The sequence below is a fragment of the Ictidomys tridecemlineatus genome, unplaced genomic scaffold (genome assembly GCF_052094955.1).
Source record: "Ictidomys tridecemlineatus isolate mIctTri1 unplaced genomic scaffold, mIctTri1.hap1 Scaffold_50, whole genome shotgun sequence".
NCBI classification, from domain to species: domain Eukaryota; kingdom Metazoa; phylum Chordata; class Mammalia; order Rodentia; family Sciuridae; genus Ictidomys; species Ictidomys tridecemlineatus.
The window spans coordinates 1801342-1873430 of NW_027523264.1; the positions used below are offsets into that span (position 1 = coordinate 1801342).

The window sequence follows — 72089 nt, forward strand, 5'->3', positions numbered from 1 at the left end:
AATGAATTTTATGATTGCTTTATCTAGAATGTCATTGGGAATTGCATTAAATCTGTATGACAGTTTTGGTAGTATGGCTATCTTGACAATATTAATGCTGCCTATCCAAAAGCATGGCAGATCTTTCCATCTTCTAAGGTCTTCTTCAATTTCTTTCTTTATACACTAATATTCTTTGTATGTTTGTATAAGCCCTCCTCCTTTATTCTTCAAGATTTTCTTGCCTATTCTTGGCTTGTTGAATTTCCATATAAATTTTAGAATCAACTTGTTGTGTTCTAGTGTGAGGGGGGGATTTACTGGGAATTTATTGGAATTGTATTGAATCTTTAGAACAATTTGGAAATAAGTGATATTTTTAGTTTAATATATACCACCAAGTAAATCTTCTTTACCCTGGGATGTTTGAAGTTCTTAATAGAGAAGTCTTATACTTTTTTCTGTTGGCTTTATCTCTAAAAGTATGGTATATTTACAATTATATGATCAAACATTTTTCTTCTTGGTTATTTGCGGCAAACCCAAGGCCAACATCTTACTGAACACAGAAAAACTGAAAGCATTTCCCTCTAAAATTAGGAGCCAGACAACAATGCCCACTCTTATCACCCTATTCAACATAGTCCTTGAAACACAGACAGAACAATTAGGCAAGAGAAGGAAAATAAAGGGATACATATGGTAAAAGAAGAGGGAAAATTATCAGTTTGCTGATAACATGATCTTATATTTAGAAGACCCAAAAAACTCCATCAGAAGACTTCTAGAGTTAAAAAAGATACAGTAAAGTAGCAAGATATAAGATTAACTTTCCCATATACTCCATTAGTGATAATGAATCTGCTGAAAAAGAAATTAGAGAAATTATCTCATTCACAATACGCTCAAAAATACAATAAATTGCTTGTGAATTAATCTAATGAAGGAGGTGAAGGACCTCTACAATGAAAACTATAGAATACTGAAGGCATTGAAGAAGACCATAGAAGATAGAAAGACCACCTGTATTATTGGATAAGCAGAATAAATATTGTCAAAATTGCTACACTACCAAAAGTGCTATACAGATTCAATGCACTTCTTGTTAAAATCCCAATGACTTTCTTCATGGAAATAGAAAAAAAAAACAGTCCTAAAATTCATTTGGAAAAATAAGAGACCTAGAATAACCAAAGCAATCCTGAAAAAAGAAGAGCAATGCTGGAGGCATCTTAATAGCAGATCTCAAATTATATTACAGAGTTATAGGAAAAAAACAGCATGGCATTGACACTAAAATAGACTCAAAGACCAATGGACTAGAAGACACAGACACAAACCACATACAAACGGTCATTTTTTATTTTTCATTTTTTTATCAGGGATTGAACCCAAGGGTCTTTAACTACTAAGCAAATTCCCAGCCTTTTTTATTTTTTATTTTGAGACAGGGTCTTGCTAGGTTGTTTACAGCTTCACTAAATTACTGAGACTGGCTTTGAACTTGTGATCCTCCTGCCTCAACCTCCCAAGATGCTGGGATTATAGGCATGCACCACCATGCCTGGTTATACAGTTATCTCATACTACATTAAGGTGCCAAAAACATATTGGTTAAAAGATAGCCTTTTAAAACCAATGATGCTGGTATAACTGGATATTCCGTGTGCAGAGAAATGAAAATTGACCCCTATTTCTCACACCACACAAAAGACAAATCAAGCTGATCACAAACTTAGGAATTAGACCAGAATATGTGCAATTGCTAGGAAAAAAATGTAGGCCCAACACTCCAACATATTGGCACAGGTATTGATATCCTTAACAAGTCTCCTAAAGTGTAATAAATAAAATCACAAATTAAAAAGTGGGATGGCATCAAATTAACAAGCTTCTCCACAGCAAAGGAAACAGTGAAGAATGTGAAGAGAGAGTCTACAAAATAAGAGAAGATCTTTCCAGCCATTCCCTGGACAGAGGATTAATATCCAGTAAGAAAAAAGAAATTTAAAATCTTGACACACATACATATACACACACACACAAAAAAAATAGCCCAATCAATAAATTGGCAAAAGAACTAAAAAACAGACTCTTCTCAAAAGAAGAAATATAAAAATACAAATGGCCCACAAATATATGAAAAATGTTTAACATCTCTATCAATCAGAGAAGTGCAAATTAAAACTACATTGAAATTTCATCTCACTCCAGTCAGAATTGCAATTATAAAAAATACAAATAAGAACTGTTGGTGAGGATGTAGGAGGAAAGGTATACGCCAATATTGTTGGTGAGACTACAAATTAGTACAACCACTCTGGAAAGCAGTATGGAGATCCCTCAAAATACTAGGAATGGAACCAATATATAACCCAGCTATCTCACTCCTCAGTATATCCAAAAGATCTAAAATCTGCATGCTATAGAGATGTAGCCACATCTGTGTTTATAGCAGCACAATTCACAGTAGCCAAGCTATGGAATCAACCTAGATGCCCATCAACAGATGAATGGATAAAGAAAATGTGGTTTATATACATATGAGAGTATTACTCAGCCATAAAGAAGAATGGAATTGTGGCCTTTGCCAATAAATAGATGGAACTTGAGACTAATGTACTAAGTGAAATAAGCCAGACCCAGAAAGTCAAAGGCTGAATATTTTCTCTGACATGCAAAAGCTAGTCAAAAATAAGGAAAAAAATAGAAAAGAAAAGGGGAAGGATTTCATCAAAATAGGATAAAGATCAGGAAGGGGATTGAGGAAGAAGCAGGAGGGATGGGATAAGTGAAGAACAGTGGAATGAACAACTTTCCTAGGTACATATATGAATATACCTCAGTGACTCTCACCATTACATATATTCATAAGGCACTAATTGAAAAGAAAAAATACAAGTAAACAGCAGAAAGATCAGTAGAGAAGAGGGAAGGGAATGGGAGAAGGGAGGATGGAAGGGAAAAGGGGAAATACTAGAGACTGACTTCAAGCAAATTATATTTCAGACTTTTATAGTTACATCAAAATAGATCCTAATGTAATGCATAACTAAAAAGAATTAATAAAACTGAATAAAAATTTCTCCATGTGTTTAGAGCTGCTATAGCTGATTTTTAAAAATTCAACCTGCATTTGATAGGCAACTTTAATAAATTTCATCATTAATTTTAATAGATTATCTACAAAGTATTTTAGACTTTCTACAAAGCATATGCAAATAGTAACACTGAAAAGCTTCTAATTTTAACATAGTTTCAGACTTACAGGAAAGTTACAAGAACAATGGAGCCTGTAGATTCTTTAAGTACCTTTCCCAAATGTTAACATTTCAATATAGTTGCTTTCATGTCTCTTTCAATATATAAAACTACTTTCTTTTTCCTGGACCACTTGTGAATAAAGTGCAGACATGAGAATAAGTAATATTCACTCCTAAATATTTCATTGTACATTTCTTAAAAACAAGGCAGTATAAGAATCAAAATCAGGGAATGAACATTCCCACAATACTATCAGCTAATCAAAGTACAAATTTGCCAGTTGTTCCACTATTCCTATCACAAATTGCATTCATCAGATATAGGTCTCTAATCAGAATCAGGTTTCCCACCTTTACTTATCACTCATGCTCTGCATTTTGAAGTATACAAGCCAGGAAAGATGCTACTCAGTAAATATTTTGAGGCTAAGTAAATATCCTAAAACTTATTATACTTTTATCCAACTAATTATAGCATTTATTGGTGATTCTTGTCTAAATGACCTAGTATATGTACCAGAGATTTTTGAAATCCATTCTCTCTTCTGAGCTCATGCAAAGCAATTCTACTGTGAGCAAAAGGTTTTCTTCATTTATTCATTAGTATTTTGTTTTTTTTATAATTACATGGGCTTGTGGTTTCTTATTTTACTCAATGTTATGACCTATTACTATTGTCAACTTACATGCTCAAAATGTCCTCAGATTTGGCCAATGGGAGCCACTTCAAGGTGATAAGTTCATTTCGATGTGCCCCACCATTCTCTGAGCACTTTCTTACTTTTTGGCATAAGATGCCATAAGGCTCATCTCATTCATTCCCAGCCATACTCCTGGAGTCCACTAATTTTCAAAAAATTCTAGTTCCTTTTTGGTGGAGAATGATATTAAGAAATCAAGATCTGGGTGCCAAGGGTACTCACCAGTACTCAGGTGATACTGCTGCCAGGACCTCTCAGTAGACATATCCAGGAGTTCATAAAACTCAATTCCAATTCAACACCAGAGAGTTTGTTTTAGCCTTCCTCCTTTGCACATTCTGACCCCGTTATCCATAACATGTGTAGTTATTTTTCAATTTTTCAATCCTATTGCAAAAGTTATTCCAGGCACCTTCTGTTGGGATGATTACATTTTAGGAAATCCCTCAAGGAGGGTTTATGGCTACAAAATTCCATGAGTTGTAACATATTTAAAATGATTTTCTTATAGCCTTTATAACTAAAGGATAAACATTTTTATTTTTTTACAGTGCTGGAGATCAAACCCAGGGCCTTTCACATACTGGGTAAGTGTTCTACCACTTTTCTTTTCCTTTCACTTATTTTAAAAAATATATTTTTTAGATGTTGATGGACCTTTATTTTATTCATTTATTTACATGTAGCACTGAGAATTGAATCCAGTGCCTCATACATGCTAGCCAAGTGCTCTACCACTGAGCCACAACTCCAGCCCCTTTTCCTTTTAAAGTAAGAAAATACCAAGGCTTTATATATAAATCCTTGGTTATATATATATATATATATATATATATATATATATATATATATATATATATATATAATCTTCTTATTTTATTCTCTTTTATTGCTGAGTAATATTCTATTGTGCATATACGCTACATCATCTAGGTTGGTTCCACAGTTTAAGCATGTGTGTGTGTGTGTGTGTGTGTGTGTGTGTGTGTCAGGAATAAAATAAGAAGATAGTACTAAGTGAAGTTAGCCAATCCCAAAAAAACAAATGCTGAATGTTTTCTCTGATATAAGGAGGCTGACTAATAGTGGGGTAAGGAAAGGGAGCATGGGAGGAATAGACAAACTCAAGATAGGGCAGAGGGGTGGGAGGGGAAGGGAGGGGGCATGGGGTTAGAAATGATGGTGGAGTGTGATGATCATTATTAACCAAAGTACATGTATGAAGACACAAATTGGCGTGAATCTACTTTGTATACAGCCGATATATGAAAGATTGTGCTCTATATGTGGTTGTAATAATTGTAATGCATTCAGTGTCATATATAAATAAAAAATAATTTTAAAAATAGCTCTACTTGTTAGGTAAGTGGAAACATTGTACACAGTTCTCATGAGTAAATAAGATTTATCTGCTTTTGAGGGGTATTTCTAATCTAAAAGAAAGCCCCTCTTGTTTTATTGGGTGGAAACTGTTTCTTTTTTTTTAAAACTAGTTTGCTTTTTTGTAGCAATTTTGAATTTATAGAAAATTGAGCCAAAAATAGAGTTCCCCTGTACATGTTCTTGCCCACAAGCAGTTTTTCATATAAAATGGTGCCCTCCACCAACTTATTGATATATCTAATTAATTAATGATTGCTTACAGTATTCTCTTATGACCTTTATATGTCTATAAAATGGTTAGTATTATTATTTTTGTATTGTCTCTCTGATTTTTTCTTTCCTCCTTCTAGCTTTGAGTTCAATCTTCTTTCTTCTAATTCCTTAAAGTTGAGTTATTGGCCTGAGATCCTTTTTAATTTATAGCCATAAATTTCCTGCTGAGTCCTTCTGACTTTGCTACACCTCCTCCTAAGTTCTATTACATTTTCACTTTCATTCATCTTAAGTATTTAACATTCATCTTTAAAAGTATTTTCTTTGTAATTCGCGTGTGCAGTGTAATTGCTACATGGAGCATGTTAGAACATGTTAGAATTAATGAATCCATACTGATACATTATCATGGAGTCCACAGTTGACCTTAGGGACTCAGCTTCATGTTGTGAAGTTCCATGAGTTTTAACAAATGACAGACATGAGTCCACCCACACAGTATCATACAGAGTAGTTCCACTGTCTTAAAAACTCCCTGTGCTCCACCTCACCATCCCACTTCCTACCCTCTCCCCTCACTCCTGGCAACCCCTGATTTCTGTCTTTGTAGTTTTGCCTTCTCCACAATGTCTTGCATTTGGAATCACAGTCTGTAGCAGTTTCAGATTGGCTTCCTTCCCTTAGGAAACCTTAGGTCAAAGGTTCCTCCATGTCTTTTTGTAGCTTGATAACATTTCTTTTTACCACTGAATAAGACTGGATGGTATGGGCATATCCATTTGTTTATCCATTCACCTTCTGAAGGACATCTTTGTTGCTTCCAAGTTTGGACGATTATAAATTTACTGTGAACACTTCTGAGTAGATGCACTGAATGTAGGTGTATGTGTACTATAAACATTTTTGTGAACATTTGTTGTTGTTGTTTTAATTCAGTTGGGTAAATGCCAAGAAAGGAGAGCAATTGCTGGATTGTGTAGTAATGCTGTATTTACTTTTGTAAGAAAACTGCCTTCCAAAGTAGCTTGTCACTGTGTACTTCTGTCAGCAATGGATAAGAGTTCCTGTTGCTCCCAATTATCACCAGCATTTGCTGTTTTCAGTGTATTGGGTTTTAACCATTCTAATAGAAATTTAATGGGATCTCATTGTTGTTTTAATTTGCAATTCTCTAATGATAGAAATGTTGAGCATCTTCTCATATGTTTAGTTATTATTTATCATCTGTAGTTTTGTGTCTATTTAGATCTTTTACCCATTTTTAATTAAAATTTTTGCTTCTTTCATGGCTTGTGCCTTTGGTGTTGTATCTAAAGGGCCATTACAAAACCCAAAGTATCCTATAAACTTAGTATAATTGCTTATTAGATTCAGCAGATTTTGTTTGGGGGTACTGGGAGTTGAACCCATCAGCATTCTACCACTGAACTATATCCTCAGCCTTTTATTTATTTATTTATTTATTTATTTATTTATTTATTTATTTATTTATTTATTTATTTTATACTTTGAGACAGGTTCTCAATAAATTGTTAAGGATGGGCTTGAACCTCCTGCCTCAGCCTCCTGGTTCACTGGGATTATAGGTGTGTCCCATGGTGCCCTGTCAGCATGTATTTTTCTGTTGATTATTTGTGATTTTCTACCCAATGATGTCACCTATAAAACGTTTTACTTCTTCCTTTCAAAGCTGTATATTTTAATTTTCTTTTTCTTGCCTTTTTGCATTAGTTATATATAAAGCAAAAACTATTCTAAGCCAGGTATGGTGGTGCACACTTGTAATCCCAGTGATTTAGTAGTCTGAAACCAGAGGATTGCAAACTCAAGGCTAGCTTTAGCAACTTAGTGAGACCCTGTCTCAAAATAAAAAAATAAAAAAGGCTGTAGTTCAGTGGTTCAGCACCCCTCGCAACTACCAATAACAAACATAAAAAAAATAATAATAATTTTAAGGTTGGTGTTGTTTTTTAAATGATTAGAAGAATGCATTCAAGTTTTGAGCCTACAGTTTTCTTTATGGAAAAGCATTTAGTTAAAATGTCAATTTAATATTAGGTAATTCAAATTTTATTTCTTAATGTTTTTTTTTTAAATAAGTGTTTTTCAAGAAATTTAATCAGTTTATCTTGATTGTCAGATTTGTTGGTGTAACCTGATCATCCACCTGTTATCTTTTAAAAATCAGTAAATTCTGTAATGTATTTTCTTTATTCCTGATATTATTAATTTGTATTTTCTTTTTGACTTCACAAATCTGGTTTGGAGTTTATCAGTTTTATAATCTTTTTAGATAATCAATTTTTGGCTTTGTGGATTCTCTACTACATACTTATACACTATTTTATTGATTTCTTCTTATTAATGTACTTTCTTTCTCAAAAGAAAATTTAAAGGTTTAATTGCTAGATTTTCTTTTACTTTCCTCAAAGTTTAAACTGTTAATTTGAGGCATTTCTTTTTGCACATTATACATTCTGAAAGCTGCTTTCTACAAGATTTTGGAAATTTTTCTGTGACATAGCATAAAAGTCATCATTTTAACTGTTTTAAGGTGTCCAGTTCAGTGGAATTAAGTACATTCAATGTTGCAAAACCATCACCACCATCTAGTTAAAACATTTTCTTCACTTCAAATTGGAATTGTGTCCATCAAGCAGTTTTTCCCTTTTCCCTTTTCCTCTCTGTCTCTGCCAACCAGGAAGCTCTTCTATCTATGGATGAGCCTATCTAGATATGTCACACAAATGGAATTATAAAACAAATGTCTTTTGTGCCAGTTCTCAAGGTTCATCTACATTGCAGCATGTATCTTGTTTCCTGCAATTCTACAGTGAGTTTTGAAATGGAAATTTGTGAAAGACCTCCAACTTTCTTCTTTTTAAAGTTGAATTTAGCTATTGGAATGCCATTCAATTCCACTTAAATTTTAGAATTAGCTTTTCTGCAAAAAAATGGCCATTGGGATTTTGATAGGAATTGCATTGATTCTGCAGATCACTTGGGTCATCTTATGGACCAAATGTGCCCTCTCCCCAGTCCTATGTTAAAATGCTAACCCCTACTGCCATAGTACGGGGTGGGGGGTGCTTCAAGTGGTAATCAGGTCATGAGGGTAGAGTCCTCATGAATGGGACTAGTGACCTTATAAAGAGACATGCACTTACTTTCTCTGTTCTTCACCATATGAGAATATACAATGATTGCTCTGCACACCAGAAAGTGGGCCCTCATGACATTGCATCTATTAGTATCTTTGTCTTGAACTTCCAAGCATTCAGAAGTGTGAAAAATGTTGCTTGAACCACCTAGGATTCAGTAGCCCAAACTGACTAAGACAGTGAGTACTGCCATCTTAACAATATTGAGCTTTTCAATTCCTGAACATGGGGTAGCTTTCGATTTATATTACATTGATTTTCACTTTAATCCAATCTGAATTCCTGGAACAAATCCTACTTGGTCATTATGTTAGTCAGATTTTCATTGCTCTGACAAAATAGAACTTGGGGGAAGAGAGTCACTTTGGCTCAGTTTCAGATGTTTTAGTCCATGGTCAGCTTGCTACATTGTTCTGGGCCTGTGGTGAGGTAGAGTTTCATGGCAGAAAGGTATGACACAGCAAAGCTGCTCACCTCATGGCAGCTGGGAAACACAGAGGGAGGAAGAGGCCCTGGACAAGATACAGCCCTCAAGGGCACACTGCCAAGGACCCACTCCCTCCAACTAGGTCCCACCACTGTCCAATAACCCATTCAGCTATGGATTTATGGATTAACCCATATAGAAGGTCAGGATTCTCCCGATCCAATTACTTCCCCAAAGACCCACATCTGCACTGGGGACAGTCTTCAACCCATGAGCCTTTGGGGGGCAATTCAGATGCAAGCCCTGACAGCCATGGTATCTATTCCTTTACCTTACAGAGTTCTGCAGCCACAGTCATCATTGATATTGGTCTATAGTTTTCTTCTAAAGTTTTTCTTTGGTTTTGGTATAAGGCTAATACTCTCCTAAAAGAATGAGTCAGGAAATGATCTTCTACTTTTTTGGCAAGGTTTGGAAAACATTTGATAGAGTTTGCTCGTGAAGCCAGTAGGTCCCAGAATCTTATTCTGAAAGTTTTTTAAAAAATATTATTTATTTTAAAAATTATTATTTAAACTATTGACTGTTACAATCTCTTTTTTGTTATGCCACATTATAATTTTGTTTCTTCTTAGATTTTGGTAGTTTTTTTTTGTAGGAATTTGACAACTTCATTGATATATCTAATTAATAACTGTTTACAGTATTCTTTTATGATTTTTATGTCTATAAAATGGTTAGTATTGCCCCAATTTCATCAATTAGAGTCTTTTCTTCTTTTCCCTTGGTTTATCTAATTGAGTCTGCCAATTTTATTGATTTTTTTTTTCAAAGAATGAACGTTTTGTTTCCATACATACATCTTATTATTTTTGTATTGTCTCTCTGATTTTTTGTTTCCTCCTAGCTTTGGATTCAATCTTCTTTTTTCTAATTCCTTAAAGTTGAGTTATTGGCCTGAGATCCTTTTTAAACACAGGAATTTACAGACATAAATTTCCTGCTGAGTCCTTCTGACTTTGCTACATCTCCTTCTAAGTTCTATTACATTTTCACTTTCATTCATCTTAAGTATTTAAAATTCATCTTTAAAAGTATTTTCTTTGTGATTCTTTGACCCCACTGGTGGTTTAAGCATGTGCTGTGTAATTGCTAGTGATCATCAGAGATCTCCTTCAATGCCGACACTCAGGCTGATTTTTTCCTTGACTGTTCCCTCACTGCTATACATTCTTGATCAATCTCCAGAGTTCCTACAGTCACATTATGCTTTCTACAATTCCTTAGTTAATTGGCTAATTTTGTAGAGGAACGGGTGGTCCATTGAAGCTCCCTGTACACCATTTTTCTCTGACATCTCTCAGTATTCTATTTTTAATCTAAGAAAGGAGGTGAAAAGTCTATCTACCTATTTTGTCTACATAAAAGTTAGGGGAGAAAAAGTAAGTCATACACAAGGATAAAAGCAACCTTTCTTATAAATATATTTTATTTTGTAGATTATGGATCTACATATTATAAATAATTATAAAAAAATAAAATGTTAAACAAGCAATACACAAGAGCTGTGGTTATAGTTCAGTGGTAGAATGCTTGCCTAGCACGTGAGGAGGTGCTGGGTTTGATCCTCAGCACCACATAAACAAATAAAATAAATGTAATGCAACTAATAAAAAAAAACTTACAACTATTAAAAAAATGCAATAACCAAAGCAACTGTTCCCAGAGACAAAGTTGCCCAAGTCTAACTTTATGCTGAGAAGTTGAGATTTGGGTTCAGATATCCTAGAATGCTACAATCTTATTATTATGCTAAGAGAAGCAGAACATAAAATATCTAGCAAATCAAACATTATTCCCTCCTACTAACACCTTTCTCAAGGAGGAAAAATAGTTTTGGCATCTGTACTCCAGGTTCTGTCTAATAGTGAATAAACCAAGGCTACTTTTTGGAGTAATGATGAGGGAGAAATGTGCCTGTTAGAACAAGGCTATATGTTAGTTCACATTTTCCTTTCAAAATTAAGTTTCAATAAAAAAAACTTACTTTTGCAAATCATACACACTATGGGTGCTCTACCACTGAGGTACATCCCAAGCTCTTTAATTTTTGAGATGGTGTCTTATAATCCTGCTGTCTTAGCTTCCTGAGCAGCTGGGATTATAGGTGTGCGCCATTTTGCCCAGCTCCCTGCATGTACTTGAGTAAAAGTGTCCACTAGAACTGAATCCCTCAACTCCTACATTCTATTACCACCACCATTTATCCACTAATATCTGAGTCCCACATCTCATTTTCAACACTTATTGACAATTCTGTTCCTTTTAAACTGTATCTCGAATCCAACTCTCATTTTATATTACTGACCTACTGCCTCAGTCTCATTGTGTATTTAACTGTACTATCCAATGACAAACCTTGCCATTTCTGGCCTCCATTCTTAGCTTTTTCTAAATCCATTTTCCATTATGAACTATGCAAAGCTTTTACTAAAATAAATTGAGTGAGGACACTATTTTGCTTATATCCATTATTTGTTTCCCATCATCTACAGCAGTGATTTTTCAAAATATTCCTAGAAGATTCAAGATCAACAGAATTGCCTCAGTTTCTAGGGATTAAGGCAGAGCCTCAATGTATGAGATTACCTTGTTGACCCAGTTCTTCAACCTTCAATTGGCTGCTTAATTTCTTTAAATATTTGTGCAAGTCTCTTTGTAAAAAACATCTCCCAAACTCTTTGTGTGTTGCTCCTAGATTTCTATTCAGACTTAATTTACTAAATGAAACATTTCTAATTCAGCACATTGGATTCAGAAATGCTTGTGAATATGAATGAATGTGAAAATATGTAGGTATATGTACATGGAAGAACCCTAATTCACCCACCTATAGAAAATATACATGAAATTGCTATGAACCAATCTATATTCATTTAGAAAGTTTAGCATTAAATCTTTTTTTAATATATAGGTATATATTCACAAAATATAAAGTTATATATAAAATACATATATTTATATGTAAGATCATAGGTATCAAGGAATTGAGAATCCCTGAAGTTTCTTTTTTTGACCACACCTTTATTCTTTTTTGATAATATCCTGTTATCGGAGCTGGGATTGTGGCTCAGTGGTAGAGTGCTCGCCTCGCACGTACGAGACCCTGGGTTCGATCCTCAGCACCACATAAAAACAAATAAGTGAAATAAAGGTATTGTGTCCAACTACAACTAAAAAATAAATATTAAAAAAAATAATAATATCCTGTTATCCACACAGAATAAGAAAACACAAAGAGGAGAAATTGTTGCAATTTTATTTCATATTTTAAAATTATTTGTCTCATATGCTTCAGTCATAAAGTAAACATAAATAAAGATACATATAGGTGCTTTAAACACTGACAAAATCTATAACAATATATATTTTCAAATCAAATTTCCTATTTTTACAATACAATGAAAAACTAAGTTTATAAAAAGATTACATATGAAAATATAATAGTATATTAGTTCATTCTCTGAATATATGGCTCTGAAGGTAGGTTAAAATATTCACTTCACTTGAAAAAAATCCAGACACTACACTGCATGTAGATTTAAGTTAAGTATAGTCTTCCTTCCGTTAACAGTTTATTCAGTGTGAATCACAGAAGATCCATGAAGGGTCATCACTTAAGAAACTCTCCTTAGGATCACAATCAAAATTGAAAGCCTGGTTGAGAAGCATGGAGATGCCGGCTCTTGATACAATGAGGAGACATGAGTATTTGGAACTCTGGTACCACTCTGGCTCTTAACTAAACTCCTCAGTAACCTCAGGGAAAGTAGTACCTCCCTCTGATCAGAGAGAAGTCCTTACTGCTGAGGACACTGGGTCTCCGGAGTGGATTTGGAGGACACGTATACAATAAGGTGTGATTTCTTACAAGGTTCTTTTTCCAATTTGCTTGCAGGTTCTTTCCTTTCATTAACGTCTGTTTGAAGCATTGACTCAGCGGCTAATCTACAGGCATTAAAGCATCCACTCTGAATTCAAATGTAGTTAAGGAAAAAAATAGAGAAACAAACCCATAATATATTGAGTCTCTAAGGAGGAATGATGCTATTTTTTTTAATAAGAAAAAAATTAGTCGACTCCAGTACCATTAAAATACTAAATGACTCTTGAAAGGAATTATTCTTATCAATAGACTTGATTTTTAAATGTCTAGTAAATATGTTAAGGTTGATAAAAAAGGCCTGTTAAGGCCTAGATTAAAGAATTAAATCTGATGAGATATCTATCATGATAAGTACACATAACACAAAAATTGAAATGCTGGAGCAGTATTTTAAAGATAACATGACACACAAAAGGCCCATGCACAAGATGAAAACACCATGGGATCCTGGCTGCACAGATGTCTGTCTCAGACAATGAAAACACACTCAAACTGAGTTTCAACTAGGAGAATAGTTAAAGAAAAATATAAACAGTGGGGAGATAATAAAATAGGCCTGCGAACACTTTAAAGAAGCGCATCAATTAAATTTATAAAGCATGCAACAGTGAAGTTTCAAATAAAAGCCACTTGTTATAAAATCATCTTCAGATTGTGTATCTAAGTTAAGCATGCAAGACACAAGGTTGGAAATGTCTGCAGTGAGCAGATGGACTCACACACATGCAAAAATAAATAAATAAATAAAAATAAAGTGTTTTGTGGTATTTTATTTGTTTTTGTTTAACTAGCAAGGCAAATAGTTTCCAATATGCAATTTGAGTCAAACAATTTAATTAGATACATTGAAGCAATATTTTTTTTCAAGCACAAAAGGGCAGAAGAAGAAATGAAGGCAACATAGCTGGCAAGATATGCACTGATCGGTTCTGGAAATCCACCTCTGGAAGACCATACAGGCCACACACACACACACACCGTGAGCCACGCAAACCCGCACTGGCCATATGCACACTCCCACAGTGAGCAACACACACACATGCACGGCCTGCAGAACTCGCCTCAGAACAGTTAGCACTATGGGTACTGTCAGGTAGCATCCATTTGTCATTTCCTCAAGAATATCAAGCTCTTATTTTATGTGACTTACAACATTATAAAAAAACTCAAGGAAGGAAATAATTAATTAGTTTTCCTTACAATAACAACAGCAGCTTGAGTTTTATTTATCATTGTTGAGTACATTTAGAAGCACTGAAAATTTAAAGAAAAATCAGATAAAACATAGAAGGAAGTTCTTTTACATACGATGCACTGTTTTACTTTTTCAATCAAATGCACACAGAAAATGCCTGACTCTGTTCCCTTCTTTCTAAGAACAAAGTAGCCCTAGTAGCACCTTAAAAACCTCACTTCATTGGAGACAACCCAAGCTGGCTACTTTCACAGAAACAAGTTTGAATTTTACATGTCTAAAAGTATTTATTTTTAATATACCTGCCATTGCATTACACAACCTTCATCTTGATTTCCCCTCCATTTCCCTCACTCACTTCTGTTTATCCTACCCAGATCCTGCTGTGCATGCCCAGAACTCCAGCTGCAGCCAGTTACATCCTCTTCCCTCTGTTCACTTGCTCTTACCTTCTCACTTCTATTCCTTTTAAAGGACAAGGCCCTTCAACTGGTCCTTCAGATACACATATCTGACACTTTCTCTTTTAAGTCACAAATTCAATTTTGCAGAAATTGGAGGCTTTGATGTTTTAGAAAAAATGGAAACAAATTACCTTGGATATTTAAAAATGTCAAAATAATTAAAAGTAATGTCTGAAGGACTGGTATAAACATCATCAAAAGCCATAGAAAACTTCACCTACATTTTCTTAACTAAACTGTCTTCAGACTACTGTAAAACTTTTGAGAAGGTAAGTTGATTGTTCCTTCATGGCTACTCCTTTACCAGGAGAAAAGTAATAGCACATTTATTCAAACCAACAAGAGAGATGTGTGGCTTTCTAATGACTCCCTTTTTTCAGGAGTCCTTTCCCCTTGCAATCATTTTTGTCTTTCTCAAAGTTTTAGAGAAGTTGAAGGCAGGCAGATGAAACTGGGGGATTAGACTGCATGCAATATTGAGAAGACAGATAAAGAGACAAAGAGCATAGCTCATGCAGTGAGAAGGGAGAGAAAGGGAGGGCTGCTGGCTGACTTGAAAAGAGGACACTGACCTGAGAGAGCCGGGCGTGTTCTCACTTCTTTCACTTAAGGCTTGAGCAAGCTTCACACATTTGTTCTCCTTCTTTGGCTGCTGCACATCCACGGGCAGATTTTTGTGAGGAGAGAGAGGGGCAGTGGGAGTGTTTGCAGATACTGACTTTTCTAACTGCAAGTCACCTTCTGAAGGGTTAGGACAGGACTGTGTCTCCTTGTGAGGTGGGAATCTAGAAGTTCCTTCCCCGGCAGCACCACTGGCACATTCGTCTTCAGCAGGGGTCACATCCAGAGGTAGCACCTCCCACCTCTTTTTGAGTATAGAAACTTCGATTTTCTCTGAGAATGAAAACCATTAGAAAAATCCAGTCAATAAACAAAAGACAGACCAAGGGAGAGCGGTTATACATAAAGTCTTTTCCTTTTTTCTATTCTTTCAAAATCCACTCATCACCTCACTGAAATCTATTTCTTTTTCTTTCTTTTTCATAGACTGCATTAATAAAAGCTTTTATAGATTATTTTGAGCATAAATTTTTCCTTGGGAACTCAATACAGGAATTCTAGGAATGAATAAAATGTTCTCTTGTGGTATTTTGATAAAAAATTCTAAGGGGAGATGGTTCCTAAGGGTGACCTTGGTGCCATGGAGATAAAGATGCAGTGGCAAACAGTCAGGGAGTTTAGGGTCAAGTCTGGCACTTAGCAGCTGGATGACCTTAGGAAAGTATTTAATCATCCTACATTTTAAGGTTTCTAAATCTGCAAAATGCAGATTAAAAATATTTACTTTGCTTTGTCTGTTACAAGGATTAAATGAAAAAAACAGGTCAAACTCTAAATATTGGATATCCCTTGCTGCTCCTCTGAAACCCAGATCATCTGGATTTACTAACCATCCTCCTGTCCCTTTGCTGTGTTCAGTTCAGCACACTACCCCTGAAATTCCTAATGGGTAATTTTTACTCACAGGAGCTTACTAGGATCAGGGAAGAGAAAAAGGACAAAAGAAAGAGAAGTCTTTTAAAACAATATAAAAAACTTCTCATTGTTTACATTTTCCCCACTATTGACCACAATGAACAGAGTTCAGCCTGTCAACAGGGCGGGGGCAGAAACCCGTTGAGAATCCTTAACCTAAAACATGTTGACAATACCTTTTGGGGAGGGGAGGGAGTTAGGACCATCACATTCATGGACTTCTTTACATTTGCCCTTTTATTTTAAAATTTATACATAGTAAAGTTCATTTTTTGTAGTATACAAGAGGCAGAGGGTGTATTGGGCTATTTTTTCTCGGTGATGTGACTTGCTCTAATAACTGTCCAAACATTTTTCCTTAAAGGCTAGAACTGTAAGAGAAGAGGTCGGGTAGAAATCTCCAGTGATAAATTCCCTACAGAATGACCAAGCTAAATAACTATATGCCACAAAAATACATTCACAAGAACTAAGAAAACTAGAAAAGGTAAGTTAGACTGTGAAGCCCACAAGGGGAAAGGTTCCCTGTTACTGCAACACTTTGTCCCCAAGCTTTCATGGTACCACCTGCAGAAAGCCCCCAAAACTCAGTGTATACACTGAAAAAAGTAAGCAAGAAAAATAGATATTTGACTTCCTCACCACCAGAGTCCCTCTGTGGGAGTCTCACTGCATGGGCTCACAGCAAGCACTGAGAATACTCCATGGGATGCTCCTGAGACCAGCTAGAAGGAAGGAGAAGTAGGGCTCGAACTAGCACACAGAACTTGGCACTGGCCCTCCATCCCTGCCAGAGGAGACATGTTAGCAGACAGAATGTTTAGAAATGTTTACTGCTGGAGGCGAGGTTTATAGATCCTCTGGACTCAAGAGCCTGACTGGCTCTCCCACATGCCTTGAGTGAAGTCCATGAATCTCCCATGGGTCCATCCAGCTTGGAAACTGCACCAGCAGCAGAGTTCTCAAAAAACCTGCATCTAACCTGAGCTCAGGGTGCCCTCTAATGCTGAAATGGAATACCATAGGCAGTCTGCTAAAAATGTCTAAACAAGCCTACTGGAGTAGAATAGTCACAAACAAGTCCAGACTGGGAAAAAAAAAGGAAGAGATACCTAATTCATCAATGCAGAGAAAAAGATATATGTTACAAGGACTAAGAAGAGCCAAGGAAAGATGTCCTTATCAAACGGACAAAACATATTGCCAAAGATAAACCCAAAAGACATTCATATGCATGATTTGGCAGACAAAGAATTTAAAATATCTGGTTTAAAAAAAACTCAAGAAACTTCAAGAAAACAGAGGACCAATTAAGAAAAATTTATAAGGAGACATTTAACAGATTGAAATAATTTTAAAAAATCAAATTCTGGAGCTGATAAATAAATGAAATAAAAAAGCCACTGGTGGGCATTAATAGCAGAACTGATCAAGAAGAGGAAAGAATTGGTGAGCTTGATAACAGGCTATTTGAAAACAGAGGAGAAAAAAGAATGAGAAGGAATGAAGAAAATTCATGAGATCTCTGGGACACCATTAAAACAGCAAATCTATGTCATTGGTGTCCAAGAGGATCTAGAGAATGACAAAAGGTTAGAATTAAGTTTATCCAAAAATATAACAGAAAACTTTCCAAATCTAAGATACAAACACCCAATTACAGGATAATCAAAGGTTGCCAATCAGATTCAACCCAAATAACTCTCAAAGGTCAAAGACAAAGAGGACTATGAAAGCAGCAAGAGGAAAGAAAGAAGAAAGTGACACAGAAGGGAATTCTAATATGACTGGTGGACTTCTCAGCAAAAACCCAAAGGACATAAGGTAATGAGATGATATCCAAACTGCTGAAGGAAAAACATCTGCTAACCAAGAATAATGTACCCACCAAAGCTTCTTCAGAAGTAAAGGGAAGACAGACCTTCCCAGACAAAACCTGAATGCACTCATGGCAACAGACTATCTTACAAGAAAGGCTGAAGGGAGTTCTTCAAATGCAAAGAGAAAAAAAAAAGATGAGAATGTCTAATATGAAAACATCTGAAGGTATAAAAACCCACAGGTAAAAGTGAGCATTCAGATACATCCAAGATAACATGGGAACTAGGGGATGTAAACCATTTATATCCTTAGTAAGAAGCCTAAAGGACAAAACTAATACAAATACAGTAATCTGCTAAGGGATATGTAATATAAAAAGATGTAAATTTTAACATCAAAAACTCAAAATATGGGAGAGAAATGGAGTTGAAGAGTAGAAGGATTTTTTTCTTTTTTGCTTTTGAAATTAAGTTGTTGCAGCTCAAAATAACCTGTTGTAATTATAAGATGTTCTGTGAAAGCCTCATGGTAATCACAGAGCAAAAACCTTAAATAGATACACTGAAAATAAAAACCATGGGATCAAAACATGCTGATAGGAAAAAAAATCACTTAACAAAGGAAGACAGGAAGATAAGAAAAAAGATGTACAAAACAACCAGAAAACAAGTAATTACATGACAGTACCCAAATCTGACTCTGCTGCCTACAAGACACTCACTTGTAAGGAATAGATAGAGAGTGAACAAATGGAAAAAGATATTCCATTCAAATGGAAACCAAAAGAGAGTAGGAGTGGTTATACTTAAATAAAATATGCTTCAAGTCAAAAACTAAGGAGACAAGGCCATTACAGAATAAAAAAAAAAGAGTATACAACAATTGTAAATATGTCTAAATACATAAAGCAAGCATTGTTAAATGTAGATCGATAGGCAGCAATTTTTTTGCGGTGATAAGGTACTTTAACAGCCCACTTCTAGCAATGGAAGAGCATCTAGCCAGAAAACCAGGAGAGAAACATCAGATTTAAACTGTACTCTAGACCAAATGGAGCTAACAGAAGTTACAGACCTTTCCATGCACCAGCTGCAGCACATTCCTCTCAACTGCACATGAAATGTTCTCAAGGGTATCATGTCAGGCCACAAAAGAGAGCATCAGAAACTGTACAAAGATGTAAAAATTAAACATACTTAGAAGCAACCAATAAGTCAATGAGGAAATTAAAAGATAAATTTAAATATTTCTTTTCACAAGTAAAAATAAAAATATACCAAATATGCCAAAACTTTATGCTTTCAGCAAAAGCAATTCTAAGAAGGAAGTTTATAGCAATAAACTCCTACTTCAAAAAAAGAAGGAAGAGAACAGCTTAGTGATGGAGTGTTTGCCTAGCACGTAAGATGCACTGGGTTCAATCCTCAGCCCTGCATATAAACAAAATAAAGGTTCAAAAACAATTTAAAATTTTTTTATAAAAAGAAGGAAGATCTCAATGTCTCATCTCAATAAACTAGAAAAAAATAAGAAAAAAAATAAGACCAAAATTAGTAGAAGGAAGAAATGGTAAGGATCAGAGCACAAATAACCAAAATAGAGGAAAAAAAGAAAATAAAAGATAAATGAATAATTGGTTTTTGAAAAGATAAACAAAATGAATAAATCTTTAGCCAGACCAAAAAAAAAAAAAAAAAAAACTCAAATAAATTTTAAAAAATCAGAGGTGAAAAAGGGAACCTTAACTGACCTCACAGAAACAAAAACAAAGAATTTTAAGAACTAGTAAATACAAACAAATTGGAAAACCTGAAAAAAAAATTTCTGGAGAGCAGAAGGCAACAGCATATCAAAATAATTAAATACCACGATCAAATGGAATTCACCCTAGGATCAAAGAATGGCTTAAAACACAAATCAACAAGCTGATATATCACATTTCAGACAAAAGGGCAAACACCATAGGATCATTTCAATAGAAAAAATAATTGATAAAACTTAACATCCTTTTTTGATAAAAACTCTAAATAAATTAGGCATAGAAGGAACACATCTCAGTATATTAAAGGCCATAGATGATAAACCCACAGATATCATACTCAACAGGGTCAAAATCAAAGTGTTTCCTTTAGGATCTGGAACAAGACAAGGATGCCACCAGCATTCACTGTTATGACTCAACACAGAACTTGAAGTCCTAGCCAGAGAAATTAGATAAAAGGAAGAAATAATAGGCAGCCGAATTGTAAAGGAAACCGTCCCTGTTTTCAGATAATACAATCTTTTACAGAAAATTCTGAATACTCTACTTAAAAACTATTAGAACTAATTAATACAGTAAGGATATAAGATACTAAAGCCAATATATAAAAGTCAGTAGTGTTTCCATTCAAAAATAGCAAATTATCTGAAAAAGAAATAAGGAAAGTAATCCCATTTATAAAAGCTATGGTTTTTTAAAAAAAAAAGTGAAATAAAATACCTAGGAAAAAATTTAATCAAGGAGATGAATGAGCTCTACAGTGAAAACCATAAAACACTGGTGAAAATTGAAAAGACAGAAAAACATGGCAAGATATCTCATATTCATGAACTAGAAGAATTAATATTGTTAAAATATTCATTCTACCCAAAGCAATCTACAAATTCAATGCAATCCTCATCAAAATTCCAAAATTTTCTTTACAGAATAAGAAAAAAATAATCCTAACCTGTCTTAAACAATAAAATTTCAAATAGTCAAAGAGCAGAAAGAACAAAACTGGAACAATCCTAGTACCTGACTTCAAAAAATAGCATGGTACGGACACAAAAACAGTGAAGAGAGCAATGGAGCTCAGAACACATACTGGGGAAAGGACAGTCCTTTAATAAATGGTGCTGAGAACACTGGATCTCCACATGTAGAACCATGAATATTCATTATTTCTTCATTGAGAACATTCTCAACTTCTACAAAATCAACCTTTTTTAAATTTCACAGATGAATAGGATCGTGTAGTGTTTGTCTTTTTGTGCCAGACTTCTCTCTTATCATATACAAAAATCAACTAAAAACTATAAAATTACTTGAAGAAAACATAGGGAAATGCTACATGACCTCGGTCTGGGCAAATGTTTTTTAGACAATCCCTCAAAAGCAAGAGAAACAAAAGCAAAAATAAGCAAACCGGATAATATCAAACTAAAAGTTTCTATAGCAAGGAAAACAATCAACAAAGTGAAGAAAAACTACAGAATAGAAGAAACTGCTTGCAAATTATACAGCTGACAAAGCATTACTATGTAGTATCTATAAGGAACTAAAAGAACTCAATAGCAAAAACCCTTCATATAATCTGATTTTAAATATGGGCAAAAGACCTGAACAGACATTTTTCTAAAGAATACAGAGGTTTACAAAAGATTCTCAACACCACTAAATCACTAAACATCAGGAAAAATGCAAATTAAAACCAAAATGAGAAACTACTTCACCCAAGTTAGAATAATTATTATCCAAAAGAAAAAAAAGAAATTCTGGTGAGGATATGGAGAAAGGAGAACTCTCATATACTATGAGTGGGTCTATAAATTAGTAGTCATTATGGAAAATAGTATGGAAGTTTCTCAAAAATTAAAAATAGAATTAACATGTGACCCAGCAATCCCAATACTAGGTGTTTGTGTGTGTGTGTGTTTTTCCAGATATCTGAACTCCCATAAATGGAGAAAGAAAATGTGATATGTATAAGTAATGGAATACTATGCATTCATAAAAAAAGGTATGAAATCCTGTCATTTGTGACAACTTGAATGACCTAAGGATCTTGTGTTAAATGAAATAAGTCAGGCACAAAAAGGGAAACACTACACGTTCCTATTCATCTGTGGAATCCAAACCAGGTTGATTTTGTAGAAGTTGAGTGTTCTCAATGAAGAATGAATATTTAAGGTGATCACATGCTAATTACCTTCATTTAATCATTACACAATGTATATATAAATAAAAACATAATAAATGTCCAATTATTAATATGTCAATAAAAAATATAGAATTCCCAATATTTAGTTGGAACATGGCCCCTGAGAATCAAGATTGAATTTTCTCAATCTTGCCTTGCTGTGACAGCAAGGCCACATAAATCAACTCTGCTCAATGGGATACTGGCAGACAAACACAAAAGGAGTCTGAATCCTGCAATGCCTCCAAGACTTTCATCGGCGGAAGAGTAATCACAAGCACTTAAACCTAAACTGTGTTTAGATATTCTATAAATAATCTGAATTAGCATAACTTCCAACATTAGCTGCTTATTTAACTTTTTGGTATGACAATATGCTACGATTTTAAGTGGATAAGCCTCAAGTGACAGTATGATGAAGCCTAGACATCCAAAAAAGCCACATATCACATTCATGCATACCTAGTTCCCTTTGAATTTTTCAGCTGTAAATTTCCCTTATTAACTACAGATTGATAACCACAAAATTGGTTTGTAATGAGATTTGCTAAAAGATATAGTTTGAAAAAAATGTTGATACACTTTCTCAGTGCTACTTAGGACTTAAAAGACAAAAACATACGAAACTTGCATACCTTCAGGTTCATACTTCAGCTTTAATTCATCTAGCTTAGCTCTCAGTTTCATATTTTCACTTTCTGCAAGCTGAAGGCATCTTTCATTTGCAAAAAGTTTTCACTTAATATCCAGGGCCCGCTGGCTCTCAAACAATGCTTTCCTCCGCTGTATGGACAATTCACTTTTGCTGCTTTCATTTTCTTTGCTACAGTAACAGAAAAGAAGAACCAAGGAATGTTAATATATAATTTTGTGAATAACTTAGTGGGATGAATCTTTAATTTTATATTTGAACACTTGGTTAAAAATATATTTCTTTGGGATTTCTAGTAACAAAGAAACAACAAATAATTAAAGTTTAACAATAGCATCCCCCGCTGCCAAAATTCATGCATTATTCCAAGGTGATTCATGCATAAATTTCCTTTAAGTTATGAGATACTTATTCTTGAGAAATTTGGATTATAAGAATATTTTCTACATGAAAGTCCTTTTTACTTACCAATCTAAAAAGCTAAACACAAATTATTTACTGAAAGTATTCTTCAGTAATTAGTAATTATTAAATCTTGCATAAAACTCATGTATTACACAAAGACATGTTATTGACTTTCTTTTCTATGGAAATTTCTTTTGGCAATTTGAACTTAAAAATTTGTTATTATTTGAATACCATCTATTAAAATAAATAAAAAGTCTTTATCTTCCATCTGCCAACCCAGACACCTACTTTAAGTTCTAAAGCTTTAGCTGAAGTAAATCTGTATAATAGGTGTTATCTTCCAGAGCACCAGAGTTGCCTGAAGGTTTTAAATCCATACTTTCATATAAATTCTAAAGAAAGCAAAATTTCTTATTATTTACATAACAAATTAGGTTACTGTATGCTTATTAACAGTGGCAGCAGCCACATGTTAATCTCTCATCCTTTGACAAATATTCTTCAAAGATCCACCCACTTACCTGAGTGCAGTAGGTACAAGAACCACCAGAAAAGTGGCTCAAGGTACTACCGGCAAGTAAATCAAGAGCTAGATTCTGAATCCAGATCTAACTCGCACTCATATCTCTGAGTCCCAACTATACCTGTCTTAGGATTTCACTCTCCTGGCTTTTAGAATGAGAGAAGCAAATGCTTTTGGGGTTGAATTCTGGTATGACAAAGCTATACAATGGAAAAATACGAAAAAAGAGAGGAGATTCTTGAGGTTATTTTTGGTATCCACGCTTTAAATATTCCGATTCACTCTTTGAATATTTTCTTTACTGGAAAAAAAAAGCAGATGTTTAAAAACTTGCAAAGAATTTCAGAGATTGCACTTTTTAAAATCCTCCTAATTTAAGGTCACAATTTTCAAAGTATAGCACAAAGCCCCAGGAATAGACTACATATACCTGCCAAGTGACACACTGCAAATTTAGCTAAAATTATAATACTTTTAATGTTTTTAGAAGAAACAGAGATAAAGTCATATAAACAAATTTTTCTTCAAAAATGTCAAAATAAAGAAAGAGAAACTGTTCCAGATTAAGGAAGACTGAAGAGACTTCATGGTAAAACATGCAACCTTTGATTAGGCCCTAGAATTGAAAACACTAATTTTTTTTTTCTTTTAAAATTTGCTTAGGGTATGTTTTCATCAGCTTTTTTTTTTTTTTTTTTTTTTGTCTCAGTGACCAAAAGATCTAACAAGAACAATGTAAGGAGAAGTTTACTTGGGGTTCATGGTTTCAGGTCTCAATCCACAGATGGCCAACTCTATTGCTCTGGGCCCAAGGTGAGGTAGAATATCATAGTGAAAGGGTGTGGGGGAGGAAAGTAGCTTAGAAAATGGTAATCAGGAAGCAGAGAGAGAGAGCTCTCTGCTCACCAGGGACAAAATTCCAGTCACTCCTCCAGTAACTTAACTCCTCTAGTCACCCTCTACCTGCCTAAAGTTACTACTCAGTTAATCCATTTAAGTGGATCAATCCACAGATCAGGTTAAAGCTCTCATAATCCAAACATTTCTCCTCTAAAAATTCTTGCACTAACACAATAGCTTTTGAAGGACATCTCATATCTAAACCATAACAGGGTATCAATGATAACTGGCAAAATGTAAAAAGTAGCTTGGTTCAATGCATATCAATGTTAATTTGTAATTTTGACCATTTGCTTATATCTCCAATAATATCATGGTGCTTAGGGGTAAAAGGACGTCTAGTTTGGAACTCAGTCTCAAAATTTAAGAAAAAACATATAAAAACAGAAAAAGTTATAAATCAAGCGTACAAATAAGAAATAGGGAGCTCTGAGTCAAAGGCATGTAGGCGTACTTTCACTTTCCTAGAAGTGAAAAATAAAATAAATTTATTAGAATTTATTAAAGACATCCATAAATTCCAGTGGATATACAATGTTGAATTGACAAAGCTCTAAAATTAATGGAACAAATAGCACTAAAAAATAATTACTGATGACATTCAGGCAAGAAATCTCACTGACATAACACTGAGCATAAGACAGAAACAAGGGTATATATATTACATGATTCAATTTATATGAAGTTTAACAGAATGTTCACATAATGTTGACACAAAGTTAGGAGGTGGGAGCACTTCATTTCAATGGGGCTTTTCTGGAGTGCTAGGAATATTTTATGTAATCTGATAGTAATTGTAAGAATATACATATACAGATATAAATGTGTGTGTGTGTGCATATATAAACATATATATGTTAAAACTGAGTTGTACACTAAAGATATAGGTACTTACAAACAATAACCAGATAATAACAACAAAAATAGAATAGATTGGTTTGTCTTTGCTTTAGTAAAAGAAGCATGGTCAATAATACTGAAAAGCAGAGACAAGAAAAAAATAATTTAAAGATTGGGTCAATATGTACTGAAACTGAAAGTCAATTATACGATGAGAAACCTATTTAAACTGAAAATTTAAGATATTCAAATAAAAATCCAGCCACATCTTTTCAAGATATTATACATACCTTAAATTTCTCCAGATTTCTAATTTCACCTAAAAGATGTTTTATTTCACCATTCTTCTGCTCTAACATGGAAAACAACCGTTCCTGCTGCTCAAATTCAGTGTGAGATCCTTTCATCTGTAGCAATGTAGCAATCTGTAACTAGAATCCCCCCACCACAACAAAATTGAGATATTCTGATAAGCATATTTCTGGAACAATTTGTATTTTGTACTAATACTATTTAGAACTTGTTTTGAAAACTAATTAGTTATTTCTAGTCTAATAATTGGAAAATATACATCAATTAGTTTTGTTGTAGACATAACTTTGGAGTACTTCTACTTTTTAATGATATCTGAAGTCTTTAATATAGTTTTACCTAGTTTGTGATACAAAATTGAACAGCATGACTGTGGTCCAGAGGGTGTCATTTAACTGGTAAGTAAGTCTGGATAAATGTGGCCTGCTATTCACCACCTATACTAACTCCTGTTAAAGCGATTTCTCAAAATTCTCCATTAGCTTTACTTAAGTAGGGGAAATTGTTAAGCAGCTCAGTCACAAACATGATATTCACAATGATAAGAATGGGAAGTACCATATGAGTATTTTTCTACACTTTAACCCCAAGACAGTTCTGAGAGGCAAGTTCTATCACCTCTACTTTGTAAATGAGGTATGCCTTTTAGATGCTCTCAGAATATATGTCCCAGGTAACACAACTAGCAAATGACAACTATACTTCAATCCAGTCCATCTAATTCCAAGTTCAATCAGTGACCTTTCTCAGTTCTCTGGTAATACTGACATCTTGAAAACAAAATCTAAACTTTCTTCCAAACACCACCTTAGGAACATCAGGCAGAACAGACCATACATTGGAATTCTAAGGACTGCTATAATCTTGGAATCTTTCTAATTGCCATAAGGTTTTCTGTTACTTCTTATTTGTGTGCAGCAACAATCAACAAAACCCTTAAAATTAAAGGGGTTAATTACATGCTTTGAGGAGCTGCAAGAAAAGAGAACCCTAAATAGTTCAAATTTCCATCTAAAATAAGCCTTCATGAGAAGTGAGAAATGGCAAAAGCTAGTCTCATTTGATGCGGAACCCAGAAAGACTCAGAATAAGTAAGAAACAAACACTTTTAAATTCCTTTTCCCTATTCTATAAAGATTTAAACCTCCCTGGCAAGGTTAGTGAATGATCATTAAAATAAACAAATAGTAGTTGTTAAACACATTAATGTTTTTCCAAGATTAACTTTTTGAAAACATAAAAGTATCTTATGATCTACCTGGAATTTCTAATTTTTTAAAAAATCATTCAGTTCTAGAAAAAAATATAAAAGTATACCCCTTGAAGGAAAAGATGGATTTTGTGATATATTTATCTATATAATGCTAAGTAATTGAAGTAGTTTTAACAAACATTTAAGAGCGGTAATTCCACACCTTCATTCTTTGCATCTGTTCTCTATTAAATGCATTTTGCTTCTTTAGTGACTGATACTTGACTTTCATACCGATAAGCTGGCGTTCCATTGCCGTCCTTCGATCTTCTACCTGGAAAACATTGATATGTTTAATTGTTCTTGTACTAAATGAAATAATAGTTTACCCAATTCAATTATTAGAATACTTGTAAGTACCTCTGCAAACAAAGAGTTGCCCTTACTATTGGGATCCAAGGCTTGCTGGAGGGCTTGGCCCAATTGCACCTGCAGATCTTGATTTGCTACACGAGCTTTCTAAATTCAAAAGAAAATAATTTAGCTAGCAGAGATTAAATTAGCATGAAAACAATTTAAAAACTGGAAACAATACTACTGTAATCATAATACCTCTAAGGCATTATAGTATAAAACTGCTTCTTTCTCCCGCTCTTCTTTTTCTTCTTTAAGTCGGTCTACCTGGCGCATTAAGTTAGTACTAAAACGTTCTAGTTGTTCCTGTCTGTACTGTAATTCATTCACTTCTTCCTTGAGAGCATTCTATTCAACAGAAATTGAAAGACAAAATTCTCTTGAAAATGCTTTCATTTAGCAGTTGCTCAGCTAACTTATCTGTAGTGGTTCACATTCAAATTAAAACTACAAAAACCTGTCAAAGTTGTCAGATACCTATTAAAATTTTAAAAATTACTTAATTTTTCAACAGGGAACCAAACAAAAGGCTATAGAGACTGCTCTTTCTGACTGTGAATTCAGGGCTTTAATTTTTAATGACTCATAGTCTGAAATGAAAAATCTATGTTCACAAAAATTTCAACTTCCACTGTACTAACATTTTATATTATGACACAAACTAGGATCAGAAAATGTCTATGTCCTTTCAGAGCTTTCATTAATCTAAAGGTACTGTCTGCCTTATTTAAATCAGGTCACCTAATACTATTTTTTTAAATAAAGTAATTCACCTAAACTACATAAAACATTTTTTGGATAGTTAGATAAAAGTAGGTCAAAAAAACATTTCTTCCTCCACACTAGCTCATTAGAATTATTATAAAAACACATAAAATGTATGCAAAAGAAAAATTTAAAAATCTAAGAAAACACATGCCATAAAAATTACCTTCACACTTTCCATTTCAGTCAGCTCGACCTGAAGAGAGCCAGCATCTCTGAAGACATGCTTTCGTGGACTTGCTCAGACATCATCCGTATTTCCTCCAATTTATGAGACAGGAGTTCCTTCTGGTGGTCTACTTTGTGCTTTAGCTGCTTTTCACTAAGCCTAGCTTCATCTAACTCTCCTTTCAGTTTTTCTATCTAAAGTAAAAAAAAAAATCACAATTTTATAAATCAAAAGGTATTTTCTTTCTGTAAAATATCACCGAATGATCTAAACTTGTACAAGAAACTAGTAGAGCTTCCAAGGACACTCCAAAAGTGACCCACCTTGTTTTATAAACAGTCCATTCTAGCCATCCAAGTGGTTTGGATGCATTAAAGCTACCAGAAGCACTGTGTAGCTGTGTAAACGATGCTGTGACCAGCCATGCAGAAGCAGACGCCTGATTGGAAGGCTACCACAACAGTCTAGGGGAGAGGGGATGGTGGGGACTAGAGCCACAGTAGCCTACATCAAGATTCTGTTGGCCAAATCCCCACAACAGGCCGATAAATTCAACATGAGAAGAGAAAGGTACTGGGGGGAAAAAAGAAGCCAAACTTTTGGCAAAAGTGATTTAAGAACATCAGTAAGACTGAAAATTTTGTATTGATATACTCTTTGCTCTACCACCTAAGCCATCTCTACAGTTGGTCCTTACTTCAGGCCCTGAAAAAATATCCTCTATACTGCTATATTTGTTTATGTAATGAAAGCTACATGAAAAAACAAAACAAAACAAAAAAAAACCCACCAGGAGAAATGAAAATGCATCATTACCAGTCGTTACTGTCTAAAACCAGATTAGTTCCAGACAAGCTAGACTATTTGTCAGTAATATGCAGGATGACTATGTATTTCACAAAAGCATTATTTGTTTGTTTAACTGTCTATTAGGAAAAAATAAACCAACTCAAATATGTGATTTCATTACTAAAAATAGAAAAACATTTAGAGCTAAATCAATAAAGAATTAAGGCAGCAGTATAGCTTGTACACAGACATGGAAAAAAATCTTAGAAGATGTTACATAAAAAATCTAAAAATTGAAAGAGACTTCTGAGAAGACAATAAAAAGTCAAGCGAGTTTTGAAAGAAAGGGTTTGTAAAAGTCTGGATTCCACACGAAGAGGAGCCATGGTGAAGTTCTGGATTCTTAAGTAGCAATCTGAAGGCTGGATGGGTGGGGGTGCTAGAAAGGAATGGGCATTCATGAACAGCTGTTGTCTATTTCGTGTTTATGTATGAAGTGGAGCTAGTATGTAATGTGTCATCAGATTATGTAGACACTCAGTGACACAGAATTTGGTGTGAGGAAAACTTGCTTCAATTCACAACTGACAATTTCTAGCTCTCACCTTGTCCAATTTGCTTGATCTACCTAAACATTGGTTTTCTCATCAGTAATATGGAATTAACAATAGGATTTCCCTTAAAAATATATTTTGAGAACTGGATCATGTTTTTCCTCAAAAAATAAATTATAAGGTATCAATACTAATATATAGTAATTTATAAGGAACTACTGATTTGTTCTACAAAATTACAAAGCACACCACTAGCTGCAGTAAAGGCTAAGAGACAACTCTTTATGAAAGGAGACTGCTTGACTATGACCAAGGATGCCTCAGTAGTTACTAAATAAATGGATCATAAAAAATTGCTGTTATCAAAATTGGAAAATTATATGTAATTAGAAGACTATATTGATACAATTCTCACTTTTATAAGTCATTTTATAAGTTTTTGTTTCTCAGTGTTTCTACTCTCAACATTAAAATGACAGAAAACTGATCTATGCTATTTTCATAGTGATACTTGAGAAAAATCTTTATCACCTTACATTAACAGATGGTTGCATCAACATGGGGTATTTTTGCTCTGAAAACATACATATATTCAAACCTTGTTTTTTAGTTCATTCACTTCCTGTCCATGGCTTCTGCTTAGCTGCTCTTCTAATTGTTCTAGCTGTATTTTTTGTTGTTGCTTAATAGCTTCACATTCACAGCTCAAACTTTCTAACATGCGACTCTTGAGCTCAACTTCTCTCTGAAGAGTATATTTTTCTTGTTCATAATTCTGAAAATAGATTCAATTACAATTCAATTACATAAAAAATCACTTAAAACTATTACATATAATCAGTTCTAACCTTCAACTGGCTTATTTCTGTTTCATACACTTGCTGCTTTCTGAGGTACAACCACATGTTAAATCTGGAATAACTTTGTAGCTCATCAGTTTTAGTGAATCCCTAAGGTATATTCTGAAAGTACAGTAATGTCAAAAACACTCAAGCTGAAGTTAGTACAGGCATCAACTCTAGAAAAGATGCAAGGTAACCACTTTCCAATCTGGGGCTCTGATGCCCTAGTAACCCGCAATGCAAAACGTAACTGGGGAGGCATTCTCTGGATTCCAAAATCTGAATAAAACTTTGTATGATGAGTACCATCAGGCTATGTTAAAATGTCCCTGATTTTGGCTACATTATCAACTGTCACAGCAGCATGTCTTATCTCATGCTGACCCAAAACTAGGCATTTGTTTGACGATTAGGAAAATAAGCTACTTATTATTTCGTACAGTTTGATAGCACAACCTTCAAATCTGGAGTCCATCTGAGAGAGAACACGAAAAAGTAAAGGGACTTTTGGTAACAAAAGACCAGAAACAAGGCATTCAACCTTCCATCTATTCCACACATACTTACTAAGAACCCAGCAAATATGCCAGGTAACAGAGAAACTCAGATAAATATAAAAAATGATGCCTGACTTCAAGGAGGATCAATGTCTAAAGGAACAATAAACACACAATTCAGCAATTACATTAAGTCACAGTAACTGGTAAGTGCTAGCTCAGAATACACTTCCTGAAAAAAGTAATGTCTATATTGATTTTTAAAGTATTAGGACACATGCTTACATACTACGTTCTGATGCAGAGAACATCATAAAGTGAATAACTGTTTAACTAGTCAGATCATTCAGGTGTCTGAGCTCCACACACGATCAGATATCATTTGCATTTTATATGCAGGGGATGTTCCAAGACCCTGGGTGGATAGCTGAAACCACAAGTTGAACCAAACTCCATATATACATATGTACACACATATCTTGATGAGTTTTAATTTTAAATTAGGCAAGTTAGAGATTGTTAACATAACTAATAACAATTATAATAATGTGCTGTAATAAAAGTATGTGAATATGATCTCTCTCAAAATATCTCATTGTACTATGCCTAGGTGAGGAGAGGAAGTGAGGTGGAGCAGGTGGGATAAAGTAGGATGACACCAGATTTCCTCACACTATTCAGAATGGCATGCAATTTAAAATTTATTATTTACTTATGGCACTTTCTATGTAATATTTTTAGACTACAGTTGTCCAGAGGTAATCCACACTAAGAAAAGTAAAACTAGAAATAAGGAGGGGGCCTACTGTATGGTAAAGTTCATGATAGAGATATGGTAATTGCTTCACTACCCCATAGAAGGCATTGACAGAGAAGTATTAGTTCAAACTCCTTCATGAAGCTTTAAAGTATAAGATAAAATGAAACTAGAAAAAAGACCTAAAACAAGTAACATTATTTCTCCAAAAGCACTTCCACTTTTGATAAGTTATTTCTCCAAATAATTATATATAACATGGTTTTATTTTCTACTATTAGATTTTTAATTCTTTGCTTTGCTTTATAATTAGGTATTGAGCTCGTGGTCAAGAACAGTACCATATGGAAAAACAAGAGCTGTCATTAGTAACTTTTACCTGCTATATTTATAATTTTCAATTTTAGTTTATACCACTGAGGATTTACTAAATTAAACTGATTTATTCATTTTTTCAATAAATATTTGTGTGCAAAGCACTAGAGAATATAGCAGTGAACAAGACAAAATTCTTAAGGACCTTGCAATCCTGGAGATAATTAGTACTGCAAAGAATTAAGAGTGAGTGATGCTACCAAGTGCAGTGGTGCACACCTGTAATCCTGGCGGCTCAGGAGGGAGGCAGGAGAATCACAAGTTCAAAGCCAGCCTCAGCAAAGGCAAGGTGCCAAGCAACTCAGTGAGACCCTGTCTCTAAATAAAATACAAAACAGGGTTAGGGATGTGGCTTAAGTGCCCCTGAGTGCAATCCCTGGTAATTATACACCCTGAACTCCCCCCACAAAAGAGTGATGCCGACTTTAGTTAGGGCTGGACTCTATGACATTTAACTGAAATCTGAAGATTGAGGATTCAATCTATGAAGAGTGGGTGAGGAACAACTAAGCAGGAGGAAGGAGCTCATATAAACCCATAAGGCAAGACTAGGATAGCCTGAACAAGGAAAACAGTTTCCTATGTTTGCAAAAGTCCAGCAGAAGTCAAATCACATAGGGATGTATAAACCCTCAGACTGTCTTTTGTAAATACAATTGAAAGCCTTATGCAGATTGAGAAAGGAAATGACATGATCTCTTGTGCTTTTCCATGAGAAAGAATGATTCTACATTGAGAAAGAATGATCTGAATGGCAATGATGGAGCAGGCAATCTGGTTAGAAGGCTGGGAGAAAGAAGACAGTGGCCTAGATAGATGTTTTATAAATCATGTCCCTAAGAATTTGTGGACTAAATATGAGACTTCTAGATCTTTGGGTCAAGCAACTGAATGTCATTCAATTTACTAAATAAATAAACTAAAGACAGAGAATGTTTGATTAGTAGATAGGGAATTAAATATTCTGTTTGTTTATATCAAGTTTGAAATACTCTTAAGTGGGCAATTGAATACATTAATTAAACAGTTTAGGTCGCTAAACTACTATGGGGGCATTTAAATGATATTCAAAGCTCCAAAATAAGTGAGGTAACCTATGAAGAGTGTGGACAAACAAAACTTTGTGATAAATATGGTAGGTAAATTGTGGTAGAAAGAGTAAACATAATTGAAACTCAGAAGACACTGCTTTGGAAAGAATATCAGGAATTCATTAACTTATTCACCTTTAATGAAAATGGCATAGATAGAAAATTAGATCTTCAGAAAATAAAATAACTACTGCTAGACAAAATAAACCTTCAATAGATAAGCACACCCTCACAAACAGAGGAATCCATAGTCTTACCTCAGTCATGGTCATCATTTCATTACAACATTTATCTAATTGATTTTGCAATTCACTTTGGCTCTCCAATAGTTGTAAACCATACTGTGCAGCTTTTAGTCGCTCTTTTTCAACCTCTTTGAGCTTGCTTTGAAGATCTGCAATATCTGCCTCCATGTTCTTTTCCTGTTTTTAGACTATTATAAATAGAAGAAATACAATTTTTTGAGCTTAAACAAAAAAGCCCCCTACAATAAAACCAATAATAAAGGAACCATGTATCCCCAGTGCTACTATCATATAAAAACATAATATTGAGATTTTATTCCTGACTTGTAAGGAGTCAAATTTGCATTCTTGTTCTAAGAGCAAAAATTGTTCTGATAATTTTTTTACTTGAGTTGAGACCAAACCAAAAAGAACAGAAAAAAAAAATACACTCAATTGTGCTCCTAAGAAACTCAACATTAGGAAACTATTCAATTGTTATATGTTAAATGTCCATAATTACTAAGGTAGAATTAGTCTCATAATTGTGTTACTGTCAAAATAATCAAAGTAAAAAGAGAGCAATGACAGAAACCAAGAAACTTTATGGTATGCATGCATTGACTGCTACTTAAGAGTATAAAAAGACAGTTTTAAATCAGACTCACAAGATAAAGTAAAGAATATCCTGTCTTATTTTTTATAGTAGTACTACTTTGCTGAATGTATTTGTTTCATTGGAAAGAGATTCACAGTATTTTTCTAATTACTCTTAACAGAGTATGTAAAATAGAAACTATGTTCAGAGCAATTTCCAGGCTAAGCCTTACAAGTTTATACATAGGATAACTGTACTTTAACTTAACCTCATTTATTGTCCCTTCCTCTTTGGCCCTAGTCCCTTTAAGCCAAACTGAAACTGGACTTTGCTTTCATAGAGCATCAGATGATTCCCTATGTCTTAATTTTATAGAATCATGCATTTAACAAACATTTACTGAATGCCCCATTAGCTAGGCTTCATTCTGGGCACTTCAGATCATTATGGCGCAAAACTGGCAAAGTTACTCATTCATTAAACTTACATTCCAAGAGGGGAAAATAATAAGTAACAGCATAATAATTAAATACATTAGAAAATAGAATTGGAAGAAAAAAAAAAAGCTCAAAAGAGATAGGTGGTATAAATAGGAGGCAAAGATGGGAAATAGGTATGCATCATTGTGTGGAAGAAATGTTCCAGGCAGATGGGAAACCCTAATATGGAAAAAGAGTCCAAGATATGAGCTAGAATTTAGGTCACAGATAATAAAGGAGCCGGCAGATCAGTCCATTATAAAGAGTTTGGCTTCTAACGTGTGTAAAATGGGAAGTCACTTCAAAGTCTGAAGTAGACAATTTGGTAAAATTTAAGAGAATCATTTCACTGCTGTGTTGAATAGTTAGGATGAAACAAAATTTGAAGCAGAGAGACCATCTGAGATAATGCCTCATGCTAGGTGGTGGCATAGTAGGTGAGAAATGCCCAGATTCTACCTATATTTTAAAGGTAAAGCCAACATGATTTTCTTATATATGGAATATAGCAAAATAAAAAATGCCTTTAAAAAGTAAAAATACCTTCAAGGCTCTGCCCTGAGCAACTAGCAGAATGGAGTTGCCCTCATTTGAGATATTGATGTAAAGTTTTTGGGGGGCCAGGGGGACCAGGATTTCAAGTTTTGCATGAAAGATGTCAAGCAGGAAGCTGAATGAATATATATGTAGGAGAGGGGTATAGGCTACAGATATAAATTTGGAAGTTATCAGCACAAGTCCTTCAGATTGAGTATCAACAGAGGATGAACATAACAAAAAGAAGAGGACGAAGGACTGAACCCTACTAGAAGGTGAGGAAAAAGATGTAAAGTATATTCAGGAGTTAACAGTGAGGTAAGGAGGAAATCAAGAGCATGTGCTGTCTTAGAAGCCAATAAACAAAGTGTATTAAGGAGGTAGGAGAGCTCATATCAAACGCTGCTGCTAAGTCAAATTGGCCACTGGATTTTGAATTTATGGAGGTCACTGGTGACCCCAAGAGAATTTTGGTGGGAAGATAGGGTAAAAGCCCACTTGAAATGAGTATGATAGAGAATGGTAGGAGATGAAAAAGTGACAGAAAATAAAGTTTTGCTTCAAAAAGCAAATAGGATAGTAGCTGGAATGGAAGTAGAGACAAATTTACTTACTATTTCAAAGATACAAAACAATATGTGTGTATACCCTAGGATAAATTCATGACAGAAGATGACATAGGAGATACTGGAGAACTGCCAGAGTGATGTCCTTGACTAGAGGATGAGGTCTAATGTACTGAGAATGTAGCATGGATATCTTCTCTAAAATGAAAACAAAGCATACAATATAGATACTGATTAACTAGAGAGATATAGTAGGGCGTATATTGAAGTAAACCTAGTTGGTTTTTTGTTCATTTATGTTTTGGTAGCAGGGTATTGGGGATTGAACCCAGGGCCTGCCTGGCCCATGCTAGGCAAGTGCTATACCACTGAGCTACATCCCCAACCCTAGTGTGACCTTTTAAATGCCTCACTTATCACTGAATTAGAAAACAAAGTTCTTAACTGAGAATCAGTAGGTAGGAGATATAGGGTTTTATAATAGGGTAAAATAGATACCATAAACTAACCAGTGCAGACTACTTTAAAATGCAAGACCTTTTCAAAACCTATATACAGTGAAGCTAGCCAGCTAACAGTTGCTTTATTAACAATAACTTATATTTGTTGGGGATTTACCACCTGCTAAAAGAAGTGCTTCAAATACATCATCTCATTTAATGCTCTTCATGAGCCCATGTTAAGCCATTATTATTATCTCCATCTATCAAAATAAAAATGAGGTTAACCTCAAGGCCTCCCATTAAGGAATACACAAGGAAGCCAAAACATTAGTTCTCATTCATTCAAAAAATTTGCTGGAATTTTATTACATGTCAGACAATGCGCTTAGTGTTGAGGATAAAATAATGATCCAAACACTAGAAAATATTTTGTCTTCTTGAATTTTATAGTACATTAGTAGAAAGGCATCAAATCAAATAACTAAACTATAATGTTACAAGTGTGATAAGTGCAAAAGGGAGAGCTGTAACTAAGGTGGTATCTAAGCCTATAACAAGAGGGAACAGTTCCCTGATTACGTGACTTTTCAGCTGAGCTCTAATGAGTGAAAAAAGAATTAATCTATCAACCTGCAAAGATTTAACCTATCCTTTAGCCATGGACGAACTAAAACTAATATGTGCCATAAATTTTGCTTGGTACTCTATGTACATTTTCTTAGCAATGTTCTCAAAGATCTCATAGGGTAGAAGAACTTACATTTTAAACATGCAATCTTAATGTGGCACAGAAAGGTTAAGTAACTTGCTCAGGGTTATCAGTCACTCAGGAGCTAAATGAGATGGGAACCAGAGTCCATTTCCAAAGCCTGGTGCTCACATTTCTGTCTGGTCTCTCAAAACAGCATACAAGCCATGCGCAGTGGCTCACGCCTATAATCCCAGTGACTTGGGAGGCTGAGTCAGGAGGATCCCAAGTTCAAAGCCAGCCTTAGCAACGGCGAGTCCCTAAGCAATTCAGTGAGATCCTATCTCTAAATAAAATACAAAACAGGGCTGAGGATGTGGCTCAGTGGTTGAGGGCCCCAGAGTTCTATCTCCGGTACGCCGCTCCACCCGCCCCCCCCCAAAAAAAAACAGCATACAAAAAACATTGGAACACAGGAAGTTCTAGAAGTCAAAGCTGCCTGGGCCCTTCCACCTCCATCCCCTACTGGTGGCACGAATTCGGACAAGTAACTTAACGCCTTGTTTCATCATCTTCAATACAAGGAGGGTAATGACCATCTTACAGGCTTATTGAGAACATTAAACATAATAATGGATGGAATACAAATAGGGCAGGGAGACACGCATGATTTAAAAGTTTCGAGCAACGTTTTAAAAAAGTAAACAAAGGACAAAATTCATCTTGACGTTTTACTTGACCCAATGCATCCAAAATATCATTTCAACTCGTAATCATAATAATTGCCAGAGATACAGCTCTTGTGGGATACTACCTTTAAAATCCAGTGTATAATTTACATTTAATTCGGGTTGCCACAGTGGCTAGGGGGCCATCGTACTGGACAACGCACCTCCAGGGGCCATCAGTCTGAGGCTCCCAGCAGCCGCCTGGCCTTCCATATTTAGCCAGAGTTCCCCAGAGAAGCGAGAACGTCCAACCGAAGACTGGGGCCCGACTGGAAGCCAGATTATAAGAATTTAGGGTTCCGGGATTGAAGGCGTTCCGGCCAAAGCCTCCGCCAAGACCCAGGCCCCAGGCTTCCTCAAGCCCTGCTCCCCGCCGCCTACCGCTCCTCTCCACTCTCACTAGTCTTTACCTCTGTCGTCCTCTCTCCTTCCCCCAGCTGCTGGCAAGAGCTGAGAGGTCTGGGCGTCCAGATCCGTGATGCTAACCTCAGCCTGCCAGAGTTGCCCTCCCATTCATTTACCTAGTAGTCCTGTAAGCGCCAGGGCTTTTGGAACACAGTTCCCGCGAGAACTCTCACTTCTCACGAAACGTTCCTCTAACAGCGCGAGAAAAGCCAACGCCGAGGAGCGTTCAGCAGAAGCGCCCCGCCCCCCCCCCCCCCCCCCCCGCAACGACTGCGCAGGTGCGAGTGGTGAGCCCTGGGCTGGCGCAGGCGCAGACCTGGCCTCTTGGCGTGTCAGTTTTACCTCAGGTGGTTTTCCAGGCTTTCGTCTAGGTGTCTGCTTAAAATTGCTATGTTTGTGGGGCTTGTGGTTTTATGACAGGGCCTTCTGGAGGGACAGTGTCGGTTGGCGGGGATGGGTGGGACTGACCTTGGGGGCCGTTGTCAGCGTTGTCCACCCACCAACGGACTGCGCGCGTGCCCTCGGAGGACCTTCCCGCAGAATCTCTTGTGGACTTTTCATAGTGGAGGGCCTTCGTCCCAATACTTTTTGGAGACTTTCTTATTTTTATTCTGATAACTCGTGACATGCCCTATCAAAGCCCAAGTGAGAAATACTTAAGACACTTAAATCAGAGTCATTCGAGCAGAGAGAAACCAAAGCACATTATACCTCAGATATAGGGCCGGAGAAATATATAATGCGGGAATCCCATTATATACACAGATGGACACAGATGCCTGCATTGAGTCAGAGCCCCAGAACACGAACGGGCTGCAGTAATTCTTCAGAGAAGCAAAATTAATAGGCGATGCCTCTCTGTATCTCCCAATATATAAAACATTATATATTACAGTAGAAAGAGAGATTTATATGATTCATTTAAGAAATTTGTAAGACATGTAAATATAGACAGCTATAGAGATAGATATAGATGAGATATATAAAGAAATTTCTTTTGAGGAATTGGTTCATGCAACTGTGGGGGCTGGCAAGTCTGAAATATGCAGGGGAGCTCAGCAGGTTGGAAACTCAGACAGGAGTGGATGTTAGAGTCTTGAGTGTGAAATTTGTAGGGCAAGCTGGCAGGCTGGAAGCTCAGGTACTATTTCTGTCATATCACAGAATTCCTTTTCTAAGAGGCCTCAGTTTGGGCTCTTGAGGCCTTCAACTGATTGAATGAGGCCCACCCTCTCCAAAACGGTTAATCTTGACTAAGCTCCCAGTGATGTTATGTATTTATTCCATCTCCAACTACCTTCATAGCTATATCTAGACTAATGGTGCATAAAACAACTAGGCACGGTATCTTAACAAAGTTGACACATGAAATTTAATCGTTTCAACTACCTGGACCGCTCTCTCCTTCCTCCTTTTGGTCTCCTGCTAGAGCCTCCTATTATTCAACAGGAATATCACCCATCAGTCAAGGGTTAAGAAAATCCCCCGATATAATCCAGAAAGGCTAGGATTTTTAGGACATACAGACTCATCCCTTCCTCTCTGCTACCACTGATTCCATCCACCCATACACAGGGAGGAAAATTTTTTTGAAAATAGTGTTTGTTATTGATAGCACTTTACATCATTTTTTTCTCGTAGTTTTATATTCCAAATTTTTAAATTTTGTTTCGTTTTGTTTTCAACATCAGGCCCTGTTAAAGCTCTATGGTAGTTACAAATACATAGCTTAAATGGGTGAAATTAGATAATTTACTAGAGTTAAAAAGCAAGAGAGTGGTAGATGGTAAGATTTGTTCCCAGGTCTTCAAGCATTCATTTCCTTGGTGTGTCATCTCCTTCCTATCAAAGAATCATGCACATGATTCTAGGGTATCAACAGAATGAATTGGACTTAGCGACCCTGAGCACATTTGGAATCAGCACATTAGGAATCAGCAGGAATGGGAAATTGCCTCAGAATCCAAAGCTTTAATTCTCTATTTCAACAATGTCTGTTATTAATGAGTAATAAAACATGAAGTAGGTGTTGACACCTGGATTTCATTTGTACAACCTATTATGTTTCTTCACAATAAAGTGGTATATCAGTATGTGTTCACTGATAGGAAATGAGGATTTTTTTTTTGAAGAAGGTGTTCTCTTGATTAGTATGATTATCTGCCATTCTTATCTTAGCTATTTCAGACTTAGCTTGCTTTATTTTTTTTCCAGATCATTCCTAAGTCTGGTGCTAAACAGTGGTGTATATATATATATATATATATATATATATATATATATATATATATATATATATATATTTTTTTTTTTTTTTTAACAGAAAGTAACTCTTCACATCCAAACTCTGTTACTTGTCTGAATACAGATGCCTACTGTTCCAAGGCTTTATATTTCTCTGCTCCTTTGTTTTATTTTGAAAGATATGCTATGTTGGCTTTATTTCTGTTTGAAAATCCATTAGCTTATCAACTTCATTTTATGGTAATGGAGAATGGCATTTGATACTTTCTAATTTCTTACTTTCTTCATACAGTGAGCACAGGATGAGCTAAGTGTTTTGCATAGCGATTTCTAGAGTATAAATCAGTTTTATCTCAAACACCTTTAGATCAGGGGTCACCACAGTTATTCTATAAAGAAGGTAAGAGTAAACATTTTAGGTTTTGAAGGCTTTGTGATCTCTTTCACAATGATTATACTCTGTCACTGTAGCAGTCACGGAGCAATAGAAAACAGAGAGGAAAATGTTCACGGCTTCTTCAAAAAAAACTTTATTTAGAAACACTAATTTAAATTTCATATAATTATCCCTTTTAAAAATTTTTAAAAATCATATAAAAAGTAGAAACTATTGCTCTTTCATAATTGCTCTTTCTATTAATTTTGGGTGGACTTGACCCCTCACTGTTTTGCTGACTCATGCTTTTGAAAAATCCCAAAGCACTCCTCTAACAGAGATGCATAGCACATCTATCTCACAATTTCTGAATGCAAACATTAGAGAGGTATAACTATTGTGCAGTTTTCTACGGGGTATTTTCTGAGCTTCCTCAGTCTTCCCAGATGACTGAGAGCACTAAGTATCTCGCTCTCCTTTACATATTCCTTGTGGTTTCATTGTGGATCTGGGTAAGTAACTTAGAAGACTGATGAGAGCTTGTGAGCAGAGCTTTTCATCTGCTGTGTGGAATACCCTGAAGTTGGCTTCCACCTCCTACTTACTCTTGAAGAGTTTGAAATCTGGAGACTTCTTGGTCACAACCTTTATTTCTTAAGGAATACAAAAGTTCAACATGAACAGCTATAAGGAAGTTATAAACTTTTTTTTCGAGGATTTCCAAATAGAAAACCCTAAAGCAGTGGTTCTCAACTTTAGCAACATGATAGTATCACCCAGAGAGACTTTAAAATTCCTAACATTGAAACTGCAAGCCAAGATGATTAAATCGAAATCTTTGAAGGTAGGTTTCAAGCATCAGTAATTTTTAAGACACCAAAGGACAATTGTATATATAAGCTTAGTTGAGAATTCTTTTCTAAAACAAGGGTGCTGTGTTTGAAAGGACAGAATTGTAGCTACCAACACACACAGTGTAGGAGGTATAACAGGTTGCATACATGTGTGAATACACACACACACACACACACACACACAAAGAAAAACTCAAAGACCCAAGGATTTTCATGTTTTATAATGCAGAACAATTTCTCTTGATTTTCCAGTCTTTTATTTAAAAGTTAACATCTTTAGAAATTATTTACATGGCCACTATCATCTCCCCCAGAAATAATTCCCAAATATACATTTCTGAATCCAGAGAATAAGAAAACATATTATGTTATGTTTATTATATATCAACTAATGCAAGCAAAGGAAAACCTGGCTTTTGATTTCTTCATGACTCCGTATTAGAACATTTTGAAAGTGAAAATGTGTTAGTAAAATTGATATTTATTGACATAAATTGAAAAGTCATCTAATGTCATGGTTTGGGGGTCGCAAAATGGATTGTATTAGTTTGGTTTTTGTTGCCATAGAAAAATACCAAGGCTAGGTAAATTATATAGGAAAAATGTTTAGTTATCTTATAATTTTAGATGCTGTAAGTCTTAGTCTGGGAGGCCCCATCTGTCCAGCCATTAGTGAAGGCCTCTAATTATAACACCACATCTCAGATGGCATCAGGTGGGAACCCATGTACGTGGGGATGAGTCACATGGACTTAAGAAGGCAGAACAGAAAGCAGGAGAGTGAGGAGGGATCAGGCCTACTGTTTTTATGATCTAATTTTGTTTATACCATCTGGAATTCTAAAATAACAGCTCATTTATGCACATATATACACTCTTACCAAAGCTCTGCACCAATTTGTACTGATTTGTCTGTAGACTCTAACTCCCATCTAACTGAATGAAAGATTATAGGTTGAAGTTGATCATGACAATGGATTTTTCTGTATTTGGGAAAGTCAGAATATCTTACCTATTCTGATCAACTAACTTCAGCCTTAATATAGAAATGTGATCATATACCTGAAGAACAGTTTAGAGAAAAAAATGTTTTTTTTTCATTAAAAATGAATTCTATTGATTTTATAGATTTCTAAAAATCATTTTTGTTATTCATACTCCATGAATAGAATGATATCATTTTAATGGTAAATATAATAATAAAATGAAGGTAATCATCTCTTTCTTGTAATACCAATCTCTAAGTTATTGGACATCATATACAAAGCATTTGGGGTTTTTATCTGTAATTATCAATACTGTAAAAGTAGGGGCAAATATTATAAAAAAGCCAAAATATCTATTTATTCAATTGTGCAAAAATTAATTGCATCAGTGTTTATCTATGAATCTGTAGTGCTTCCCTAGTGATAGTCCACAAGGCACAATCAGCAATGGCATTTGCTCTGAAGGTTGTTGATCTGACTACTTAATTTTGATCTTCCACTCATAAATGGAATAAATTTTGATGAATTACCTAATCTATTTCTCTCTTGTTTTTTTTCCCCTCTGAACATGTGCATCATTACTTGTCACATAAATTCATTATGGGACTCATAGCAATATCCCATGTAAATCTCTTTGAACACTCTTTGGCCATCCACCATAAGCACTCAATACATTTGAGCTATTATTTTGACTTGCTTCTGAGATTTTTTTTAATAAATTAATAGAGAAAATTCAATGAAACTAAAGGGCAGTTCTTTGGTCATATGAATAACATGGGAAAACAATGGATAAATCAAAAAATACATAAAGAATACAAAATTTAGCATTACACAGACATGCAAAAGAGTCAACAATATTAGTTTCCTAAACATTAGCAAGACAATGAGGATATATTATCAATAACTATATTTCATACATTTCATAATTTAGATGTAACAGACCCATTATTTGATGGATTGAAACTATTGACACTCTTTCAAGACATAATATATAAAATGACTAGTACTACACCTAGTAAAAGTAATTGAATTATTAGCTAAAATGTTGCCAAAAATGAAAATATGAAGCACATATATTTTAATGGTGAATTTTATCAAGCAAACATTTAGGAAAAACCATTCCTAATTCTACGTAAAAATTTTCAGGTATTTTAAGAGAAATAAACATTTTCCAACTCACTTCATAGGACAATCAACATCTTAATGATAAAGCCAGATAAAGATATTATAAGAAAATTGCAGGTTAACATCTCTCATGAATATAAAAGCAAAATATCCTTAACAAAGTATTAGAAAATTGATTTCAGAAATGTATAAAATAAGATTTTATGTTATGCTCCTCTAGAATTCATTCCCAGAAGTAACACTGTTTCTACAAAAAGAAATCAACTAGTGTACTTTATCATGTTAGATTTTCAAAAGTATATTGGAAACTATAGCAAATAACAAAGAAAAAAGGGGCATACATTGAGAAGAAAGAAATTAAACAACTCTTAATTTACAAATAATATAATTACCTATGTAAAAAGTTCTGCAGTAGAAAACAAAAAGCTAAAGTGATTATATATATGTATAGTTTATAGTACATGTGATTATATAATAATTGTTTAGAAGTTATTATAACAAGGTTGCAGAATATTTGGTAAATAGGAAAAATCAGTTGTTTTCACATATTACAAATGAAAAAACGGGATATGATATTAAATACAAAATATCATATATCTCAATACCTCCAAAAATGAAATACTGCCATATCTATAAAAAATATGTACAAGCTCTATATGAGGAAAACTACAAAACTCCAATGAAAGAAATCAAGAAGAATTAAATAAGTGAAAAGATAACAATTGGGTATATACATGCATAAAGATGAATATAGGCAGAGAAGTTATATACGTCACAAAATTAACTCTAAATGGATCATAAACCTAAATGTATACTGAAAAATTATATATTGCAAAAAAATAACATTGGAAGGAAATCTAGATGAACTTGGTTTGGCTATGACTTTTAAACTTCTAAAATCAAATGTGTGATCCATGAAAGAAAAAAATTAATTATCTGGACTTTATTAAAATTAAAATATGTGAAATAAAATGTCAAGAAAATTCAAAGATATATCACAAAGTGGGAGAAAATATATGAAAAGGCTTATCTGATGTATGACTGTTATCCAAAATATACCAAGAACTCTTACATCTTAACTATAAACAACACAACCAATTTAAAAAATAACACAAAGACTTTAACAGATAGCTCACCAAAGATGACATAAATATGTCAAATAAAGAATATGAAAAGATGCTCCATATTATATGTGATCAAGGAAATGCAAATTAAATCAATAATGATAAACCACTATATATGTATTAGAATTAACAGTATACATATTTTTGACAATACTAATTGCCAGAAACTAATAATTTTTAACACTTGGATGTCATTAACATGTCCTTTAGGGAGTGAATGGATAAACTGGTATGTCCACAAAAGGCAATATTATCTAAGAAGAAATGAGATACCAAGCCATGGAGAAAAGGAGGAAAATTAAATGCATATTGCTAGGTGAAAAGAACCAGTCAGAAAAGTGACAGATTCTGTGATTTAAACTAGATTATATTCTGGAAAAGGCAAAACTATGGAGACTGTGAAACTATCAGTGGTTTCCAGGAATTAGTGGGGATAGAGATCTGAATGGGTGGAGTGTAGAGTATTTTTAAAACAGTGAAGCTATTCCACGATAAAATAATGGATACATGTCATTATAAATATGACCGAACACAATACCAAGATTGAACCTGAATAAAAACTAAGAAGTTTGTGTGATTTTGATGTAGTTTCAGCAAATGTCATAAATTCAGCAAATCAGTCTTATGGGAGATGTTGAGAACTAAAGAGGATGGACATGCATGAGAGCAAGAGGTATACAGGACAACTCTGTGCCTTCAGCTCAATATTACCTTGAGCCAAAACTAATCAACATATAAACATTTTTTTATTGAAAGTATTCATTTCTAGTATCATGTATTTGACTTCAAGGACCATGATGCAGATAAATTCTAATGCCCCTTCCTTAAAATTCACTCTTACTACTACATTATTTAGACTCCTAATTAATTTGTAAACTTAACTCACTTGATCTCAATAATAATTTTCTGATCACTTTTCATAAATGACATTAGGGAGGATTCTAGGCAAAGGAGCTGGTAGTCAGGGAAAGGTACAGAACTCAAGTGAGGCAAGAGAGGCAGATTTCATAAGAAAGAGAAGAAGGCAAAGTAGCATTGAAGAGCTCAAAGCATGTGGGTATTCACTAAGAAGCAAGGAAGAATTTGCTAATGATGGTGTTGAGAGAGAGTGCCTCAGTGTCCCTTGTATGTACATGCACCTTATAAAATGTTTTGTTCCAGACTATCATATCAAAGCTGTTGTTTAGCAAATGAGGTTGGAAGATTGAGACAGTATTCCCACCCTCCATGTGGGAAAGTACAATGCTTTCTAGAAAAATAAAGATAGGACTTTTTCTGGGACCCAGTTTGGACAAGATTGCTACTATGCTAGTTATGTGAAGAATAAGAGTTTCCCATGTCTGAGGTTCCTCAATTGAGACTAAGCCCCACTGTGTGCAGAATATTCTCCTGCACTGTTCTGATTCTCATCTGTGGAATGAATGCATACAGTGAGCTTTTGGTGTTAGCAGTAATGTTCCATATCTCTGTGCTAAGAGTCTGCTGTGTGCTGCTACCATCTATGAACCAGCTAGCAGGCTGACTTCCAAGTAGGGTGAAGTATCAGAACCTTGACCAATGCAGATCTTGACAAATAAATGTTATAATTTAGATACCATGCTAAGGACACTACATCTACTTAATTCAATCTAATCTTCACAGTTGCCCAGTGGATTATATTTTACCTAATTTATAGAAGAGGACATTGGAAATTAGAGTGCTTAACTAACCTCAGGGTCAAACTTCAAAGCAGCAGCCGTATCACTGACATAAAGATATTCATATCAACCATAGCACCTGAGTTTAGCTACTAATGGACTCCCTGGATAGTTGTATTTTAAAGGAAGCATTATAATGATCATAATTCTTAGAAATGAAACCTGATCTGGTATATGAGATAAATGCAAAATGACGGAAAATTAGGCCTGATGCAAATTTAATATCTTATTGGAAGAAGTAATACCTTAAATTGTAGAATTTTAATAAAAAAGTCCTTTTGACTAACCTAGTTAAGTAATTATATCCATATCTTCTATTTATATGAAGAGACTGTAATATCAGAAGGTCATAATAATCTGTCCAAAATGTAAAACATTTTTGTCTCAAATAATTGTGTTCCTTCATTTTGTCATGCTTCAATGTGGTCAAAATCTGTAAGGGAATTATCTGATAGAGGATTGGCTGACATTTAAAGCTTTTTAAAGGTATACATGGATATACCTGTTATATTTTCAAAATGTGAAGCAGTAATGACATACCAGAATTTAACATAAATTGGAAATTCTTTTTAATAAAATGATATTTTTCCATGATATGCTTGAATATTTCAAAGAATAAGAATCTGAAATTATGTATGAATGTATGATAAAATATTTACTTCTGAAGAAAATTAAGTGCCTAATTATTTAACATATAGGTTTGGATTTTCTAGTAGGTACAGCTTGTTCTATAAGTATAACACTAATTTTATTGATACAGTACTCTACAGTATCTAGTATATGAGATAAATGCAAAATGATGTGATATAAGAGACACTATTGTTCTCAATCAGTAGGAGAAGACAAGGGACCAATTTCTTCAAATACAGAAGGACTATGTTATTTCATCTAACATTAAATTCTTAGGCATACTATTGTCCAATCCTATGATCAAAATAAAGAATTTTCTTATATTCAAAGTCTGCCAACACTCCACCATCTACATCTACCTATAAAGACAATAACAAAATATATATGGCCAAACAAAGCTAAAAGAAATGTCATAAAAAAGTAAAGATAATGAATCAGTAAAAATGTAGGTACAGTGCAAGAGTGGAATATATGAGAGTTACAGATGTAGGTTTATTTCAGGTTTAGAAAACATCTGCACCGGATCACAAGGAGAAGAAAGTATAGACAAAGTGCCCTGTGGAGAGCACTGATATGCCCACTTACCCAATCTTCCTAATACTGATTATTCATGGCACAAGGGGTAGCTTGAGTCTCTTATCCACTGGGGTTACCATTCTCCCAAGCTCTCATGGGGGAAAGGGGTCCAGGGGAATCCTGAGCACATGGTGGATCTGTGGCACAACTGGGAAAGGGGGCTTAGGAGCTGCCCAGCCCTCTCCCTTGAGAAGACTTTTAGCAAACTTAGCACTGTTACCTTGGAGGAAGACATTCCCTGTATTACTGTGAATGGAAATGAATCTTGGAGAAGCAAGTGACTTTCACTACAAGGTAATTAAATATGTCCCACTCAAGGATGGAGGGAAAAATTATCACAGGAAGGTTTACTTGAAAACATAGATTGAAGAGTCAAAAACACTATGGAGAATTTCTTCCCTACACAGCATGGGGGATGTGAGCAGCATTTTGGAATAATTTATGAGACTAACGGATTTGGGAAAAAATCCTTCAGTATATAAGCCACATACCAATAAACTAATGGTGTATGGTTCTTTCAAAACAAAAACACAAGGAACAAAAGAGAGCTATTTAGAAACTCTGTGGAGAGAATTAAGAAACCCAAGAAACAAAAACACATGGCCTAGGAATGAATTCAGGATAAAATAAATGCAAATAAAGTCAAATCAGAAAAAAATTTCTCAAATACAAGATTAAAATTTTACACAACTTTAAGCAACTCATGATGGTAAAAAGAGGATCTCTTTGATCTTGATATTGTCATTTTATTGGTACATCACTTGGAACTAGATATTGGTGATGGACATAGATCCATGGCATAGTATATCACATTGCAATAAAATTATTTACAGACATAAGAAACTCTACGCTTTTTTCTAATCAATAAAGTGGGGTTTTAGGGGCTGGTGCAGGTTACAGTTGATCTCATTGAACTACTTAGTGTTTTACCATATACACAAATTATTATTGAAATATAGAAACTCAAATTCAAAATCTTTGGGAGACATTTTAAAATTCTCTTATTGTGATTCAGAAATATATTTCTCTGTGGCTGTTTTCTCAGGTTATTAATAAATATTCATTGGTGACTTATTTTTCTTTAGTTGAATTCTGTTATTACTGTTGAAAAAATTCCTTTATGGTGATACAACTCTCAAATTTTCAGTAAAAACTTTCATTACAAAAAAGAAAGAGTAACTAGAGATCTCACTTTCAGAAAAATCCAACATAAAACCGCATAAATTGTCTTCTTAAGAAAATCTGACATAAATTTCGATCAAGAAGGGTGCTTAAATACCACATTTTGGTGAGGATACAAAAGAAGAAAAAGACGTGATAAAAAGGAAACTGAGAAAATAAAACTGTTTCATATCCAAATTCAGAATACATAATAATGTGGAAATTCTCATCATCAAGTCATTTTTGTTTAGGGATATATATTATACTTTCATTATGAGCAATGTCTTGGGGAAATAATGTATTGAATCATTGAACAGATTTGTGATTTTTGGTAATATCATCTCAAATGATTTTATGTTTTCCTGATTTTAGTGATTCTGTAAAACTAATAAAAACAGTGGTAATTTTGCCAAAAATAAATGAAAATTGGCATTAATGTAATTTAGAAGAAAATATGTGAGAGATTAATTAGTAACACATTAAGTAAGTTGTCCACCACTACCATAATGATCTTCGTGAATCACCCTGGAAACATGAAAAATCCCGCAGGGGAAGATACAAACAAGACATTAAGAAAAGAAAGCTAAATGTTGCATCCTTCCTTGTTGGCATCTCAGAAACTTTATTATGTAATATTTTATGAAAATTTGGCTCCAGAAAATATACACTCTCAGGAGTTGGCCAAGATTGTAGTTGACATAAGCTACTAAATCTTAGACTTTCAACAAGTAACACAACATGATTAACATTGCTTTTTTAAAAATATATATATGCATAACTATTTGCTTGCACTCAATTTACTCTTAAAAGCTGATATCATTCTTTATATATCTCTGCTTGGTTACTAATGTAATATATACTATAAATTATTTTACACATGTCATCAATGCCATATATTTTTAGTGAAAAAGCATAGATGATCTAATAGAATAGAAACTCTGAAGAGCTAGCTTGATAATATAGTTAGGGTAAGCCAGGATAGGTTGAAATTCTCTCCCTAACACTTTTTAACTGTGTTACTTTTGCTTGGTTAAATAACTTCTCTGTATGTTAACCTAATTATTTCTAAAATGACTATATAAGCAGCATACACTTCATAGGATTTTCTGAGGATTAAATGAAATAATACATGTAAAGTAACTAAAGGAGTGTCAAGCTTATATCAATGAGGGTTAAATGGCATAAGTCCAGTTCTTTTTTTTTTAGTCCAGTTTTTCAAATTACTAAAAAGTTAAGTTCAACCTATTTAAGGGATTTAAACAGTTTTTATAAAAGTCACAAGTCTGGCCTGAAATCAGTCTTTTTGAAGTTAGAAAAAATATACAGAGGGTAGGCTAGGAAAAGTTAGAAAGATAGCCTGGTAACTATTTCAAATTAAAGGAAAGTCCTTTAATTATTTGAGTTTTAATTTCCTCAATTGTCAACTGCTCTACAGAAAATAGTCTTCACTTTCTCATACTTGACATCTACATTTTGTTCACTCAACCCCACCACAGTGGTGGAAATGAATTATATGTTGGGGATAGGAGACAAACTGTAGTGGGAGACAGAACGTTTATTGCATCTTATATAATATGCCAAGTAATTTATTTACATTATTTCATTTAACTCACACTAGATGCTCTTTCTACGGTTGTAACTGACATTTTAAATGCAAATACTTGTGGTCATTTCTCAGGCTTTATATTACTGAACATTGCTTCTGTATTAAGGAGTTTTGTTTCTCATTTGAATTCCATCAATTCCTCCATAGGTTCTCCTTCCTCTTCAATGTATGTGCCTGTGTTATAGTTTGGATGTGAGGTTGTCTCACTAGAACTCCTGTGTTAAAGCAGGAATGTTTGAAGTAATCAGAATATGAAAGCTGTAACTGAATTAATGAATTAATCCATTTCATAAATCAATAAATCTGCAAGTACTACTTCACTGAGTACTAACTGTATGCAGATGAGTGTGGCTGGAGGATATGGGTCATTGGGGTCCATGTATTTTGGCCCCCTGGCTCCCTCCTCTTCTGTATCTGTTGACTATTACTACTCTGCCATGCCCTATAGCCATGATGTTCTGCCTCATCTCTTTCCCAGAGCATCAGAGCCACCAGTCCATGAACTGAACCTCTGAAATGGTGAGCTCAAAATAAACTTTTCCTTTCCACATTGTTATTCTCAAGTACTTTGGTAACAGCAATGGAAAACTGGAAAACTCACCTAGTTCTTCTCACTTGTGCACATCATTAGATTTTATCCACTGTAGTGGTTTGATTATTAACTGGGTCTATTCCAACCCAGATCTCTAACCTTAGATATGTAAACATGATGGTGTCTAAACATGGCAGTCCATAGACACCTTAAACACATGGTGTCCAATACCAAACTTAACATCCTTCCTATCTCATATGGACATTGTACCAATTTTTTTTATCAGTTTTATCAGCACAGTCTTTTCAAGAGTTACCATTAATTTGCCTCTTCTTTCCTATATTTGATCAAACAACAAGTCCTAACCATTTAGCTCCCTACACATTTTTTAGTCCCTCATCTATCTGTTTCCTATCCCCAATCTCTTAGTCACCATCATTGCAGCTGCAGTTATTACTGACCTCATAACTGCTCATGTTTCTTCACCATTGAACCATCATATTTAACTACCACATGTCTCAAACTTTTCAAAACTCCATGTATAACCTCTCTCATAATTTTTGTATTCACTGAAAACCCTTGAAGACTAATTTGTTCTACTATTTACTAAATATATTACCTCTTTTTTATATTATGAATTATCCATAGACCTTTATAAAATGTTTGTAAAATAAGCTTATCAAGCTAATAATGAAAGTATAAATTATAATGAAACTCAGAAAAACATGAATACTTTAAAATTGTCACTTTAAAATTATTGAGTTTTGTGGAATTAAATGAAATATGATTTTATTTTTGTTATCTTTTCCAATAAAATAAAATCATGGACATAGTTCAACATTCTTTAACCTACCAATATAAACAACACATGATTGTATCTATACATTTCCTTAGACACTTACAAAATAGCAAATAATTTGACAAATCATTAGCTCTCAAAAGTTGTTTGTTACTAAGATAAAATGATTCATTCAATAAATTAATTAATATTAATTCAGAAATTATAAAACAAAGAAGTATAGCGTAGTATTGCTCTGGATGGCTGGTTAGACTAAATTACTCATTTTGAATAGGTATTACAGAAAAAAGAATGCATTCTCACTTTTTTGTTTTTGATTCCAACTGGCTTTAAGCTTTCTTGTTTTCTCCACAAAATATGGACAAAATTTTTATATTTAAAATGGACAATCTGTAGGTATTTTCCTATTTCTGAAATAACAAACCAACAATGTCTTCATGAGACTATGTAGATACTGCACTGACTGTCCTTTTCTCATTTTGAGGCTTTAAACTATCACTGGATACCTCAAATCTCACCCACAGTGTTGTAAAAAGCTTATAAATGACATAAACTGTAATACAGTCTTAAAAATGTATGTGGTGCTACACTTCATGAAATATATTTCATAATATGTCACTTACCAAAAAAGTTCCACACGAGATCTTCTAAATACAAATTATTTGACCTCACTAGACAGAGTTGGAAAACTTAATACATTCTAAATTAGTAGTGGAACAGCACATATAACATTAATACCTTCCATAATATTTAATATTGATGGAGGTCAATACAACCTACTATGGGGATGATATTCATTGTCACATAACCATTGAGTGGAAAGGCAGATAGTGGGCATGAGTTCTTATGGTTAATATCTGAGATATCCCCAAAATCTCACGTGTAAGACAATGAAAGAAATGTAGGCAAGTTGGGAGTGGATGGAGAAGGGAGGTCACTGGCAGTGTTCCTTTGGGGTTTATATTTAGTCCCTCGTGAGCAAAACTTTTTCTGCTTCCTCCTTGCCACCTCCTGAGCTGTTTTCTTCCTCCACACTCTTTCACCATGATGTTCTACTTTACCTTGGCCCCAGAGCAATAAAGTGTGCCATTTATGGACTAAGATCTCTGAAACCATGATCCAAAATAAACTTTTTTTCTTCTAATAGTTCTTGTCAGGACTTTTGGTACCAGAAACGCAAAAACTGAAATATTCTTGGAAATAGGTAATTTTGTGCCTTTATCTGAGGTATGTGATTATTTATTTCCTTTCTTGATTTCAATGTAATGAAATGAAAAGAATGTAATATCTAGTTTAAGATTAAAACCCGTCAAGAGCATTCATCATTAAATCGATATGATGCAGATCAGAACTTAGAAAAAGTTTGGAAATATCATCACTCCATTAATAGTAATTTTATGTGCTCTTTCAAAAAAACGTACACATGTGAATTTCAGGAAAAGGGTTGATGGATATCAGACTCTTAATGCATTTCAGCCTATTCATGGAAACCCAGAAACATCAAGTTCCAGAATTCATCTTTGGGTTTTATTTAAACTTAATGTTCATCTACTAGGTACCCATAGGCCACTACTATTACTATTTGCCTTGGTCTTGTTTGGGTGTGAGTCAGTTCTGATTTGTTCTTATCAAGTACTGTGACTATGACTGCTACTTTTATAAAGAGTGCTTCTACTACATTTTGCAACCATTTATCCTCAAAGTATATGAAAGAATAAAGATTGGAAAGAAGTTGAATAAAGAATAAGTATAAACAGTCCTTTAGGGCTACAATAATTAAAATAGGAGGATTTCTACTTTCATATCTGATAATGTGCAAGTGCATAAGCTTAAAATAAAATGATTCTGGCTAGAATTTATAGGGAAGATAAAAATCCCACAGTAATTTTATGTGCAAATTAAAATATTTGTGTGAAATTCTAAATTAATCTTTTGAATAGCTTCACAAAATATAGTCTTCAAGGAATAGCTCTAACAATTTCCAAATTTAAAATGTACTTTTGTTCAGTTTATGTTCTGTTTTGGAACACATATTAGCTTTAATCCAAGAATAAATACTCTAAAAATTTAACATTTATTTTATTGTAAATTATCATGCAACACTTGTCAATAAATTTATTTAATTTTACAATTCTCTAAAGCTAATAAAAATCAGAGAACTTACTGTTTATAAATGTTGTACTTATGTATGCATGTTGCTAGAATATATTAGCATACTGGTGTTAGTCTTTTTCTACGGTGTTGAATGTGCATTTTAGTAAAACCATATTCTGATACAAACTAATTAGGAAACCCAAAATACTAAAGAATTTAAGAAAATCTAAATTTTACAAAATGTAATTGCTTAAACAGTGAAGAATGGAAGTTCAGGCGTTAATGAATGAGTTCAGAGTTATAAAGTCTATTACATATTTCCTAAAAGTCTTGTGACCTAGAAAAGGTGTTTTTAATTACAAATTTATATCATATACAACTTTGGATAATACATTCAAAACCTTCAAAAATGGACATTCATTTGAAATATAAATTAACATAATTTATATTAACATAATAAAAGAAGCAATACACACACACACACAACACATACTGAAAAGACCAACAGATGTGAAAGATTGTATCAGGTTTATTAAAGAAAATAACCATTAACCTCTTGGCTACAGAATTATACTGCTAAGCTATTTCAAAGTATACAATGAATTCTCAAAATTTATAAATACTATGAATGATAGAAAAAGTTGAAAACCCTCCAATGTTTTTGTAATCAAAGAAACTATGATTTATAAGCTTAAATATATATATTGCCAATATATACATGTTCATCAGTGGAAAACTATGATTTTAAAATCTATACTATAAACACTAATTTTTGCTACCTTATAGGATAACAATGCACAATGCAGGTAGAAAGTATGAAAAATACAACAGACACGAGTATGGCAGTATGCAAAAAAGTGGATGTGGAACCAATGTGAATCTGCAATATGTATATGGGGTAAAAATGGGAGTTCATAATCTGCTTGAATCAAATGTATGAAATATGATATGTCAAAAGCTTTGTAATGTTTTGAACAACTAATAATAAAAAAAGAAAATAGGAAAAATAGTTAAAAATAAAAAACTTAATCAAAATTTGGAGCAAGTATAGTTTATAAATAAATAGAATCATGATTACACAGTTATTTAATTCTTATCATCTAGAGAATAAGGCATAAAGGGAACTATGCAATTTATCTATTCTCAGCTCTTGGTAAAAGGAACCTTGAGTTGTACAAAAAAAGTGAAGGTAGAGAAACAGTATGACTCACAAGTTCAGGAAGATAAACTAGACATTTGTGTTAGCATGCATAAATCTCCCAGATTATTAAACTCAATTATCTTTGATACATTAATTTCCTTGTCTATCATATTCATTCCAAGCCTTGTGAATTCTATTCCAGCAATTCTATTCCATTTCTATTTTCCTACCTCTTTCCCAAAGACATAAACATGAAATTGCCTGTATAGAACAGTTACATAGTAAGAGTAAGAAAATGTTTGGGAAATTTTCTTTCAAGACCTTAAACTTCTTTGTGTGTCTGAATTCAATGAATTAAAACCAGAGCCTTCGTCTCTGGCAATGGTTGCAGCATGTTTCCCTAAAAAGCACTCTGCATCCAAGAACCGAAGGAACATATGATTTCCTTGAATGTGTGCTATAACTTTTGTGATCTATTTCCTTTTTATGTTCTATTCCTTTCACTCAGTTGATCTGCTGAAATCTTTTATGTATTGTCTTTGTTTTGATGGCTGCTTCCACTGAAATTTGGTATTACAAATTATTAGGAGTGTGATGGTGTGTTTAGATACCTGTTGGTAGTGTTAAAAATATTAAAAATGACATTATTTAAAATGAATAAAATTCTAAAAGATGAGATATATAAGACTCAGAATCAAGAAAAATATTTCACACTTGGGAAAATCTGAATTTGTAATAAGAATAACAACAATTAAAATAAACTCTTGCATCTAACCAATCAAATGAGTGACCAAAGGGAGCACTTTGGATATACCTAAGTCTAAAGTTTACTATATCTGTAAATCACTGCCATGTGAGCAATTAAGATTTGTCTAAGGTAATTCTTTTGATTTACCATCCACAATATAAATCCTTTCAAAGGTCTTTACCAATTATCTTGGTATTTGATTCTGTAAGTTCTTTTTATGATTTAGAATTGCTAAATATGTATGTGGAAAATGGCTTATTCATAGTCCATGCTCACAACTATGAATCTTATATTTCCCTAGCCATATAAAAACATCAGGGAACTTAAAAAATCAGCTGAAAGGTCAGTAATCTTTGAATAAAATTGTTCTTTGTTAATGAACACTATATTTTTTGCAGTACTGAAGACTGTACTTTTGTTTTTAAATGAAGGGAAAGAGAAAAGAAGAAGAAATTTATGAAAGAAATCTAGAAGTTTCTGATTGAAGAATGGTATGATTATCTACTTTAAAAAATCAGAATCCATGATCATAAGAAATGTAAATTATATTGTTTTTTAGTTATGCTACTTGGATATAGACACATGAACCTACATACATGGAACACATTATGGAATACATTAGGAGAATGGAGGAGAAATTAATTTTCCTCTACTTTCTCTATAAAGGAAATCTATTTTTATTAGTCTTACTGCAGTCCAAGCAGATTTAAATGATTTATTCTGCAAAGAAGAAGGTGAAAACATACTCTGGTGTCAGTTTAACCTCAAATGAAGGAAGCCAGAAAGATTTAAGAAATATTTTATTGTTAGTTGTTTCTTCCCCTCTTCTTCTAGAACAGAGATAATATCAAGTAACATTTCCTGCATTGCACAGTTCACCTAAGACATGCTTCTAATATAAATGGGTGTTGACAGATTAGAAATGATTTGGAACTCAGTTTTACATTTCCCTTGTTTCTTGGCCTTTGGCACTGTGGAGAAATGACATTCAAAATTTCCTGCACTGCTTTCCCACAGCAGCTAGCAAAATCCTGTACTTACTTTGCCCTGACAATCTGTCAGAGCAGGATTAGTTTAAATTCCTCTTGCCTATTTCTCAATGCACAATTGAACACAAATGATCTTTATCCCCTGATGATAAGACTTTAAGAAAAGTTTCTTTCTTGACATTTTAACATAAACACTGTACAGAAAACTTAAATAATAACATAATTATGGTTTATTCACAAGGGTCCTCTCATATGTGTTACCTTCCAATATTTAATGCAAATTCTAGAAGATTATGATAAATTCATACTATCTCCAACATATGTTCCCATTCATGAGTAATCTAAAAGCAGGAAATATTACTGAAGAAAAATCTTATTGAAGAACTGTAATGTATCCTAAATATATATTTATTAGAGCTACTTCTCAGATGTTATTAAAGGCTCCCAGTGAAAGAAAGAAACATAGATATCAAATGTGCTAGGATTTATTTCATGCCTATGATTTTTCAGATGAAAATGTATTCCACTGTTTCTTCAAATCAATCGATGTCTAAATTGGGAGTGTGGATCAGGAAGTTTCAAGCATCAAAGAATCTTGGCGAAAGGAAAATTATAATTGATTCTGAATCATGTGGGGGATGATTGATAGATTCAGAGTGGTGCTGGAAATCCTTATTTGGGCTTAAGATGGAGAGAGAAAATCCAGGATACAGAGGAGGGAATAAAGAAGGAAGCGAGCTCTGAAGATGGCCCTACACTGGGGTGAGGCAGCAAAAGTGAGGATTAAAGATCAGACGTCCTAGAAGACCACTTCACCCTTTCCACCAGTCAGTCTCATTCTGTTGGTGACCTCAAGTTTTAGCACTAACTTAACAGTTGTTTGCAAATTATGTAATTTACTTTGGACAAACAAACCTCACTGTCTCCTCTGCTAAATTTAATGTCATTACAATTTTTTTAATTTTAAATTTGTAATTTCAAATATAACTTCATTGGGTAAAGTCTGATATAAGTGACATAATTGAAGATTAGATGCCTTTATTAAATATTCATTATGAGACTATAACATGGACTAGCAAGTGCTTTAATTTAGATTTTTGAATGTCCCTAAAAGTTTGGTCTCTAGCCTATGGCATGATAGGGGCGTGGGGGAATATTTAATTGGGCACTGGGAGGCCTTGGAGGAAGTTAGGTCAGGGGCATATTGGGACTCTGGCCCCTTGTCTTTGCTTCATGGCTACCCAGAGGTGAGCAGCTCCTTTGTCATGTGCTCCCAGCACGATAAACAGGAGGACTATTACAAGCCCAGTAGCTATCAAGTCAAGTCACCATGGACTGAAAGCTCTGAAACTCTGAAAAAAATAAACCTTTCCTCCTTATAAATTAATTATCTGAAATATTATGCCACAATAGCAGAAAGCTGACTGGTACACCATGTTCAACAAAATGTATAGTGTGTTGAATGCATTTCACATTAACTACACATTTTTTTAGTCTACATATCTATTATTCACAGTTTTTGAGGGGGAAAAAAGGCAAAAATCAATTCTCTACCACAATAAAGGCACCCCATGATATTTTTAATTACAAGTGTCAGAGAGTTATAAAATACATGGAAAATGTTGATAGTTATCTGTAAAATAGTTTTTGACTTAAAGAAACATCTATTCCCTACACTACCTTCTTTATCTAGAGCTGTGGAGGAATGAAACTAACAGCCATGGAGGCTTTTTAAAAAGCATCAATAAGGCCAAGTGTGGTGGCACATGCCTGAATCCCAGCAGCCTGGGAGGCTGAGACAGAAGGATCACAAGTTCAAAGCCAGCCTCAGCAACTCAGCAATACCCTGTCTCTAAATAAAAAAATATACAAAATGGGTAGGGTGTGTCTCAGTTGTTAAGTGCCCCTGAATTCGATCTCCAGTATCAAATAAATAAATCAATAGATAAATTATAAAATATATAAACAATACCATAAAAACTACAAAAATAATCTAAGAAAATTCAAAAGTTATACTATAATACATACATTATATTAATCTCACAGAATTAGTTTATTTGGTGTCAAATCAAGAAAATAGTGTTTAATTTATGAAATTATTCTATAGGAAATTATACCTATGCAATATATGATAGAAATAAGTAAGTATAAAAATAAACAGAGCAAGACTTAAAGACACGTTTCATACATAATTATTTATAGAAGGCATATAGTAAACACGTTGAAAAGAAATGATTTTCTTTAGATTTCCTATTTATTCTGATAAGAAATGTCAAAAATATAAAAACAATTATTTGCTATGGGGCTAAAAGGTAGAAAAATAGACATAATAACTGTTAGCTACATGTATAAGAGTAAATTTCATTCTGCACTTAATGTCACTTATTGCAAAACTTTTTAATAGGTTGGAACAAATATAAAGCTACAAATAAATGTTCATCACTTACCTCTCTTAATGTTTCTGCTTGTACTCATGGACTTAACTGAAGCACATGGGCAACATACTTCACATTTGACTGAGATATGCTTTCCTAAGACACATGCCTGATATTCTAGCTTGCACTGTATAAAAAGAGAAAAATATTTAAATCAAATGCATCTAGTATCAGCACAAAGTCAGGAAATATTTAAAAAGAAAAAAGTAAGTTGTTATGCATTTAATTTGAAAATCTTTCTACATATATCTCCAATACTAAGGTGCACTTTTAAACACTCATATATTATTTATTATTTTATGAAAGAGCAGGAATGCAGTTACCTTGGTCATTGTGGAGAACAGTCACTAGGGAATACTCCAATAGGTTCAAAGACCTGCACACTAGATAAAGCTCCCTAGGACTATTGTGTGTCTCCACAAGGCTCATGGTCTCCAGCAGGGAAGAAAAACTGCTGACTTTGCTCATTTTCTCCAAAATGTAGTATCCTTACTGCCTTTTGGTATAGGCTAGTCTATGTTCTACACTCAGACCTTTACCTTGGTCCTTTCTATAAGGTAAACCAAGAAGCTGGTGAGGAAGCCATCTAGCAAGCTGTGCCATATTCCCTACCTTTGGGACTGCCACCAACCTAATGAACTCTTTAAGGTGAAAATGTCTGTTAACACTTTTTGTTTTTTTCCAGTAATGCTGTTGATATCCCATTTGGTCATGTGACTCTGGTTCCATTATCATGTCCTCTGAAACTAATCTGGGTCATGAGTTCCTGTGGACAGTCTGCAATCTGACAATACTGTACCTATTATCACCAAATCTACTAAATAAGGTAATGATCAGCAAGGTGTTTAATGATCTTCCATTCTCCCTGTCAACTTCAAGAATCTGATGTTGTCTAGATGAGGTTAGTCTCTGAAGTCGTATACTCAAAAAGATTTCTGATTCTACCTCCCACACTTCCACATAGTTCACACACCATTTGATGGTTGAATATTGTTCCAAAAGAGGGCATGTATGTTCTTGTACTTATTCAGGATTTTTTTGCTACTTCTCCTAAGAGCAGCCATAGGCTGATATCTGGCTGTTGTGACTCTCCATGTGTCAGGCTGTTCAAGAGAATCTTAGGGATTTAAACTCAATTCTAGATCTGAGTCCCCTGGTAGTGGTTCAGACAGGCCAATGTTTTGGAACATAATTGGTCTCTCTAGTTTCCACAGAATGCCCTTGTTGCTCCTGCATTATACCCTTATTAATAAAATGTTTGGTTGACTTATGCCTCCGGAGTGGTCTAAGAGTCCTTCAGTTGTTTTGAGAAACACTACCAGTAGATCAGATGCCCCTCATTTAACAGGAGATCTCTCTTAAATGAATCCATTCTTGGTTACATATTTATAGATGGGATAACTGAGTCATTATTTATGGCTACCTTTCAGGGAGTTCTTCATGTACAGGAAGTATCCAACCAGAAAAGTTGATATAAGAAGGCATTTGGGTCAGGTGAATCACTGGGTAAATTATTTTGGAAGCTGTAACCTTAAGGCCTCTTGTAGATCAAGTTGTGATATTTATGCAATCATGAATGCATCTTGATATATATATATATATATTAAATCCTCATGTCAGGTAGAAAAGGCAGGTGGAAGCTCAAGGAACTACCAACTACCTGAACTTCTATAGTGTATTTTGATTGTTTACAGAATTTGTTGAGGTCGTTGGCTTTTGAATCTGGAGAGAGATTGTGGGAAAATATGTAATTTGTCTATGAATGAACTGTAAATAGTATGACAGCCACATCTTTTTGTGTTCATTTTATAATTCATATTATTACAAGTTTATAAAGTACATATTATTTATAGCATACCATTTTCCTTGTTTAGAAAAATGATTCCTTTTGGTATTAATTTTTAAATTACATCTTTATAGCAAATTATCCTCATTACTTATATAGCATATTAATAAATACCATATGTGCACTCCATTATATAAAATATTTTGCTATATTATTAGTTTTATAACATGCATGTTTTTATTCATGTTGATACAAAATATTATTATCCCTGCTCTTTACCAGTTCTCTGTCCTTAATAATATATTAAACATCTTTATGCTTCAGACTACCTTTGAAATGTAGATAAAACAAATGAATATATCTTTTAGAATTCTTAAAGGAATAAATTAATGCATATAAATTTAACACATTAATTTAATTTGTTAATGTTGTATAAATAACCTAGAACACTGATTTAAATATATTAGGTATTCACAAGATGTTAGTTTTTTTAGATTCTTTTGTTGTTATTGATATGAGTTGTGCATCTTTGACAAAAGAAATGAGCTTTTCCAAAGTGAATGTATGTATATTGATTTTTGAACTTCCTAGAAATTCTGTGAATACATTAGCTAGAATAACTAATACCAACAGAATAAGAATGGAACATGCTACTGGTATCGGTGCACATTGGATAACCTATTTACCTTCCTACAATATAAGTTTTTAAAGAGTTGGAATGTATATCACTCCTTGAAATCTCTCCTATTACCTCCCATGGTTCCTTTATCCTGGAAAAATGATGAATAATTGATGTTTCAAAGGAGAACATGAAGTTAAAACCCACACATATAAAATCCATCAACTCGAATCTTGCTGGCAGTTTTATTGCAAAGTATAGCACTGTGGTTAACCGTGTGAGCTCTAAACTGGGCTTCATCTCCAGCATTGCTGCTTCTCAGTTCCCTGTCTCCTAGGGATTCCTTTCAGTTATCTGCATATTGAGGATCACTACCCAATATGTCTTACAAGTTTGCTTTGAAGGTTAAATTATAACATGTAAAATACCAGATATCATTGCCCAATTATTTTAGCAATTTATACCTAATGCTACTTGAGAATACTTTTGCTATAATTAGTATACACCTATTGTCATTATTATTATACTTCTCTAAAGAATATGTATTTTCAAGAATATTCTATATGTTTTAAAATTTTGAGAAACTAATCTCTTATAAACCATGTGAAATATTATAAAAGATGATATTTTATTTAAGAGGCATATATTTTACTATTTAAGAAATAAAATTTAATACAAAAATTCCATGAGTGCATGCATGTAGTATAAATCCTTTCTTTTGGTGGTGCATAAGATATTGGCAACATAAGATATTGGCACTCCATGTCTCTATTCTATGAAGGCTGCAGAAATCCAGGTTAAAATTTCCTTATGCTCTACTAAGGTTTTTAATTTTTTTTTCACGGACAAAAAAACTATATGTAACTTTCTACCTACTAGTGAAAATGCCTAAGATTATCTTAATTGGGACTAATGCAAGAAGGTACATTAAACACTACTTAGCCAGAACAATAAGGCAAATTAATGAAGTAAAAGACATTAAATATAGGAAAGGAAGAGATACATCTGCCTTTTTTCCATATAGAGAAAAACTGGATATTCAGAAAATTCTGAGATCATTAGAAATAGTAAGTAAACGTAGAAAAGTGGCAACATATAAGATCAATATAGAAAAAGAACTATATGACAATATATTAAAAACAATTAAAAATAAAAATTCAATTCACAATAGCACTAATAAAATTACTTAGTTTTAAATTCAACAAAAAACATTATAGGCCTCTATTCAGAAAAATACTAAACATTAATTGTGAAATCTAACTAAATGAAGAGATAGACAAGTGTGTGGAGTTGACAATTCAACTTTTGGCATATATTAATTTTCTTTGAATTTACCTATGTATTCAATAAAATCCAAATCATAATTCTAGTTGATTCTTTATAGAAACTGACAAACTGAATCTGACATTCATACATAAATACAAACGACAACCACCAAAACAATATTAAAAATTTTATAGGTTTGGATGTAAAGTGTTCCCTAAAAGTTCCTGTCAATGCAGGAACATTCAGAGATAAAATGATTGCATTATTAGATGGAAACCAGAGACCTTTCATCTTAGTTTGAATGAGTCTAACTGGGTGGCAACTGCAGGCAGGTGGAGTATGGCTGGACAGTTGGGTCACAGAGGGTGTGCCCTGGGGTACCTCATCCTGCAGCCCCTTTCTCCTCTCCCTCCCTTTTTCTCATCTTCCCCACCTGCCATGAACTGAGCATCCTTCCTCTTTGGGGCCCTTCATCTACGATAGCCAAATCTAAGAACTGAAACCTCTGAAAACCATGAGTCCCAAACCAACTTTTTCCACCTCAAGTTGTTCTTGTCAGGTTTTTTTAATCACAGGGACACAAAAGCTGACTAAAACAGCCCCTGAATTCAAAAGTTAGCATAAGATATAAAAAACTTAGGTACATGGTACAAGCCTAAGAAAAACAGTCCACTGAAACAAAGTAGAGACAGAAACAAAACAATACTTCTAGGGCCATTTTGTTTTTGACACAAGTACCAAAGAAATACAGTGAGGCAAGGTGCTACATAGGAAGATCCAGCAGTCAGTTACCTCTTATAAAACAAAGTTCAACCATGTACTAAAAGTAATAATTATGCATCAGATGTAAATTTAAAAGTTAAAATGTTAAAAATTTTGGGAGAAAATGTAGAAAATTTCATTTCTGTAGAAAGTAATAACTATAAAAATGATAAATTAGACCTACTATGTAAAAATCTTAGAAAATACAATTTTGAGAATTGCTATGATATCTTAGGCTTTAAGAGAAGAAGAAATGACTCCCTAGGTGTAAAAGCCATATATTGCTATCGTTTTTAATGTTTCAAATAGATACACTTATCACAATAATTGTGTGTATTAATGTAGAAAAATAAATACCAATAATAAAAAAGTTTGGAAAAGTGTATCTGCTTCAAGTTCACATTTAAAAATGGAAAAGCTGCTTAGAGAATGAGTGATATTGGTCAAATTACCCCATTTCTCATTTATAAAAGAGAAATAATATATCGAAATTATTTCATAGTGGCTTACACATAAGAAAATTACAAGCTTGAAAATGTATCAAGATATAAATTTAGATGCATCATGAAAAGTTCGGATACATGTTTAAATATACACACACATATATTCATATATGTATATATGAACTTATGAAAGTTAGTGTAATAAAAGGTCATGCATTATCATAATGAAAATGAAAACACAAGTTATTATAAATGGAAGACAAAAAATATAAAAAATTGGGCACTGCAGGGCATGCTCGATGTCCCAGCCACATGAGAGGCTATCTGTGGTGGGAGAATTTCTTTGGTTCGGGAGTTTAGGGCCACACAGTTTAGGGCAACATAGTGAGAACATGTCTCAAAAAAAAGTTAAAACAAAAAATAGCCCCCCAAATACAGGGCATCCCTTGCTTTGACTCCTATGCTCACCTCATCCCTACATCTAGACCAGGGTCTGGGGTTATAGTACTAAAGTTTTCTGGCACAACACACATGTTCTTTTGGAAGCCTCTCTTTGATGGTGCCATAGTCATTGCTGAAGTGATGGTCACTCAGGGATTTAAGTCAAAAAGGCAGAAAATGATAAGGGATTCATAACACTGTCAAATAATTTATTACCACTTAATAAGGGAGGGTTTCAGAATATTCATTGAATTTGATGGTTTTTCATTGCTCATATATGTCAAACTCCTTACTTGAATGGATGGTAACACATTTATTTCCCCCAGTGTGTTGTGAAATTGGCAAGTGAGTAAATAAAACAAGTAGATCAACATTGTTCAGGTTTAGATATTATAGATGATCAACATTTCAAATATGAGTGTGTGAAAAGACACATGGATTGCCTAGCTTCTCATTTTTCTAAGGAATCATGTAAACTAATAATAATAATCAAGTAAACTAATAGAATTTCATAAATATTAGAATAATATCAATGTAGTTTTTAAAAGGCCATTTTGATACAAAGTGGCTCATACATAAGAAGATTACAAGCTTAAAAATGTTATGTATCTAAGAAATAAAAAAATGTATCAAGATATAAATTTGTCCTAACCTCATCAGGGTTAATATACTAACTCAAGAGTCTTGATCAGGCCATGGAGGTAAGTCTATGTACTGTCCATGTTAAGGTTAAAGAGAAAGATATAAAATAATTCATTCCTGGAGGGGAAGGGCAGGTGAGTTCTAAAGGTGGACAGAGCAGAGCATGAACCCTGAAAAAGGAGTATGCTCACTCAGTACCTCAGCAACTGTCTTCCAAGATGCTCACCATCCTGAAATATACCAGACTTCTTAGTGTAATATGATCATGGAAATTAAGTTGAATCTCTTGAGCATAAGTTGTAGAAATGGAATTCGAATAATAAAATAACAATAAAACAATAAAATAATAATAACAAATAAAATAAAGCAAGGCATTCCATTGTCACAGAAAGGCTATGCAGAATTATTTGTTAATGAAAAGATAAAAGAATCCTTTATTTAACAATAGAAGCAGTTGGTTTAATATATTAATCCTTTCATAAAATGTTTTTCATTTTTACGTTCAAACTTAATTTTATTATGTATCCTTTTCCTTTCTCAAAGAGAAAAGTCTTTAATGGCTATAAATTATCATTTTGCTTACCTTTATGTGTAAATTGAAATACACTAATGATAAAATAACACAATATATAGATCATGAAATATTCTATATATTCAAATCATTAATATGAACAGAAAATAAACCCAGGATTGAAGACAAAAAATAGTGAGAATTTATTTATACTCTATATTTCTCTACAAATATTTAAGCATTATAATTCACAGATTATTTCTAAGTCTACTGACAAAAAATCATCTTTCACTTCTAACTTGATAATGATATTTAACACAAACATGAAATATTTACAGACAAGTGCATATTGTTTAGATTCTCCTGAAGGAGTGATTTTTTGATTGACAACAATAAAACATTACACTTTTTCCTTCAACTTAAGCCACACCATGCTGTACTCTTTGGGTTCCTAGTGACTTCAAACCCTGTATTTCTGTCAGAAGTTTATGCTACATCCATGACACTTTTTGCTTCCTAAAATCTCTTCGGTCAACTAAAATCATAGTCATATAATTTAATTAAATATGACAAATCTGATCAAATGCCAGTGTAAAAGAGAGGGCTGAATTTCTATTTAAACAATGTTAAATGTCTCAAGCACAGCACAGATGAGCTTCACAAAAAAATGTTCATATTTAAATAAATGAATGGGTGTGAGATTATTCTAAAGCACCGGGGATAGGGTTTTAGACATATTAAATAATGTTCTACCCCTCAGGCTGTTTTGCTAGTGCCTTTTAGCTTCTTGTTCCCATTTTAAATGGATCCAGGAAGTCATATTTTTCCCAGTAAATGCAGAAAAAAGAATATATCTTTGTGTTTCATGATGTCTTCAGAGGTAAGGATAGGGAGTTCTGGAATTTAAATCAGTGTAAGGACAGGACAGCTTTTCTCAACATTAGAACTATCCTCAGTTATAGAGATTTATCTCACAGAACATGATGTCAGACGAGGGACCTTTGCCAGGATGGCCCTTGTCATCCTGTTCCATTCCTTTTAAATATGGGATTTTATGATGAATTTCATGTGTATTTTTTTTTCATGTTCAGTGCTTTTATGAGAGCTTATCCCAGTAACTTATCATGCTAATGTGCTGGAGGTGTGACCTCAATCCAGTTGGCATACCTAAGCCAAAAGTCAAACCTCTGCTATGCTGAAAATCAGTTTAAATAGAAATAGTACCCTGCATTTCCAAATATTGATTTTCCTACCATAAAATGATCTCAGCTCGAAGTATTTAGGGGAAGGAAGGTGGGACAATTAAATCCTAAATACTAATAGATTCAACATAGCAAACTTTAATGTTGAAGTGTCAGGAATCATCTACCTTTCAAAATGCACATATAGTAACTCTGTTACCAAAATTATTAGCCATTAAAAGTTCAGTAAAAATGGGCCTAATAATGGAAAAGTAAATGACAAAAAGAATAAAACATCATAGAATGTTGAAATTTAAAGTGGAATATTATATTAGAATATAATATAAATACTTATTTAATGCTGTTATTGTGTTATTATTCTAGTATATAACAGATATATATATATATATATATATATATACACACACACACACACACACATATACATAAACATATGTATACATATGGTTCTCAACCATAGTTACACATAAACGTTACCTGGGGAGCATGTAAAATTTATATGTGTGGGGCCTTATCTTGAACCATTTATGCAAATTCTCTGCAGCTAGGTTGAGAACTCCAGTATAAAATGGATAAGCTTTCCATTTGTTTTCCTTCAATGCAGGTGCACACACACATAGGCAATTTCAAAAGCAAACACAGATTCCATACTGGGGAAAAATTTCTCTCTCTTAACGAAGCTTAACATACAATCAAAATAGACTTGCCTGAAACAAAGAAACAAAGACCTTCATTTTTGTGTCAATTTTAAGAATGAGTACCTCTCAAATAAACTTGAACAGTTATGTTTTCATTTTTTTATGACATTGCTGAATTTTCAAAATTTCAACAATCATTGGTCTTTTAAAAAGACTAAGCATTCATCCCACAAAAGTCAATAATTTCTCTTAAGAGTAATAAAAGATGATATTACAAAAAGATTTCTTATAAAAATTACAAATGTTCCAATATATGAAAATATAGGTTTTTTCAACCTATATTTTCATAGTTTTTTATCTGTTAATTTGTCTTGTAGTGTATGAAGTTTTTATTTTGCTGAGACTCTAGAAAAGCTAACAAGTTTGAGTCTGAACTCTGATCAAATAATATTCAAATTGGTCACATTGTAATAAAAAACAGACATTTTTAAAAATTATGCCCTAGTCTTGTCATTTAACTGAAATAAATAAACTTGTGGGGGGGGTCCAAAATACAGAAACATGAATAAGAATGAAACTGATATTCCAACCTGCCTATAGTGTCTGACATCCAGGACTCAAAGTATCTGTCTTCTGGACAACTTGTACCATCTCAGGGCTACTCAGCTTCCAGATTAATAATGTCATTGGGGGGCTCAGTTGACCATCAGAGTCAGCATGGGATTTGGAGCTCACCGTTACCATGAAATAAATAACAAGCCCCAAGAGTTGTTCAAACATAGTGAATGTTGGAAAACATGAAATGACCTTTTCAAGAAGGCATGCCTTTGTGATCTTTGGTCTTGATCTAGTTTAAATAGCCTAGAGCAATACTTTCTCTTTAAGGGAGGGAAAATAAACCCTGGAAGTCCTAATTTGAATTTCAATAACAACAAACTTAAAAACAGTAACAAGAATTTAATATAATTTCTTGTGAGGCTAAGAGTTCTGTTTAATTTTATTGTTTTATGCAATACCCCTTTCCTGGTGTCAGTGAAAACAATTAAGAGGAGAATGGGTGGTTCAAAGTGCAAAAGTGGCCAAGTTAAATTTGTATGGGCAACAATAAAGATGATGATTTGAGGTTTCTGAAGAGCCATGTATTCATTCTAACCTTATATTTAATCTTCCTATATAAATAAAGCATTTACTGAAAATAACACATGTAAATAAATATCAAATATAGATTATGTTGAAAATCAATTTTAGGAACAACATTGATAGAAACACTTTATTTGTAAGCTAAGGCTTCACTGTGTGCCTAGTACACATGAAGAACAATGGAGTACCCTATGGAACTGGAAATATACAAGAATGAATTTACTTAACCACAAATGCATTTATGAGGACTGTGTTTAAGCACTTAATGACATAGTTATCATCATTTTTGAGTTCTTTATATACTCCAGATATTAGTGCCCTATCTGATATGCAAGTGATAAAAATTTGCTCCCAAACTGTATGCTGTCTATACACATCATTGATATTGTTTCTTTAGCTGAGAAGAAACTTTTTAGTTTGAATCTATCCCATTTATTAATTTTTGATTTTAATTCTTGCAATATAGGAGTCTTGTTAAGGAAGTAGGAGCCTAATCTGATATGATGGAGATTTGGGCCTACTTTTTCTTCTAGTAGATGTAGGGTCTCTGGTTTAATTCCTAGGTCCTTGATCCACTTTGAGTTGAGTTTTGTGCATGGTGAGAGATAGAGGTTTAATTTCATTTTGTTGCATATGGATTTCCAGTTTTCCCAGCACTATTTGTTGAAGAGGCTATCTTTTCTCCAGTGTATATTTTTGGTGGTGCCTCTGTCTAATGAAAGATAACTGTAATTATACGGGCTTGTCTCTGTGTCCTCTATTCTGTACCATTGGTCTACCAGTCTATTTTGTAGCCAATACCATGCTGTTTTTGTTACTATTTCTCCATAGTATATTTTAAGATCTGGTATAGTGATGCCACGTGCTTCATTCTTCTTGCTAAGAATTGCTTTAGCTATTCTGGGTCTGGTTTTCCAGATGAATTTCATGACTGCTTTTCCTCTTTCTATGAGGAATGTCATTAGAATTTTGAACTAAATCTGTATAATGCAATTTAATTGCAATTTAGTGCAACTTAATTACATTAAATCTGTATAATTCTTCTGGTAGTATGGTTATCTTGATAATATTAATTCTGCCTATCCAAGAACAAGGGACTTGCCTAGTATGTGTGAGGCACTGAATTTGATCCCTAGCACCACATAAAACTAAATAAACAAAATAAAGGTTAAAAAAAATAGGGATCATCAAATAAGTCCTCCAACATAGTCTCAGACCTATGGAAATCATCTATGATGGCAAATTGGTGTAAAGGCAAAGTCAAGTTATAAGAAGAAGGACCATCTGTCAGGACTATCCTAAAAGCAGTACCAAACAGATACAATTAGCACTTTCTAGGGATAATGACATCTTTGGCACAAACATATCAGCACTTTTGGAATATATACTGTATTTCTAAAGCAAAGAAATACATAGAGTTGTCTTAGCTGGATTCCAGAAAAAAATTATTCAATAAATCCACTGACTCAATTTATTCAGCCATCAATTTTCGTAAAGTTAGGATTAAAATTTGATTCCCACGTAGCTCTACCTACCAGTTTGGATATCACAACCTCTATCCTTCATTGTAACTTAATAAGTTTTTGTAATTTGCTCATCATTTTATGTGGGCTTTGATAATGTAATTAGGTACATTCTCCCTGGTACTAACAATATGAATTTTGTAAACACACAAAGCTGAGGTCCTGCACCACACTACATTCACCAAGATCCAAAGCATGTTGAGAAGACCCAGAAACATCCATTCCCTCTTTTAACAATAGCTACTTTTCTATGTGCACCTTAAAACTTTAGCAGACAGACACAGACCTCTTACAACTGTTTACCCAAAACACTCAGGACACATTTAAAAATTAAGATTTTTTCAAAAAAATGTATTTAAAATAATATAGCATATTATAAGGTGTCCCCAGTGGGATCTAAACTCAAAAATAAACATATTAAGGTCCCCTTAAGGAACTATTTGTTTTTACCTGAGAGGAGTAGGTATGGCCATCTGAACCACAGACAGGACTGGAATAGACCACTGGACACTGCTTGCAGGTGGATGACGTGAGACCCCTCCACTGCTTATGGCCTACCCCTACTTCTTTCATACTGTTAAAAAGAAAGAAGAAAGAAAGCAACCACGCTTAGTTCATTTAATTTTACAAATACATTTCTATTAACATGGCTTTTCTTTCTTATCAACTCTTGAAAAACAGAATCAGTAAACTGTATTCTCATTGTCATTGTATTCATCTCTGCAGTGTTCTTCATTATAACTTTGTTTCACATTTCAATATTTGTATCTAATAAAACCTCGCCTTAAAAATCTTCTGCTGGTTACACATAGACTATAGTTGTATTTCATTGAGTAGATTCTTTCCTTTTAATCTATAGCTGTGAAATGTGTTTTCAATAACCCCAGAAGCAGAAGCAACACTTTTTCAGCAATACAGGACTCATGCATATGGCACTTTCTTTAAAGCTGCCCTTTGTATTCCCTTAGGAACATTGTGGAAAAAAAAGAAACATCTAATTTACTGGGTGATTGAAAATAAGAGCAGCTTACTTTTAGAGGAAATAGTAATAAATTACTACAATTTTCCAGCACCTATCCATATTTAGAGAACTAAATTAGTAGGTTTAGTGATAACAAACCCCCTTTTATTGTGTAGAATTTCTCAAAATGGATCCATTAGGCTTTGATCTAAAATAACTTGGGTAAAACCATCCTCTCCTGCAAGTATTTGTGTCTTTTCTTGAATTCATCTGTGTTATTCCTCTGCTACTTGTGTGAATAATTTACACAAAAATAGAGAGGGCTTAAAACCAAGAAGAAATGGGATAGAGACTCTGTATCAAAACATTGACTATTTAGAGTTAATTAGCACTCCCTCATTAATAAATACCTGTGGAAAGAGTATAATTTGATGGAAATAAGACTCTTTTTCATCTTTTTCTTATATTTTCCAGAAGTCAAATCTATAAAAAGTGTTCCCAAAGATGGTCTCAAAATACTATTTCAGAAGCATGGGGGGTGAGTGTTTCATTTAGGGAAAAATGTTTATAAGTTTAAATTTGCTAAAATTTAAATGGGCATTAAGACATTTGAAGCTCTTCCCCCACTTCCAAAAAACTTTTCATGAAGTCTACCAGAGTTCCAAGTATATTCCTTCAATTCATTTCATAGTAGAAACAATGAGAAAAAATAGCCAGACTCTCATTCCTGATTAAATAATTGGCATAAAATCCTAATGTGAATTAAAATAATTACTGGAAAACTGGGCTATTCTATGCCCTTTAAGATTCAAATTCCAGAACTTCAGCAAGGGGGGATGAAAAAATTAAACATTCTACGGTCACTGTTTTCATTTTGTGTAATCAAAATAAGGTAAAATATTAGGCAAAATTATTTTCTCTCCAGATACATTAGGGAAAGTATTTATTTATTTATTTATTTATTTATTTTTGGTACCAGGAATTGAACTCAGGGGTACTCGACCACAGAGCCACACCCAAGTTCTATTTTTTATTTTTAAATAGGAATAGTCTTATGAGTAACTTAGCACCTCAGTAACTTTTGCTGAGGCTGGCTTTGAACTCGTAATACTCCTGCCTCAGCCTCCCTAATTGCTGGAATTACAGGCATGTGCCACTGTGCCTGGCCCAAGTTTGGGTTTCTCATCAATGAAAAACATTTTATTAGAATCAAATACAACCATAATAATAAATCAGATGCATATAGAATTGTTTATG

At 33.9% G+C, this 72089-nt stretch overlaps 1 pseudogene across 1 annotated transcript; it reads right to left on the reverse strand.

Moving 5' to 3' along the window:
• Nucleotides 1-12430: 12430 nt before the first annotated feature.
• LOC144373814 (protein Spindly-like) lies at nt 12431-37714 on the reverse strand (annotated as a pseudogene). The gene is made up of 12 exons (XR_013433362.1): nt 37463-37714; nt 33371-33546; nt 30150-30326; nt 28206-28402; nt 27473-27622; nt 27281-27379; nt 27084-27194; nt 25647-25787; nt 23382-23485; nt 22669-22856; nt 15305-15626; nt 12431-13135 (listed from the first exon to the last, which is right to left on the reverse strand). The product of XR_013433362.1 is annotated as a protein Spindly-like (transcript).
• Nucleotides 37715-72089: the final 34375 nt, after the last annotated feature.